We start from the raw sequence: 72089 nt of genomic DNA, 5'->3' as shown, positions 1-72089 counted from the left end.
GTGGTACTGACAAGGTTTGTGTTCACATTTGATATGGATTGGACTGATAGTAATACAGTTTGAAATGTTCCAGATAGGTCAGTCTAACAAACCTGAGTTAAACCTTACTCCTATTCAAGAATAATAAGCTTTGTTCAGACAGGCAGTAAAAATCTAATTTCTTTATATATATATATATATATATAAAAAGTATTGGGTCACCCCCTTCTAATGAACAGGTTTGACTACTTTAGTAATTTCTATGAGTACAATATTTAATGTTTAAGCATATAATGATATTCTAGGGAATTGTGTGCTTCTAATTTTATAGCAACAGTTTGGACAGGATCCTTTTCTATTCTAACCTGACAATGCCTCTGTGTATAAGGCACAGTTCAAAAAGAAATGATTGATCGAGTCAGTGTGGAACAACTTGACTGATCGGCAGAAAGCCAAATCCTAATCCCAGCTGAACACCTCTGGTGTGACTTTAAATGCAAACCTTAAGACAAAAACTCATCACCAATCACCAACCCCTAAGATGATGAGGCTGTATTTATTTTTCAACATGTGAAAATAATGTGAAAATAATTCGGACTCACACTTGCCTCCAAAACATTCATCCATCATAATACGGATTGGGTTCGATTTTCTGCATTTTTCGCATCCGTAGCATGCAGTTTGAGCTAGGACTTTTTACAATTCAGAGCCACCAAAACTCCAAAATCCAGAATGGTGATTGTTCATCCACTTCATCTCACAGCACAAAGCACTTTAAAGATCCTTGCACACTGAGTTCACAGAAATTGGTGGTCTTCTTTTTAATATGTGGCTCTAGTATCGCTAGCAAAGCATCAAACTGAGCCACTGACATCCTGAAGTAAACTTTGAATCGCCTGTGATAATCCCGCTGCTCCTTAATAAGGAGGGGGAACTTTCCTTCCTCTCTGTATCGCAGGAATGGATGGACCCAATATTTCCTTTCTTTTTCTCTTTTTAAGAAGCGAGAGGACAACAAAATTATCCTCACAGCTTGAAGACTCCATTTAGTACTGTTTTGCTAATTTTTTTTTAACGGATTAATTAATATGCATCGGGCTCAGTGTGCAAGGTTTCTGTGCATGACACATTTTTAGGATGATGAATACGAAAAAACGCATACGAAAATGTCAGACTCTGTGGGCAAGGAACTTTTGTGTTCTGCTTACTCTTATGTGAACAGTATGTAGTAATGTTTCCCTGTAGCAGTCTATGCTACATTGTCACATGACCTCACTAGTAGGCCTACACTGGATGTAAAATTCAGCGTGTGATGTCCAACTCTCATAAACTGGGCTCTTTCATTTTTTTCCCAAATTCTGTTTTGCATTTTTTTTTTCTGAATTCCATTTTAATCGTTTAATTAAATTTGAATAATTCAAAAGCATCTCTTATTAATTGAATTCATTAAAGTTTAACCATTCAATAATTTATTAAAATTGAATCATAGGGCCCTATTTTTTTTTTTTTTTTAGAAATTGTGTAGTCTATTTATTTTTGTGCACTCTGAGTTTTAATACAATGTAATACAAATGTATAATCACAAACTGTAATTATGAAATTAATGTATACAATTAAGAATTAAATAGCATTTTATTATTACATTGAAAGGTGCAATCTACTGTACAGTAGTAGAACATTTACTTTCTTTTATAATTTCAAGTTAAATCTTTTTTTTTTTTGGTCACAGAAACCATAAATATATACATTTTGATTTCAATTGGTGAAATTTTATTCCAAACAGTAAAACTTCATACAGGGTACATTATACAAGTAGTATGCCATTTCAAACAAATGTTGTTATGCTCTCCATTTCTGTCCTGTATGATGGGATGCAGCCGGTGGAAAACGGAGACAGGAAGACGGCAGGTAAACAGTCATCATTGTGACATGTCTGTGAGACACCCCCATGTGTGTTCCAGTGACATAGCTTGGGAAATTGGCTCTCTGTTACTACATATGCAATGAGAGTTGCACATGGAGCCACAATAAAAAAACCCAGAATCAACTTCAGGCATGGCTTGCAGTGAGCAGTCTCTTCAAAAGAGAAAAAATGGAATATAATTGTGTGTGACAAAATCTCACCATTCCACCCTCCTGCTACCTATCACTCCACAATCTGTCCGGAGCGTGTGACTGCTGATGCTTGAGTAGCAGGTGGAATGTTTCGGTGAGCCCCATGTGGTGGACGGAGAGAGGAAGAGACGTGTCCTCCTCCCTCAATCAAGTGTGCTTGAGTGCACAGCACAACAACACGTCGTCAGGCAGGGGCTTCTAGGGCCATCTGTGGGGACGGGGAGGGGACCGCTTGCTCCAGACCTGGCACAAAAGATGCCGCCTGGTCCACACATGTTCTCTGAGAACAGAGGAAGGTCGAGATAGATGCTGGCGGATGGAGAAAACTTTGAAGGAGGGATGCTCTTAAAAAAAGAGCTGATCCCCGTGACATCTTTGTTTCAGGCAGGATATGTAATTTGACAGAGCTGAAGTCACACGCCAAGCCCCAGCATGCCTGAGTGGGGCACATCCCCCAGTTTGCCTAGCGCTCCTCCTGATTCAGATGTCATTTGTGTATTCTCTTTGGATCAAAGGCAGGTCACGTTAATTAGCGGATTTCACACTCCTCTGCCAGCAAACACCCTCATCTCTTCCTTCTCAGCCGTACTGTCACTGAGGCATTAGACATGTTAATCGCCTGCACAAGCCTGGAAGCATAATAGTAACTCGTCAACGCAAGTTTCTGGAGGTCATGTTCGAGGCACCTTTGTGGTCCTTGATCAAACCAGCACAGGTGTGGCTCAGTCAGTCCATCCCGTGGGCTTCCCATTTAGGATCGCAGGGTCTTAAAGGGTCACTTTGATCCATACCTGGGCTTCTGGGCCCTCCTGCTGGGCTGGAACGAAAGCCACCATTGCTAGGGACCGGTTCTGGAGGCTGGCCCGAGTGCAGGGGCCCTTTGAGAAATTTAGCTTAATCCAGTCTTTTTGGCACTGAAGTGTCTTATATCTCTCTGCTCGCTATGGTGCATCATGGAGTATTAGCGCCGTGTTGTGTCCCATGCATCAGTCCAAGGGCGAAGTAGAGGACACAGAGGAGGATCAGAAAGTTTCATTCTAACCTGCTATACCAGGGGTCTGTTTCATAAAACAAGTTTACCAAATAAGCCAGGTTGGACTTATTGTCAGTTGATTTGGTTCAAAATAAAACAGACTATCTGAAATAAGCCTGGCTGGTACTTGTTTTATTAAACAGGCCCCTGGTCATGTAACTAGACATGAGCAAACTTCAATGTGGAGAATACATTATAACATACTGTACCGTTCAAGAGTTTATGGGTGCTAAGATTTTTTTTTTTTTTTAAAAAGTGTATAATGCTCACAAAAGCTGCATTTATTTGACTGAACATACAGTAAAAATTCTAATATTGTGAAATATTATTACAATTTAAACAAACTGTTCTTTACATTAATACATTTTAAAGTTTTATTTCTGTGATGGCAAAGATGAGTTTTCAGCACTCATTACTCCAGTTTTCTGTGGCACATGTTCCTTCAGAAATCATTCTAATATGCTGATTTGGTGTTTAAGGAACTTATCAGTCTTGACAATGCTTGTCGCTTCATATTTTGGTGGAAACTTTGAGACATTTTTAAAGGTCTTTACTGTCATTTCTGATCAATTTAAAGGGATAGTTTACCCAACAATGACAATTCTGTCATTTAGCTACTCACCCTCAAGTTGTTCCAAACCTGTATCAGTTTCTTTGAGTAAATGAGAATTTTCATTCTGGGTGAATGCACTCTTGCTGAATAAGCTTTTTTTTTTTTTTTTTTTTTTCTTAACGGATTCCAAACTTTTGAATGGTAGGCTATTTTTCTAAGGCTGTCAGTGGCTGTCATATGGATCTAATTACATATTATGCTGATAAATTATGCCAATATTTGCTGAGAAAAGCCCCCAGTTAAAGAGTCAAGAATGTTACAAAAAGTAGATGTCATGCTGAGCCTCTGAAATGTGCAATTTATGCAACGACTGCTTGGTAAATACCAAGAAAATTGTTCTTTGTGTTACACTGTATTTGTTTGAACACCAGTGTACAGTAGCTACACTAATTTGTGGTCAAGTTGATCTACATATTTTGCCATGTCATGATCAAAAAAGTAAAAAATAAATAAATAAAATGATTTAATGGAAACTTTCATCTAAACTGATGATAATAAAGCCTTGAAGTGGTGTGCACTTTCATATTGATCTCGTCTCATTTTGATACAATGCACATATCAACTCAAATCAATACTCAGTTGGAAGGCGACATTCAGACCAGCATGTGTGTGTGATTTGGGAGTCAGCTGCCCTCCAGCACTAATCTGTGAATAGTTCAGGCTTTGAGTTTGCGATAATGGTGCTGAGATGCAGCCAAAGCCCATGAGAACATGGGCCCAATAGAGAGAAACCCCGGAGCCCTCTAATCCCTACTGGAACCTGCAAGTCTTCTTGGATGTGTATTTCCTTCCTGTCAGTGTGAGGAATAGTTCCGCCCAGTATCTTCATTAGGAGCATCATTTCCATTCCAGGTCTATCAGGGTGGTGTGAGACTGCCATCTAACCGTTCCCAGCTGCAGGTGAATCAGCGTGACAATTAAGAGAGACAATTAGAGTCCATTCACTTCTGCAGGCTATGGGCACAGAGATAAGCTCTAAGCCTGAGCTTAATTGGATCATTGTCTCTGCAGAAACACAAAATACTAGAGGAAAAAAAAGGAATTAAAATGTGATTAGTTCACTGACAAAAACAACATAAATAGGTTTTTAACTTCTTGGAAAGCTAGTCATTTCTTGCGGCTTTTCAGACTTTTAGTTTTAACCAAGTGGGCCAAAATGTGCATTGAATTTTGTATCACATATCGCCACCATTTCTCTGCCCATGGCATTGGAAGATGAAATTAGATTGTCATATGTGCCCTGACAATTAGATAATGGAATAATTACATCCTCAGACTGACTCTCCTCTGCCCTAGCCATTGGCAGCTTGGAATATTTGCTTAATGAACTGCTTTTTTATGCCCTATTGTTTTGCTGACATCCTAAAATAGTTTATAAAAACAGCTGTAATTGTATTTTTTATGAGCCTCTCTGTACTTCCTGGGATGGTCCTCAAATGTTTCAGGTCATACTTAGAAGGGAGAGGTTATTATGTTAGTATAGGAGAGCATAAGTCTAAGTGGACGTGACATGGACCATGACATGCCGAGTCCCACAAGGCTCAGTTCTTACACACTCAGAGAATTACATTTACTCGCGTTACTGTAATTGAGTAGCTTTTTTGTGTACTTCTACTTTTTAAAGTAAATTTTAAAATCTGTAATTTTACTTTTACTTAAGTATATTTTGATTGAAGTATAGTAGCCTACTTCGCTACATTTTAAAACACATTCATTACTGTTAATTACTAATACACATAAATTTCGCAATTGTTGTTTTAACGATGTGCGATTTGACATTTGACATATTTAATCAAAAACCCAACAAAACACTCCTCCACCGTGTGTGAAGTCTAGATTAGACTGGTGCATTTAGTGTGTTCTTTCACTGGGTGATTCAGTCTGTTAAAATGCATTTAAAATGATCACAAAATTGAAGATATAGGTGCAGAAAATGTATATTTATATAATTTCATATAGTAAATCAATATCACACGAAGAGTACCGTTTTTCTCCAAAAATCTGCAGGATTACATATTTATTTTTACAACAGTTCAATAAACAAGAAATTAATTAAGAGATGCGTTTTAGACACCATATTGCCTGTTTTTGCTCTATTTCGACAACAAAAATAATCCCAAACACAGCCACAGCACTGTTTTGTGTCTCTGAGCAACATGACGGTGTTTCGTTCCTGAAGGAATCAACTGTTTAAATGCAATGACTCACTTATTAACAGTGACTTGGTGACACCTACTGGCGGTTTTTATTTCGCATTTAAAGTATCTTTTTATTTTTTTAATATAATTTCAAATGAGTATTCAACATTTTATGTCTTATCAAAACATTATTTCTGCATTTGTAATTGCAGGTTAAATGCATTCACGTCCTGCATTAAACAGTGTGTAAATACGTTAAAATGCCACTTCAGATGAAGCTTCTGTGTTTCCTCTGCATTGCAAAGATTAATTTTATTGCTACTGATTTAATTTGCCTGGTTACAGCCCAAATGTTTTATTATTCTAAATAACTGATTCCTTTAATTAAATACAACTAATTTGAGATTTATAGGTCTATCCCAGTGGTGTCAAACTCAGTTCCTGGAGAGCCGCAGCCCTGCCGAGTTTAGTTCCAACCCTGCTCCAACACACATACCATGTAGTTTTCAAATAAGCCTAAATGATTAGATTACTATATATAACCCTAATTAAACACATCTGATCCAGCTATAGCTGTTGTAGGGCTGTGGCCCTCCAGAAACTGGGTTTGACACCCTTGGCCTATCCTATTGTTGCGTCCCTCCCACTGTCAAAAAGTAATTTTTACTCTGAGTAAATTTTAAATTAGCTACTTTTTACTTTTACTTGAGCAGATTTTTTGACCGGTACTTTTACTTGTACTTAAGTAAAATTTCATTAAGGTAATGGTACTTTTACTTGAGTAAAATATTTTACTCTTTCCACCTCTGCACATTTAAATCTAGAATCTAAACTCCTCTGTTTAGCTGTGCATTTATTGAATGAGCACTGTGCTACATCCGAAATGCAATGTGCTATATAAATAAACTTGCCTTGCCCTGCCTTACTAAAACGCCATCTTCATATGTGAAATCAGATACAGGTATTTGCTGAACTTTTTCTAATAAGCTGCATTTTCATTACAGATTTGTGCAAAACTTTTGCAATATTTTATAAATGTCTATTAAAAAATGGACTGGTGGTATTGCCCCATTATGCACTTACTGTTGACTGGCACTTCCTGAAGACTGTGGTGTCTAACACAGCTTGTCTAAGTGAGCGTTCCAAATCCATTTGCCCTGTTGTTGGAAGAAGCGCATATCAGGTGGAGAATGTCCGAAATAGAACAAGGCATCAGTTTACTGTCTGTGGCTTGTTGCACTGTGACATTCGTTGTAGAGAACATCAATGATTATAGTTGTTGCCCCACTCGTGTCCATTGTAGACATGGTGTAACACCCTATCTTCTTAAAGAGGTCATCGGATGCCCATTTTCCACAAGTTGATATGGTTCTTTAGGGTCTTAATGAAAAGTATATAACATACTTTGGTTAAAAACTTTCAATGGTAGTGTAAAACAACACCCTTTTTAACTTGTCACAAACAGTTCTTTTTACAGCAACCCGTTTTGTTGCATGTCGCTTTAAATGCTAATAAGCTCTGCTCACCCCGTTCCTCTTCTGTGGGATGACGAGCCGTTCTGTTTACTTTAGCTGCATTTAGCCGTGGAACTTGCTAACTAGCACATTATTAAGAAAAGCGGTTTTTAAAAACCTTTGAACTGATTAGAAATCCTGGTTTACAATTAATACAATACAAAATCCTGCATAGAGTGCACTACACAGGTCATCGGATGTTCAGGATGGGTCTTACAGCTTCTAACAACTGCTCACACTGTCAAGGCAATACACCTGACAATTACATCCACGCTCTATGGTTCTGTCCACCTGTTCAGAGGTACTGGTACAGGATTTGTGAAGATTTATCAAAGTGTCTTAAATGCTCTATTCCAGCCTCTCCTTCAGTCTGCTTGTTGGGCGACCTAGATGGTGTCACTACAGAAGGTAACACAATCCACATGGCTTTCACTGCCCTATGCATTGCTAAGAAGACTGTCCTCATGAACTGGAAAAATAAAAATAATCTTAATATCAACCAATATAGAAATTATTTGTGGGATTATATTAGTCTTGACACAGCTTCTGCTGCCACATTAGATCAATCTCTCTGGACTCCTTTGATCAGCTCCATCACCTAGTGTGAGTGGGGGTCCTGATTCTGTCCGGCTGTGGTTTTTGCTGTTGGGGTGGCCATATGGGCTTGGGGCATCTGGGAGTTCCCTGGGGGTGGGTTTCTTGGGGGGTTCGGCGCTGGGGCTGCGATCTTGGCCTGGATGGGGTATTGGTGACTCTTGGGTGCTGTTTTTCTGGCGGCTGCATGCGGCGCTACTGGGGATGCCTGTGCCGGCGGACGTAGGTTGCCGGCCTGGCGGCTGCACTATTCCAGGGTTGGTCCGGGGGGGGCTTGGGGTTCTGGGGGCGCTCTGCCTCCCGGTTGGGGTTACGGCTGGGCCTGGGGGGCTTGGGTCCTGGTTGGTGTGCCGCCGGGAGCATGGGTTGGTGCATGCGCTTGGGCCCGGCCCTGGTGTGGGGGTCTTCGATGCATCGGTGCCTCCGCGGGGGGGATCCAATAGAGGCAGGGAAAACGGGCCTAACCTGGGTGTCTTATTGTCTTATGTAGTCTGGGAGTTGAATGAGTGATGGGGTGGGGTAGTTTTTCCTCTGCTGTGGGGTCTGGTGGGCCGCCCCGGGCTGCCATGGGCCCTGGTCTGGATGGGCCTGGGCCCCCCGCCCTGGGCAGATTTGGGGTAACGGGGGTGCCTATGGGGGTCAGCGGGGGAGCTGGCTCCGAAGGGGGGGGGTATTTTGCCCCCTCTGATGCTTTCCTCCCCATCCCTAAGGCTTCACTTCTCCCGCTCCATCACACCAACACATAGGTAGGGTTTTGAGGTGCGGGTGTGTCGCTGGGATGCGGGGGAGGTGGTACTCCTCTGTCTCCTCGTGGCCACCTGCATCTCAATCACACATTACAGCTTAGACATTCTCATTACTTACTGTCACATGACACATACATATAGGGCCTTGGGGGTGGGCACACTGAATGGCATCCGGAGGGCGGTCTGTTCATTCAGCCTTCCCTCTGGTGCCAGTGCCCACTTCTCAATTTTAAGTTGCACATAGACATTGAGGGCTCTAGGGAGGGGACGAGCTGACACAAGCTTGTGGAGGGTGCCCCTCCCCTGTTTTAAAGCACCCCTGTTTTAAAGCACCTTAGAACAACACACACCAACACTACATTTGAGCGGGTGAGGTGAAGCATGGGGTCTCTTTTTTTTTTTTTTTTTTTATCTCACACCCCTGTTCTCTGTACTCTGTCCGGGGCCGGGGGCTGCGAGGATGAGCTGGCCGCCCGGTCGGGGTCTGGGCTGGTGGTCTTCTCTGCTGCTGCGGGGACCGGGGTGGTCTTCCTGTCCCCACGCCAGAGCGAAGGGGGTTCAGCTCCGGGATCGGGCGCTGATTACCCCTCTGGGGGTGGTGGTGCCTGGATCTAGGAGTATAGAGTGCATATAGGGAGTGTGAGTGTGGGTACCATGTCCATTTTTGTGTGTCTACATGTGGGGCGAGGGTGAGAATATTAGTTGCGTGCATGAGGGTGGGAACGTATGCTTGTGTATATGTGTGCTTGTTCGTCTACGTCTATGGTTTTCTCTGTCCCCTGGTCTTGTCGGTCATAGTATGGTTAAATAAAAGGGTATATAAAATTTAATTAATTAATTAATAAAAAAAAATAATATAAAAAAAAAAAAAAAAAAGGCTGTGAATGATGATAGCATAACTACACATACGTACTGTCATGTGTTATCTGTGTTACTGACAGGCCAAGAAAAAAAAAGAAAAAAAAAAAAAAAAGAAAAAAAAAAGAAAAGCGGTTTGCAAAGATTCATAAAGAAACCCTTATACTCATTCTTCTGTAGGTGAAGCTGGATCACGAATGATTTGCGCAAACATAAACACATTTAGGTCGATCAGGAGGCACATTCCCTCCAAAAACAAACGTAATCCACTGTGTCTTCAGTGGCTCAGATGTTGGGAGTAAATGATGACTGCTATGTTCATCATTACATCCAGTGTTGGGGGTAACGCATTACAAGTAACGCAAGTTACATAATCGGATTACTTTCTTTCAAGTAACTAGTAAAGTAACGCATTACTTTTTAATTTACAAGAGAATATCTGATTCACTTTTTCAAATAAGTAACGCGAGTTACTTTTTTCCCCATTTATTGATTGACAGCTCTCTTGTCCCCATGTTGAGAGAAATGAGAAATGCTGAGAGAACATGTTACTGTAGTTCTAAAATAAATATTAATATGCATTAATTCATCTCACTCGCAAAAAAAACAAAAAAAAAACAGATCCAGTATTCCTCAAAATGAATAAAAATAATGCAATATGACGCAAACCTGCAATAATTAAATGTTAAACAACACAAATATCCTCTATGTATTTAATACCATTCTATTAACCAATGTCTTTGCTTCTGACCTTCGATGATCCAGTTCAACCATACTAATAAGCAAAAATTACTCTAGACAAACATTTGTGCATCTTTTTTTTATTGCTGAAGTGTGTTGAAATTTCTTCTTCTGCATTCTACTGTACAGACGTAAATTTACTTTCCCTTCAGCCTGAGCCTTATTAATTTCATCTTTGGTGTGAAAAGGCTTTTATATTTGCCAAAAATATAACTTTTTATATTAAAAACAAACACGTAAGCCCTGCCCAGATTTAAAATGTAATGTAAAAGTAACGTAACACATTACTTTCCATAAAAAGTAACTAAGTAACATAATTAGTTACTTTTTTAGGGAGTAACGCAATATTGTAATGCATTACTTTTAAAAGTAACTTTCCCCAACACTGATTACATCCAACAAAAAAAACACCTCATTCGCTTAGGAGACATTCTTGTCTACACCTGCCCCAGTGTCGAAACAATGGCGGACTGATGACAGATCACTTAGGGCAGGTCTAACGTAAAACACCAGTGTCAATCAACAATCGTGGAAGCAGCCTGGGTCTGTGTGACGTCACACAGCCAAGCATCTCAGAATGGCTTGATTATCCAAACTACTCGCACACTGAAGAGGTGACATGCTTCTTTTGTCATCTCAAACATACTTTTGAGCTGCAGTAGTAGCTACACACTGTGTACACACTTTATGATGGATGGCAGCTAGCATTAAGGTGCAATACTGCCACCTACTATGTTGAAGTTTCAACCATTTACAGATGCTGGATTAGTTATGGTATTATCATGTGTTTCGACATAATATTGATATTTCATATTTACGTATTGCTGTTATTGTCAATACGGGTATACTGTGACACCCCTAGTATCTATCCAGCTTTCTAACCATTTCTTCATCTTCACTGGGCAGGCAAAGTTTCTGAATGGTGAATATGTTGATGGTTGATAAAGTCTTTTTTCCCCACTGGGAAAATGAACTCTTTTATCTCCAGAGATCAAGGAAAAGTTTTATTTCCCATGATGACCCCTTTAAGTCATATAAAAAACATCCATTTTGGCCAGAGCCTTCATTATACTTCTTCAAAGGACGGTTTCCTTTCTCTCTTCATATCGCTCTGGTCGGACCAGTGGACTCTGCAGAATGCAAGCCAGTAGCTTTTATGGTGCCATTTGTTATTGGTCGCCTCACTGAGTTTTCAGTTGCAATTCAGAATTTTATAAACATTTAAACTTAATTATATTATTTGTATATAACTGTATATAACATTTATATATACATAAAAACAATGGATTTTATTTCTGTTTGTATAATATACATATTTTGTGAAAATAAAAAATAAAAAGTTAAAAAAAGTCGTGACGTATTGTCAAGTATGGTGACCCATACTCGAAATTGGTGCTCTGCGTTTAACCCATCCAAGTGCACACACACAACAGTGAGTAGTGAACAAATGCACACACACACACACACACACACACACACCGTGAACACACACCCGGAGCAGTGGGCAGCCATGCTGCAGCGCCCGGGGAGCAGTTGGGGGTTCGGTGCCTTGCTCAAGGGCACCTCAGTCGTGGTATTGAGGGTGGAGAGAGCGCTGGACATTCACTCCCCCCACCTACAATCCCTGCCGGCCGGGGACTCGAACCCGCAACCTTTCGATTACGAGTCCGACTCTCTAACCATCAGGCCACGACTTCCCCGATGGAAAAATGCATAACATAGCATATTTTTAATAATATGTAAGTGGTATTGATGTAAATTATGATCTCTGAATGTCCATATATTAAAAATTTATCACTATACTTAGGCCTATATCTCTCAGTTATGATGAGTGTGAGTTTGTTTGTTTTGTGTTGGGTTCTAACCATTGACTAATTCACTAAATAATTTATTTAAATTTATTCAACTCCTTTTTAAATGACACACTAGCTGGGTTTCCATCCAAAGTTGTGAATTTAACTAAGCAATTTAAATAAGCATCGTTTCCATCCAAAGAGTCAAAAAGAACATGATCGTTACTTCCTGATAAACTGGCACTAAATATCACAAAGAAAAGTGGGAGAAGCCACAGAATATAATAATTTTAATAGACTGTATATTAAATGACATGTACCTCAGAGCGAGCAGACGAAACACAACGAATTCGGTCATACTTTGACGACAGACTTTGCATGGCCATTTCAGAATTACCATAACAATATTTCAGGTGCTGTGCAACAAGATCGGTCCACTGGTTAGTCAGGTTATGCCATCCCATCGCGCAAAGTCACATGACTTTTTTAATGCGCATGGAGGAATTTATTCAGCAAATGCATTTACATTTACCATTATTCGCATGAACCCTTTTTTGCACAAGACAAAAACCACCTCAAGCGAGCGTAAAACGTTTTTGCAAATTAAGGGATTTTTTTTATTTGGCATTTCCATCATTGGTTTTTGATGCAATACTTCAAATTTCACATTAAAACAGGGTAATGGAAACATAGCTACTGATAGACCAGTGTTGGAGAAGTGTGGAGACATTGTGCATTTCATCTACAAAAAGTGTGACAGCACAGATTGTGTGAGACTGAGACTCAGATGCAGCGTTTCACCAGGTCCAGCACTGTGAATGGTATTTGATCTAGCTAGTAAGGGAAATAAATTGCAGTTTTTGCCCTCTGCCCCGCACCTGTGGCCACAACAATACACACAGGCCTTGAGAAAAAGGAAACACGTGTGACTGTCAGCAGACCTTTTTCTCTGTGTGTGTACTTCCTTTTCCTCTGCCCTCTCAGGCTTGCTTGATAAGAGCGGGGGAAAACAGGATGAAAGACAAGACAAAGGGCAGTGGGGCTTTTTCATTTTACACTTTTTCTGCCAAGGGGATTAGTTCTGAGGTGAGGTTGGTGACAAAGGAACATTGTTCACCTCATGCTCGATGAGGCTGTATGTATGTGCAATGCTGTTTTTCCCGCTAGAGGAACCAGGTCTGGGGTATTACGATTTTTTTTGAGGCGTACTTGTGAGCGGGACAAGTTCCTTTTAAGTTCATGTTCAAAGGCTCATCTAATAGTTGAATCCTGATTCAAGGGAAATTAATGGCCCACTCTCTTTTTGAAGCCTAAGAAGATGGGGGTGTCCATTTCATTGGCAAATTCTGCAAAAGATTTGACATTTTCTGTAGAAAATCTGAGCTGTGTTCTGAGTGGCAGTCTGAAACTCATCTTGCTATATCATTTGTTATATTGAGGTTATATAATAATCTGTCATATAAATATAATGCATCAAAATATTGAGAGCTTAAAGTGGAGACATTTTTAACGTTATGCAAATTAGAGATGAAAAGTGGCAGGCAGATTTTAAATGCAAATGTTTTATTGGACATTTCAAATGCATTTTGAATTCTTGCATTATGGCACTGAACCTAAGCCAACAAAAGTTTGAGATATAGCGCTTTTTTCAAATTGAAAATTATGCAATTGAAAGCTAAGGACTGAATGTGCAGAAAAGCACCTAATGTAATCCCCTGATAGACAAGACGGCAATAAAGATAGCATTAAAATCAATGTGGATTTGCTGCGACAGAGAGCAAGCTGCAGATATAGTGGTCCACAGTTTGTTCAGAGACACGGGATGATCAGGAAGATTCCTCCCGACATAGACCAAATTGATATGCACCGAGAAGGGAACGTGGAACAACAGGCTGCTCTCTGAGATAAGCCTCCTCGGTCCTCTTCAGATGTGCATGTGTTTACCCTGAATAATTTAAGCAGTACACTCCAGCAACTGTCTGATAAAGACTACGTATGACATTAATGAGTCTGAGCAGTCAGTAGATAGCAGTTGAATTGCTGGTATTGGCTATTTGAAGCTTGTTGATGTGACTACTCAGCAGAGCAAGAAATAGGCCATAATGGTGGATCTCAGCAGATTTACTGAAGGACCCTGATACATATCTGAAATCGAGCAGAGAAAACAGAGACATGATGAGGTCAATTTGTAGTGTTTTTTTTTCTTTCTTCCGTTTTTTTACCTAGGCTGGGCACCTATTTGAAGCCGTATTTTGCTGACAAATTTAAATGATCTTTCCAAATGTTATTTAAAAAAAAAAAATGTAAATAGAGAAATTGATTTCAATTCATCAGGGCAATTTAATTTTTAATTAATCAGTCAATTAATATATTTTTTTTTAAAATGGATTTGGTTTGTTTTTTTAATCCAACACCATTAATTTCAACAAGTTGTTTTTCTTTTTTCCTGTTGTGCTGCAGATTTCGCAGTGGTGCAGGAAGCAAAAAACATGAACAAAATCCCCCCCACACAAACTTCATCCAGGAAGTTTGCTGCTCAATGGAATCTGCAGATGTTTTGGTCTGAACTATAGGGGAATTTTGAATGGGCTGAGTGGTTCTGACCCCGTGCGACCCTGAGTGTGAGTCATTGGACTGGACTCAGCTGCTTTTAAGATTTTCCTTGAGGAAACAGAGAGAAAGTGTGTGCAGGAAAACAGGCAGGAAATACTGTAAGTGTGCGAGTCAGTCAGTGAGTTTGAAAACCAGGCTAAGGACAATCTAAATCTGCTCTTGAGTTACTATCCTCCTGAGATAAGTTTGTATTGTCTTGAATCCTTATACACCTTTTGTAATTACTTCTCTTATCCTTAGCACTTTATCTGGATTAATGGTACGATCTCGCTAAAATGCTGTGCATATGTGATCCCCCTCTCTGACCTCTGACCCTGCTGAATCTTGACCTTTGTCTTTGAAGTAAACAGTGGCATTTCTGGAGGGCAATCGAAGGTGTCTGCACTGTGAAGATACCAATGCTGTGTCCCAAAGGGAAACTGGCAGACCGCATGTTGTTATTCACAACAAATATATTTATTTCCTAGTAAAATTCTGGTGCTATCGGATATACATTTACAAAATTTGAACTAGATTTGGACATTTTTGAATGTAACGGATGTTTAGCTGTCAATAGGACTACTTAAAAATAAAGATTTTGAAAAATATAGATTTCATGATTTAATCACAATCTTCTTTTGAACATTCTTTATATCTATTTTTAAAATCCCAAGATTAAAAATAAATAAATATGTTTATACAGTGCATCCTGTCCTGCAGGTGTCACTGCGTTCTGTTGAATTGTGTGTTTTGAACCTGAATTCGCAGAATGTGTTATGATTAAAAAGTGCATGTAATAAATAATCTTTCTGTTGAGGTTTCCTTACAGCCTGTATTCAAAAACAAACATGAAAAGCAATCAGGGTAGTTCAGTTCACAAGCAAATGGCTCTTATTGGGCAGTTCTTTTTGATGAATCAAAAACATGATTTAAATATGATTTACAGCATTAGCAGAGAAAGTATCATTATGTATGCATCAACAAAATGGGCATTTAACTGAAAAATATATTGTTAATTTAATTAGTAAATTAATTGGAATTGAATCTGAAGTGAATCAGAATCGAACTCTGAAATCTGTGTGGAAGCCCAGCCCTAGCTGCTAAAGTGTTGTGACTGGTTGTTCAAAGTGTATAGAAGTGGGTTCCGAAAGTAAAAACTCCATTCATTGTCTCTATTGAGTTTTAACAATAACTTAAAAACCTTTAAAGACACATCTACTAAGTTCCAAGGTTGTTAATCGATGCTTTTGTTTAAGCTTGTTAATGGTAAAAAAACTTCATTACCCATGAAGCTGGACAGAAAATTAAACCAATCAGACTCACAGCAAAGCAATAAACAATACATTAATAAAGCTTAATAACATAATTTTAATATAATATAATATAATTAGCTTTTTCTAATTTCAATTTTTTTTTTCTAATATTTTTGTTTCAAATTAAATTTTATATTACTGTGATTCACTTTATCTCTGGTCTCTAGTTTGCTTGTTTCATGTCTTTAATAAAGACTTAAAAAAATAATAATAAATCCCTGTAAGAAAATGAGTGGGGAAAAAAAAACACTTCTGGAACCAACAAAGCTGAAAAAGTGGGCAGGCACTAATGCACTTTATTGATTTGTGGTTGCTAGCGTGTTTTGAGTGGTTGCTAGGTGGTTTCCTACTAGCCTGAGTGTCCTTAGACTTGGGTTTTATGGTTTGTGGTATTCATTCATATTAACATAAGCCAAAACAATAACAGTAATTCTTGCCTAAGCAAGCACTGCTAATTGGGTTTTAATCCTCAGACAGTCCAGCTTCAGATTTAAATTTTCCAGACTAGATTTTTTTTCCTTCTTTGAGTTGTAGACACGTGGTTGGCAGAAGGGTGATGATGAATAATATTTACAGCAAAACAGTGGCAAAGGACAGACAGATCTAGCACAGTCACTTCAGAAACACCAGTGTGTGTGTGTGCTTGACAACCGCTTGGGAAGTGTTTACTATGTTGTGTTTGTACGGCTGCTTGTGAGATCATAGTTTTCCTTCCCTTTATTCTTGGAAGGCGGAAGTCATTTTACAGGGATTTCTCTCACTCTCTTTGTCTGAGCCACCAAGAACGTTGCTTTCCTGTTTCTTTGTCAGGTGTGTAGTTCATTCAAAATATTATGCTGACAATGTTTTAACAATTTACCATCAAATGCAATCCATAAAACCTATTTTCCGAACACTCCCAGTGCGTGCACCAAGTGGTATTGTTCCAAGCACATGCTAGTTAAACTTCCATGTTGGCCATCATTTCCTGCTTCCAACTTGTCAGGATACAAGTATTTCCTGTGCTGGGACAACCATGAAACCCTTCAATTTATGTCATATCCCTCTCCAAATATCATCTCCTCTGGCAGTTAATATAATTCCCCTCCTCCATGGTTAGGAATAAATTGCTGGCTTTTATGGGCAAGCGCTCATTGTGCCCTTACAGCAGATATTTATACGTGAGCTAATGAAACAAAAGCATATTTATTGCCATCTTAAAATTAAAGGTTTTACAAAATGTGATCATCCCTCTTCAGACAGCAAAGCAGACATTAAATTATAGCCTAATACAATGAATTTGTTTAAAAGGGCTTTTAAGAAGTTTTTATGAGTCCTTTGACATTTTCAATCAAATTTGATATTTCATTGAGATGGCAGTAATTTTTTTTGTGAAATTGCTGGTGAGTGATAAAGCTAAAATTCAAGGCTATTAATGAAAGGAATCATATTTTGACCTCTTTAATGTTTATAAATGTGAAACAAGACTCCCGTTTTATATCCTTTCAATTCAGCCTTCCTGTCTGCTTTTATGCACATTTATATACATCTACAGTATATATGTATGTGTGTATAGATCAAAAACACAGTACTATTATGAATTAATATTAACAACTGTTTTCTATTTTATTATGTTTTAAAGTATCTTTTATTCCTGTGATGGGGAAAGCAGAGTTTTCAGCAGCCCTATGCTGCTTAATATTTTTGTGGAAACAGTGATAGTTTTTAAGAATTCTTTGATGCATATAAGGTTTAGCATTTATTTGAAATAGTTTTTCTAACATTATAAATGTCTTTAATGTCACTTTTGATCAATTTAATGCCTCCTTGCTGAATAAAAGTATTCATTTCTTTTTTTATATGGCTCATATGAATATCACGGGAAACTAATATTTAATTATTCAATACCATGATATATCAAAGTACAGTGATATTATAATCTGATACAATTTGTGTAAGTGTAGAGCGTGGAATCATGGGAAATTCCTTGTGCTTGTGCCTTCTGCTATGTTTGCTTACATCCCAGAATGCAGTCTTAAGGGAAAATCCAAGATTGTTTACTACCACACAATCAAGGGGTTCACGGGAACATGTTGTGCACGACAAAACATTGTTTTGCTGTCCCCAGCCACCTCGAGAGTCCTGTAAATTCCTGATTATCTTCTGCTATCACTTCCTTAATTAAGTGACCTTTTGTTAGTTAGCATCAGTTACAGGGGTTTAGCCCTATTAAAGCAATAATCACATCAGTGGCATAATTTCCATTTAATCAACACACTAATTTTAGTACCATTGTCTCAGCGCACAAGGGCACGGGGACGTATTACATTAATAAACTTGGCATGGATGAATGTCTTCTCCGCCACCCAGACGATTCGACCCCTGTGCCAAGAGCAGAGGGGGTGAGTGGGCTAGTGAATGGAGGGGGCTGGATATGCACATTAAGCTACTGAAACAGATCCCGAGAGACCGAGCTGGAAATTTGCTGCCTGCAGAATTCCCCTTTTTTCCCCTGATTAGCCTAGGTGAGATTATTCAGCAGTCACTGACATCTATTCCTACAAATTAACAATGCATTTAATTGGATTTACTCTACACATTTGACACCAGATGTGCTGTGTATCAGGTTGCTGTTGTAGAGATGAAACGTCCTGGCGTTTGAGTGTCTGTCAGGAGTAAGGCTTGCATCAGGAGGTGGATGACGCATAAATCTCACATTTGCTTTTGGTTTGAGGCGATGACAATGTGAATTTCAATTACCAGCATCAGCTATAATAGAGCGAAGCTGATGGAGGAAATCTCACTGGAAGACATTTACAAGACTGTGAGAATGTGCGCTAGAAATACCTTTTCTTTCACATAATTACTCTCTAATTAACCATTAGTTATTCGATTAGCCCTTTTAATCCTTGAGTCATGGGTACGAGTTTCTAAATGGTGGCTTAGTCATTGGCAGCTCTGTGACGACTAATTAAAGGATGTGATGCACAAAATGGCCCACAGAGAGAAGTTTGAGGAGGGGGCGGGTCATTAATTTGTAATAAAAATTTAATTATAAAATGGACAGTTCTGGCTCGAAAATCTGATTGGATGAGTAGTTGTAAAATGGCCGACATTCATACACCTGCAGGGCTAATGCTAGTATCCCAGGACAATTTTTTTTATGGGCGAGTAAGCTGTACTGTAGAGGATCTGTAGGGACAACAGGGCTTCGTTCAATGTACTGAAGGAACAAAGTGATTAAAGGGTTACTCCACCCCAAAATGAAAATTTTGTCATTAATGTCTCACCCCCATGTCATTCTGTAAAAGTTTTGTTCCTCTTCGGAACACAATTTAAGATATTTTGGATACGGTAGGGTTGGACTATTTTGATAGTCTGATGGCAGATGGACTATTTTGGCGATGTCTTTCATGCTTTTCAGGGCCTTGACAGTGGTATTTACTTGGCAGTCAATGGGACAGTCACAAGCCTCCTGGGTTTCATCAAAAATATCTTAAATTGTGTTCCGAACTAAGCTTTTAAGGGTTTGGAACGACATGAGGATAAGTGATTAATGACAAAATATTCATTTTGGGGTGGAGTAACCCTTTAACGCGGCAACCAGAAATTAATCTATAGCTAATGATCTTTAATACTTGGAATTTATGATTTTTTTTTTATTTGTTTACATATTTATTAGAAACTGAATTATTATTATTATTATTTGATCTTATGAATAATTTATTTGTTACTGTAAACACTTGTAAAATCAATTCAAATACAACAATATCAGTCTGCAAACAAGATGTGATAGTCTTTGACCTTCACAGTGCTGTTGTTGGTGATTGTGTTTGGCTTTCCAATGCCAATGAACCGTGGCCACACACAAAAAGTAATTTTGAGCCAATGTACATAGAGCCATTGTCACAATGTGGTGATTTCTGTGACAAAAACAGTCTATTTATGAGTCTTGGCTATTTGAAAGAACTCCACCAAAGGTTATAATAGGTTATGACAAGACTGCGTTTCTCTCACTCGCTGTCAAAGTAATATTTCTTCTTTGTGGTCACAGAAAATGTTAGTCTGACACATTCAGATTCTACCATTTATTACACTTATTACATTCTTAAATAAAAATGCTCCACTGAACAGTTCTTGCATAGATATCTTACAATACCAATTTAAAAAAGAATTATGAAACAGACCAGTAACAAAAATAAATTTCATCTTCTTCCTTAATAAAGAACATTACCATACTAACATTATATCATACAAATAATAATATTTTAAACACTTTGTACAGCAAAAGAACCAATAAAGAAAAACACACAAGGAAAGAACAGAATAGAAAAAAACGGAGAGGAAGAGTGTGAAGATTACAGGAAGTGAGGGGGTGGAGTGTTAGTGATGTGGTGAGGGAAAGAGATGACCGTGAATATGAGGGTCCCTGCTCTAGCAAGAAACTACATGCTTCAGCCTACATATGGCAAAATGTCGTCCTACTTCCATACAGATAAATCAAGATGGCACATAACTGTTCTATTTTTTCCTTTCTTTCTTTTTTCAGATTTGTACCTCCTCTACCAACTGGCGGCTGCCTACGAGATCCATGTTTGGATAAGAGAGAGAGAGAGCACCTGTGAAAGCATTGAGGTCTGTTGTTGGCCGGTCGCTCCCTGGTTAATGATGTTTAGGGACATTCATAGGTAAGAGATCGCTGACAGCTGGTAACGCATAACTGCGGGATGAAGCTGAAGTAATAGTGTTTTTAGGAAGTGACCGTGGTTCTGCAGGTGCAGGGTGGGATAGATGGGGGTGGGAGGTGAGGAACGCAAAAAGCCAAAGAGAAAGACCTGGTGAAAACCTTGTGTACTGACATATCAAGTTTGGACAAACACGGATACAGACGCACTTCAAGATGCAGTATATCTCAAGACTAATAAGTTCTCGCCTCTGTTTGTGAGTGACTGGGAACCTTATGGATGAGTATTTGAGTATATATGCAGAATAGGAGACTTTATTTTGATGCACTGTTGACTAAAAAACCATTTATGTTATGCCATGAACCTACAAGCTTTATCTATTAAGCAGAAGAATGAATCGTTCCCATGTTCTTGTGATAAGTGCATCTTGAAATGCCACTAAATGTTATGTAGACAATCGACAGCAGTGTCATTTAAACAGACTAAGCTAGCTGTAACAATGAAGAGTGTTATGCAGTGAAATGTTGTTCCAATACGGACAATAAAACATGAAAAAGTTGTCACCTCTGACCTTTTGTCATAAAATTCCCTTGTGATGTTTCAAGCATCTTTTTGTATAAAATTTAAGCTGCCAAAAGCCTCTTTGAAGCTAAAAAGCAAACGGCTTGGGAAGGGAGCTTCACTGGAAGAGTGCCCAGATCTAGTACACTTAAAATTGTTCCCTTAGAATGTTTTCAAACATTCTTACTGTCATGTAAAATGCTCCGCCACAGAATTATCTCCGTTTCAAAGTCATACGGAAACTCGCGGTAGATAAAGTGGTCTTCTGTACAGCTAAACCAGAATCGTGTTAGGATTTTAAGTGAACGATCTCTTTAAAATTGATTTCTACAGACATTCCTGACCTGCACTGACTATAGAAGCGCTAGAACCGATGCGACTAATTCGCTGTTTGAACTTCACGTTAGGCTCTAAATTCATCCTCAACTTTGCATTCAAACTGTATTTTACAAGCTCACATACTCGAGACCAAGTAAATGGTCACCTAGACGTTCAAGAACAAATCATAGGAAGCTGGTGTAGGGCAGAAGAGATACTGTGAGAATAAAGTTAAACACAAATGTCTCTCTTTCATCACCCAGCAGTTTATTTGCAAATGTGTAAATCTTTGGGCAAAGTATGCATCAGACACCTGTGCGATTGCCTGGACCGCTGCCGTCGTTCTGAGAGTGAGATATTAGGGGTTTCAAATGGCACTTGATATGTAAGGGGGATATGTATGGCATGTTGCCTGCTAATGAATATGATTGGCCTATTCCGTATTTATTTGGTAATGTCTGGAGCATGTTGGCAGAAAGGAGTACTGTTTGTAGTTTTGCATTTAAAGTTGATTTGCACTGTATTTAAACAGACAATATTTATTTGTATTTCTTCAGTGTTGATTTGAAGATTGGCTTCATTGTTTGTCGGTGTCAAAATTGATATGAAGCATTTTTTAGGCTCCTGCATGCCTGGTGTTCTATCCCATATGGTGACTGAAGGAATAACCAGAATCGTCATTTTGTAGAGTAAAGTACAAATGTAGCTTCTCATCACTGCTGCTTGCAAGTAAAACGGAAATGTAACCCTTTCAAAGCATTAAAGTTGATGTGACGCATGTAGAATGCTGTACACTGTCAATAATTGCCCCATTTGTGGAATTTTAGAGAACATTATTATGACACTGTAGCATTACATACTGCTTGCTTGCTTTACAGAAACTCATACATACAGTCATCACATACACAGGCCGCTTCTTGTGGGAAAAAAAACCACAACTGATTGTACATTAGTGGAGATGAACCAATTCACCTCTTGTTTCGTCAATTTTGGCATGACTTTGCATTTCAATGGAGAAAATGACATGGAAATAAAAGAAATCACCTAATAATGGCAACTGAAATCTAACATGTAGTTGTGGTCAAACAGAAGTGACTGCGTGTGTGAGTGTGTATGTGTGAGTGTGTGTACGTGTAATAGAAGAGCTGCCTTCAGCAGGCCTCAAACCAAGAGAAAGGCACCAACCCTTCACTCTTAGGCAGTGCTGCACTGAGAGTTTCGGCATCGATAGTTAAGCTCTGGCGGTCCCCCGAGGGATACTCTGGGATTGTTTCGTAGAGTCTGCGATGACTGAAACGTTACCGCTGAATCGTAATGGCTTTCAATCTGCCTTCCACCCTTGCAGCCGTTTAATCAATGCAGAAGAGGAGGGTCGGCAGGGAAACACCCTGATTGCGACGCCACGACAGGCTTCACAACCTTGGGAACGATGATATATATTTTGTCCCCGTGATTTAGAAGCTGATTGTTAACGGAGCTAGACCTAGACCCGGTTTAGCATAATTTACTCGAGTGTATCACCAAGCTCTCGATTTAACGTCTGACGTCTGGATGGAACGCAATCCTACAAAACAACAATTGCTAAAACCCTGCTGTGAAGATTTCTGTGCAAAACAAATAATGCTGAGAGGCAAGCTGTGCATGTATGTGTGCGAGTGTGTGTATCTGTCTGAAAGAGGCTGCCATGCAGTGTTTCGTTTTAACGCTGTTCATTAACTTGGTAATTATTGTTCTACTTTTTTTTCTTCTTTAGTTTTTCTCAGGAAAAAGCCAAGAGCAAAGAAACCGTTCTGTCTGTATTGTGGTGTGTGTGTGTGATTTTTTTTTTTAATGCATTTTTTGTTTTCTGCTTTTTTCCCTGCAAGTAGTTTTTTGTTTTTATGCTTTTTTTATTTTGTTTTTGAGCTTTTTTTGACTGTATGAAAAAAAAGCACAGAGAACATTGAAAAAATCAGTGCAGACAATGGATACGAAACAGGCAAAGTTTGTCTGGGCTGATGCCACAAAGTTCTTTTGGATCCTTATCCCAGCAGGTGCTCCAGACTGAGAGTCAAACGTCCTGCCAGCTGTACCCCATCCCCCCCACCCCCAATAACGTCTCCTCCACTGGCTTCCTCCGGGGCACCGGACTACGACGTTCTTACACGGGTGCCAGGATCAACACAAAGCAAAATAACTTTTTCCAGTGTTAAGAGCGACACACAAGGTCTGCGCGACGTGCTCTGGTTCGTTTTTCCCGGATCAAATCACAGCAAAGCAAAATGAAAAACAGAAGACTTTTGTCCTTTCATACCAAGCCAGCAGTCCCAATCTTTTTTGGGGGGGGGGTTTCTGTTCCCCGTCTTATGCTTCAAACGTTTTCTTTCAGTGCCAGATCGCAGTCACTGAACCTTGTGCATACTGAGAAGGGCTCACAGTTCCCTCCCGTTGCCCGTATGTGCACATTTATGCTTGTTCACAAAGCAAGTTTTTACTTTTCAGAAGTTTAAGACATTTCAGCTCAGAAGGAAAACAAACCTTTTTTTTAACACTGTCTTTAAAAAAAAAAAAAAAAAAAAAAAAAAGGCAAGAAAGTGTCGCTGCGCATCATTTCGGTCGCCCGTGAGGTGACGGGCGTGAAGAGCAGAGAAGAGTACGAGAAGTCAGCACACATCCTGAGCATTGCCGTATTTTTTTTTGTTTTTAATTTTTTCCCCATGCAGAGCCTACTTCGGGGGCCGGGCGTTGTGTTTGTCCGCTTGTTCCATTGGTCACTCCTCAGAACGTATTGGCAATGTTGTTTTCCGTGTTTGGTTGTTTGCTGTATACGACATAGCTGCAGGTTGGTTATTGTGATGTGTCCTTGGAAAAAGAAAAAGGAAGTTCCAGAATGTACAATGAACATGATTCTCTAGTAGAACTGTTCTGTTACGTGATGAATGACATGTGCGTTTCGGTTTTATACATGTAGAGTTGAGTATCCGTTCCATGCTAATGGTTGATTTACTGTACACAAAGAGAATGACGGAAAAAAAAACGGTGGTGTTTGGCAGTGTCTGACCTCCAAGCTAGCACTCGGTAAGGCATGGCTAATCGCTGATGAAAAGGCTTTTACACTTTCAGAATCCAACAACGTTTGCCCACGCTGCCTCATGTTCCTCCTGGTGACGTTTGCGGCCAGACCCCTCATGTGCACCCAAAGTCTGTTGTGAATGTTCCCGTCTGGGCGGTGCACACCTGTTCTCCTCTTCGTTCTCACTCGTTTTCTCTCACTCTCTCTCTCCCGTCTCCCTCGGCCTTAGATATGTCGCTTCATGTGCAAAGCCAAGTGATCAGATCTGGAAAAACATCTGTGAAGAGAGAAGGAGAGAGAGTTAGCTTGGATTCACTTAAGGAAACACAGTTATCATGGCACTAAAGAGGGATGCAGTCTGAGTTTCTTGGAAGACGTGTGGCGTCTTTGCAGATGGAACAGAGAAAACAACATTTGGCGTTTGGAAAAAAAAACGTAAATTAAGCATAGCCAGCTTTTTGCTCTAAAACTGGTGACAGATCATTTCGAATGCATATCTTGCCAATGCAGTTAGCAGGGAAGTCTGTGCCGAGCCTTGCGAAAGAAATCATTTTTTGGGAGTGCAACCACAAATCACGCCGAGCCTGTTTGAATTAAGAAATTATTTTGAGGCTGGAGGTGAAATGCTATTGTTTAAACTGTGCGGCCGCATTAGTTATGTAGCACTTGAGTCATGGTGGTTGGTTTCTCGTCGTGGGCCGTGGGCTTTTTTGTGTCATCATCAATTAAGCTCACATATAGCCGTTGCTGATAGGAGCAATACATAAATGTGCTTGGAAAATACGGCTTGCGATGCCATGTCTATGTTACATTTATGTGGCTATGAGGATTCCAATATTACAGCTATAGTTTTGAAAGTGAATCTTAACTGGATTGAATACAAACTCAGAGTATAGAGAGTTGGAAAGGAGTGGTGAATTATAATTTCAATTTGCCTCTGGCTGTATCCATTATTAATTAGTCAAGAGCCACAGTGTTAACACCTCTGTTGCTTTTTGGATGGGAAGCAGCCAAGATAGAAATTGGGGTGGAAGGAGGATGTACATCTACAGGTAGACACAGCTGGTTTTCAAATGAGTATATCAGTCGGATGGTTTCTAGTTTTTCCCCAGTTGCTTTGCAGAATTCTGTTCTGAACGTTGAACAAATTTACAGCCATTTATTTCAGCATTTTCCTTCTTTCTCTGTTTGGCCCTTCAAGAAAATTCCTTTGATCATATTTGCAATGATCATTCATACTTGTATGCTCAATGAGGGTTTAAGGTCTATGGAGTGAAAAAGCCAGGTTTTAGAAGTTACAATCCCATTAATTTTCTCTATATGCAGGGCTCGCAAAATTTCTAAATCCCTGGTAGCCCTTCGGGCAGGTACTCTTCAGATTTTGGTAGCCCGAAAATAATTTAACTAGCCCAAATAAAATAAAGACCATAAATGTCAATCAAAAACATTTTCAATACACAAATATCAACGAATATCAAGGAAAGAGTTTTATTTTACTATTTACAAGGTATTTGCAGAATTCTTAAAAATCTATTTAAGGCAATTTGAAAAATTATTTCTTATACCATTTAACGGATTTAAAAACTCTTCAGTTTAGTTGTATCAAATTTAAGGACCCGTGGGAGCAATGTTCCCTCTAATGTTTTTTCTTGCTGAGCAAAACTTTTCTCTATTGGGCGGACATTTCGGGCACCTGAGCAAAAGCATTCTTTATACCAGACCTGTACAGCACGCACACAAAAGTGTGTGACTTTGAACTTTAATGTGCTATTTATATTTGATTTGACCCTTGATGTAACTAAATGATGTAAATTTTAGGTTACCTGAGAAAACATTTTTACTGTACAATACACTGCAGTCCAAAAGTTTGGATCAATAAAGTTTTTTAAAGAAGTTTCTTATGCTCATCAAGGCTGTATCTATTTGATCAAAAATACTGAATATTATTTCACAAAATAATATTGTGAAATATTATTGCAATTTAAAATAAATGTTTTCTATTTTAATATACTTTTATTCATTCCTGTGAAGCAAAGCAATATTTTCAGTGTCACACGATCCTTTAGAAATTATTCTAATATGCTGATTTTTAATCAATGTTGGAAACAGTTGTACTGCTTTTTTATTTTTTTTTATACTGATATTTTTTTAGAAATAAAAAGTTAAAAAGAACAGTGTTTAGTCAAAATAGAGATTTTGTGTTACAATATAAACTATTCAAAAGTTTGGGGCCAGAATTTTTTTCTTTCTTTTTTAAAAATACTTTAAAAACGTTTAAAGAAAGTTAAATAAATTTTATTCAGCAAGGATGTGCTAAATGGATAAAATTGATAACAAAGACTTCTATTGTAAGAAAATATTTCTATTTTGAATAAATGCTGTTCTTTTAAACTTTTTATTAATCAAAGGAAAAAGTAACAGGTTACAAAAAAATATGAAGCAGCACAACAGTTTCAACACTGATAATAAATCAGCATATTAGAATGATTTCTGAAGGATCATGTGACTCTGAAGACTGGCGTAATGATGCTGAAAATTCAGCACTGTGTCACAGGAATAAATACTATTTTAAAGTATAGGTATTAAAATAGGAAACCAATATTAGAAATTGCAATAATATTTCACTATATCACTGTTTTTTCTGTATTTTTGAAATGAATACAGCCTTGATGAGCAAGAGACTCAAAGTCAAAAACCTGATAAATAATTGACCTTGTTTTTGAGTCTATAATATAGGCCTAACATAATATATTATCAAAACAAACTATTTAAACTGATAGAATAGAATAGAATAGAAACAAAGCAAAACTTAAGCTGAGATCTGTAAGTTAAATAAAAAAAGTGAACATGAATTCTTCTATAGCTGTCTAAACATCGTTATGAAGTACAGTTTGTACAATACTCTTGTGTGTGACTGTACATGTCTTTATTACCGTTCTTTTCCCATCCTCCGCTATTTCCAGCACTTAATCAAGCCACTCTTCTTTAATACATGAGGACGTTTTATTTCACATGTCATTGCGTTTGTGTTGTCTCTCGTGTTGAGCGCACCGCAACCATTGAAGTATTCAGTTTCTACAGCGACTCATTTGGTGCATCGTTCTCTTTCTACGAAACCGGTTCTAACTCTGTCGTGACATCAGCTCTATAGCGGTTTGCCCGAGCATTGCTATTCTTTCCCTTTTACTGGCGGAAAAAAATACATTATTTCTTCTGCGCGGTCGCGCGCACGCTCAGCTTAGAGGGAACACTGCGTGGGAGCCCTGTATTTTAAGATAGCCCGTCGGGCAGGGCAGTGATACATTTTGGTAGCCCGACTGGAAAACACAATAGCGCCGGGACGTCGGGCTAGCGATTTTGCGAGTTATTATTGTATGTTTTTTTTTACAATTCCATAGAAACCTTTCAAGACCTACCATGAGCTCTGAGGTTAAGAACAAAAAGCTCAAACAATTGTATTTAATTGACTTTGTCCAAGTGAAAAAGCGCAGTTCACTACTCATGAATACTCTTATGAATACTTTTTTATGAATATTTTGTAATATTTTTTTTTACAATTTACACATATCTACAAATCAAAGTTCTTCCCTCATCAAAGCCATATAATATCCATTATTGAGTTTTTTTTCTTTAATGGTCTATTGGTTTCTAATGTTAATATTCTTATGTTTTCTAAGTTCTAATTTGAAAAATGAATGGGGGAAAATATTTCCAGAATCAAAGCCACTAAAAAGCGGGTGGTTACTGTGGCATTGTTGATATTTTCATGGCAATTAAGCCCATATCCCCAACCATTACCAGTGCTGCTATGACAATTTTTCTTTATTTCTTATATTGTGTAATTTTAACACAGCTGAACTGCAGTATTGACCAATCAGCATCTGGCAGTGTATTCATTGCATGCGAATGACAGTTTTACATTTTCTTTTCATTCAGGTATGTGAATTTTTGGCAGAGGCTGATGACATTGTATATTATACTCGGTTAAATTTTCGTTTGTGATTTGCATCGATCTTGGTGTGACTAGGCTTTTAGATGTGTGTGTGTGTGTGTGTGTGTGTGTGTGGAGGCAGGGCAAAGCGACTGGACAGATGGTCCTGTGACTCACTGTAAGTGGCTGATACACCAGCTGGCACACCCTTAGATCTCATAACCCCTCCCCCCACCTCTCACTCAACCCCTCTCAACACCCGACAGGGGGCTGTGCTTGATTAGGCAGGATTAATGATGCCCGATACACTGGTGTGTGTGTGACTGTGTTGGCTGACTGTATTTACTGTTAGACTGCCCATGACTGTTGCTCCTCATAACCCATTGTGATGATAACACAAACACACGTGCAGTCAGAAACAATACAATTCATGCTATTCCAAACTTTTATGCCTTTCCTTTTATCTTAATGGTTAAACCTTAATGTTTATTTTCTTTATGAAAGTGACCTGTTTATAGTTACCTTTTTAGTTTCAGTCAGCATTGTTTTGACTTAGTGATACTAGTATTACCATACCACATTTGAAAATATGGATGTAAGAATGATATTTTACAAGAAAAAAAAAATCACAAATAATTATATTGAGAACTTTTCTCCTTATTCAAACTTGTATGGCTTCAGAAGACTTTGCATAGTGATGTAGTTGAGATGTATGGAGTAATTTTTGGAGCCAGTATCATTTTAGTATTTATATACTATTATAGTATTTATTAATCAGTCAGTCTGAATCAAATTATTTTTATATTTGTATATTTAAGTTTTATTCATCTTACTTTCAGTCTTAGTCATTAGTACATGAACTTATAGGGTTGGAACAATATAAAGGTGAGTAAATGGTAATTTTGTGTAAACTGTCACTTTAAAGAGCATAGGTTATTTAAGCTGAACTAAAAGGTTGTGGGTTCCACTATCACTGTTATGGCCTTGAGCAAGACTTTTAACCTCAGGTTGCCCCAGAGGGACCATCCATGGCACTATACCATAAATCTATGGCACTATACTATACATTGTAGAAGAAATGCCACATTGTGTGTTATTCTATTCTATTCTATTTCAAGATCTGATCAGGAAGTTCAGCTCTGTTACTGGACTCACCCCGAACTGACTGGAGGCAGTGCCAAAGAAGATGACAGTTGCAAAACTGAATACTATAATGGGAAATTTTGCACATTTTCAACAGAGTGCACTCTGAATCACCTTTAGCCGCTGGCTTATTCCATCCAGATTCAACTGAGCATCCTTCCTGCCATCAGACTGTACCGTACTGCCTCCTCCTGTCATTCCAACACATTACTCTTGATTGTTGTCCCAGTGAAAAGAAATAATGCTCTTAAGCAATAATAAGGTCACTCTCACATCCCAGCAGCATCGCTGTTCACAATTGTAATGCTTTTCCACTCTATATACAACACCCATAATGCAATGTACAACTAAAAATGGATGTGCTCCCCAAAGAGATTCTTCAAGGTTTAGTATTAAAAGCAAGTAACAGGAGGGCTCAATTTATAAATGCTTCCCAGGGAATGATGGGGGTCTATCTGTGCGGATTCTGCAGCGGAGCTAAATTGCTTAGGCTAAAGTCCAAATTCAGAAGATGCCCTTGTTTATACCTGACATGAGGGAGAAAGAATTGTCAATGCAGATTTGCTTATCCAAGCTGGCTCCTCCTCCTTTTGTCATGCAATAGCTGCCAAACACGGAGTAATGAGTGTAGGGACACAGATTTCCCCATGCCTTCCCCCAGAGTGTTCACATGCTTGGCTGCGCCCGAGGGAAAACGGCGCTGTTCAGGTGTCAGCAGCAGTCTGCAGAACAGAGGCCGTCCCAGCCGCGTCTCGTTCCGCTGGGATCGGTGGAGCTTCATTGTGATGGAGCAGCAGAGAAATGTTCAATGGACAACTTTCAAAAGGCTGCAGCGAGGTTGGTTTGATGCCGACGGCGAGACAGGGAGCCGTGTCTAATTGTGCTTCCACCTGGAGCTGGCTCAGTGGGCACGCGGCCTCCACTGTGTAATTGCTGCCCGCATGCCAGGCCCGAGTGACAGCATCCTAATACTGTCACCTGACAGGCTATCACTCTTTCTCCCCATGCTAATGCAAATCTCTCTTTTTCTCTGCTGTTCCTGTGTCTCTTTACCTCTTTATCACCTACACACACACAAACATGTTCACCATGCTGCCTCTGCATCGTGTGTCTGCCCTAAAATAGCCCTTAAGATTTAAACGGGGATCCCACAGTCACGGAAAACCTAGATATATGAAATATAAGGGAACTTGTGATTTTCCTGTCTTATGTAGAATGTATTTATTGTATGTTCAGCTATGAAATATTGGTAAAACTTTAGAATGGGGAACACTTATTCACTATTAACTACAACTTTTCCCTCAATAAATTCCTAATTTGCTGCTTATTAATAGTTAGTAAAGTAGTTGTTAAGTTTAGGTATTGGGTAGGATTAGGGATGTAGAATAAGGTAATGTAGAATAAGGCATTAATATGTGCTTAATTACTAGTAATAAATGGCTAATATTCTAGTAATATGCATGCTAATAAGCAACTAGTTAAGAGACGCTAAAATAAAGTGTTACCGAAATATTTTGTCAGAAAGAAATTTGCTCTTCGGGAGTGCAATTATGATTTAAGCTATTTAAAAAAAAAATCCTAGTTATCATGAACAATTCAGTGGTCAAAAGGTGTAGGAACATTGTTTAAATAATTATTGATAACTTCTCAATAATTATTTAAACAATGTTCCCACACCTTTGAGAAGTGTGAATCCCAATTTGCGTACTTCTATGCACTCAAAGTATAGTAATTTGTTGGTTAGAGTACTTTCAGAAGACTTAAGGCCTGTTCACACCAATGACGATAACCACAAAGACATAGTTCTAAATCGTTCTCAATATCAAAGAATAGCAGAGTCCACACCACAGATATAACGATAACGATACAGAGAAACTATATAATTGGAATCACCTTCAGAACGATTTTTTTCCAGCTGAACGATAAAAACATTGACACCCAATCAGAATCCATCATGCTATAATGAGCTTGAGAATTTAAAGCAGCGGATGAGCTTGCGCTTAGAATAAACAGACAATATTGTTCGCTGATGTGGACGGTAATATCCTTATTGTTATAGTTATCTTTATAGCGATCATTCTTGGTGTGAAAGGGCCTTTACAGTTTCATTTAATTTCTTTAGACAAAATTCATTTCATTTATCATTTGTCAGCAATAACAACAGAATAATTGTTGGCTTGTTGTATTGACGAGAATTTGAATATCAGAGCTTTTCTAATAGTATGCAAATTGCGATTAGTCTACATAACGTCCTACAAAAACGCTTACTGTGTGCTGATGCTTCAGTATTTAGTCAAAAAAACCCTCATCAAATATGCTGTGTCTTTCCTCTAGAGCCCTACGTGCATCCATTTCATCCTGTGCCTCTCCCCAGCTCTTTTATATTACTGTTATATAACTCTCTTACCTTGGAATGCACACCCATGCCTGTAACTTCTCTTTCTCCCTGCACTAAAGCCACAGTGTGGGCATACGCTGTACCGATGGGAGGACGGAGGAAAGTGGAACAGAATGTGAGAATGAGATATTCGCAGTAATTCGGTAATGGGTATCACAGGACCAGACTCTGAATGAGTTATTCAGTAGGGAACTGGGCCTGCACTAACTTCCAATGAGCCCGATGCAGTACGGCAATGTGCGTGCCATCAGAGAGAATTCAAGAAAACAAGAGAGAAGGGAGGGGGCGATGGGTTCTTTTTAAGGAAGAGAGTTTAGTCTTGTGGTCTCATAACTTGAGGAATTTGCTTATGGGTGCTTGAGGACTGTGGACTAGTGTGCTTGAGTGTGTGTGTGTGTGGGGAGGGGATTGTTAAAGAACTAAAAAGGGTTAAATATGTACGGTACACGCATTGCAGCTTTTGCAGCATGTCTCTTACCTGTCGCAGTGGTTGCACTTGAAAGGTTTGGCACCAGTGTGTTTGCGGTAGTGCCTCGTCAGTTCGTCGCTTCGTGCAAAACGCCATTCACAGCCTTCCCAGGAGCATTTGTAAGGCTTCTCACCTGCATGCACAAACACACATTATTTAATCCCTGCTTCACCATTCACACACACCTGTACACAGATGGTGCACCTCTGGAGCGAGGCAGCTGCTGTGCCACTGTGAGCACCGTCAGCATTTCCATTATCTACATCATTCATTACTGTTTCTCTCAATCACACATCCAAGCCAGCCAATTAGATCACTCGCTTTCTCTCCCGGTCGACCAATCGCATCTCTGTAGCCCAAATCTCCTGCATTCTCAGTCATCGAAACGTGAAAAATGCTGTCTTCTCAGGCAATATATGGAGGCGATCGTTTTCAGACACAGAAATTTATTCAATCAAGGGTCATTTTCCATCTTTTATTAAATTGAAGAGGAGCTGCCTAAATGTGCTCAGTCACCATAACAGAACGAATTCATAACCCAAAGTCAAGTATCCAAAATGAAGCCCATTTGTGCTAAATGTTCTCCACCCTCCCAGTGAGCTCTGAAATTCAAATGAAATTAAACAGATGGGAAAGGAGATACCAATTGTTCCACATGCCGTACTTTTATGCCTCAGATTTAAAATATGGCCTTGAGTGAGGGAGGGAGGAAGGGGGGTTTCAGCACCCGAAGACAGGGTCCCGGCACAGTTGCAGTGTTCCTGGGGAACAAAACAGGCTTCAGCCTGGGGCCTGGGTGGGAATGGGGAGGGTGTCGATGGCACTGATTCAGATCCGGAGGTGGTAATGATAATTGGGGTCTTAATGACGCTTAATGGGAAACAATGCCATTATCACAGCGCAAGAGCTGCCAGCTTCTCCAGCAAACAATGTGTGCACCAATTTTCCTAACTAGAGTAAGGCTCCATTAAATTTAAAGTTGCCCAATTGGAAATAGTTGTTCACTAAATTGATGCTGACCACACTTTTAAACTAGGATGACCACCAAGTTGGTAATTTATTTCTTCAATAAAAACACATGATGTTAGGCATGTAGGCTCATTGTAATCCTTTAGTTAGGTTTAGGTCAAGTTTTTCAAGACATGATGTTGGCTTGTCAAAGAATTGTCTCAAAGTTTAAAATGATTGTTAGATTTATTACAATCAGTCAGACAATCAGTTTGTAGGTTGCTAGGGCACTATGAGCAGTTGTTCGAGGATTACTAGGTGGTTGCTTAGATTTTCCAAGTTCCAAGTGGTTCTTTTCTATGGTGTTTGTATCTATGCATTTCTATGTGCCTTGGATAGGTAGTCCAGACAGAAGGGTGGATTGACGTATGGCTAGACAGATAGCTGGACACAGATGGATAGATGAGCAGACAGATTTTTTGGTTTTTGATTATTGATAATTAGTCAAATGATCTTACGCAAGAGCATCTAACCAGTCTAAACCAGTCTGGACCAGCATAGAATCTCATGCTGTTCTATGCTAGTCTTTCAGCAAGGAAGTGCCTGGACCTCCACGACTGACTCTGGATACTGACGGAGAAAATCATAGCGAGGAATGGAAATGATTACAGGCTGTTATTTTCCTTTCTACTTTTCCTTTTTTGTGAGGAAAATATGATCCAATAAGATGTGGAGAAAGTGGAAGGTATTTGCTTTCGCAATATTTCATATCCCAAAAATGTATGCAGTTGATATGAGCATACATATTGCTGTAATGAAATCAAAGCCTGCTCATCTATTTATCCTGTCTCGTTTTTTAGCTTTATGATGCAAGATGAGGTAAAGGATGACATAATGTCGGGTTTACCACTATATCGCTCGGTCGGTCCTGGAAGTCTCTTATGATGCAACACAAAGTAAAGAATGACATGGCAGCGGCGAATAGGAAAACTACTCCAAGTACGATGTCTGACTGGTTCCTCTTTCCATCCCCCATAGACATATTTCCTGACTTTCGATGACAAAGAGAAGAAGATTTTTTAAATATAATACAATGTCCTTGGCCTTTTTTCCACTGGTTCACCTCTGGGAATACTGCAAACAAGCAGCGGCCCTTCTTTGACATCTCTCATCTTTCTCTGCCAGGCAAGACGCGCACAGACAAACAGCAGGTCAAAGTGCCTTGAGGTTTATTTTATTATGTTTGCCTGTCCTTGAGCTCCTTCAATTTATAAAATCAGTAGGAGAAAATATCACCACATCTGCCTTCGTGTCTGTGACTGCTACAAGTGCGCAGGAAGAGCATCTCTGTGTCATTTGAAGAGTGGCGGAACCGCAGGTGTGAGACGGCAAACGTTTCTCACTACACTCACAATAATTGGCTAAAGACCCCCTCACGCTGGCTCCCTCCTTATGCCGTAGCCCCCTTCCTCCCCCTCTTTATTTCCTTCCCTCTCTTGCCGTCTGACAGCAGCGAGGCAGGCTTGGACCTGCAACCAAGGCAACCATAACACAGGCCAATTATAACTTGGAGAGTCATGGATGCATGATGGAGTCGCCTAGCAACCAGCCGAGAGAGGTAGAGAGAGTGTTAAAGGAGAGAAGAGAGAGAGAAAGAGCCATCCAGTCGGTATGCAACCTATGGACACTCCGCAATACCAACCAATTATTGCGTGCTTTAGATATGCATGATGTAGTTGCCTGGCAACCCCAACTGTACTCAGAGAGGGTAGGGGAAATGTAGGATTGATTTGGCATATTGGAGCTTCAATTGGTATCTACAACTGCAAATAATCAACCTATTACAGTCTTTTGATATAGTCTCCTAGCAACGAACCCCCTTCAAAACAGCAAGTTCCTTCCCTCGCACCAGTGTCCTAGGTGTGTACGGTGCGGTTAATTACATTTCCTCTGGACAGAGTGGAGAGCTATTATTGTCTCTGAAGTTTAGATTTCAGAGGTACTGCCCAATTATCATCCATTTATTTTATCTTCTCCAGTGGCTCATGTTGCATTTCAAAATGAGCTCTCTAATTCTAACCCACTTTTACCCTCCAAATCCCATTCAGGGATGTGCTATTAACTTCAGCAAACATTGTTGACGAAGCAAAGTAGGACCATGTCATTAGGCTCCACGGCTGCTCTACACATTTATGAGCATAAATGATCAAGTGCGAATGTGAAAAATTACTTGAGCGAGCTCTGACACCTGATCAAATGTATTTGTATATTAAGACAATCAGAATAAATTCCTTGATGCAGCTAACCTTACATGCTTCAATGTGCTTTTTGTTTTCTATCTGAGAAAGCGTGGTTGCATTTTTTTTCAGCATTCTTTGGCATGAGGGTTGTGGATTCTTTTTTTTTTTGTAAAAACAGCATCAAGTTAAAAATAGATCTAAAAAGATTTCATACATGTCAAGATTTCAGCATTCTGCTCCATCTGTTTCTCAACTGTCTAAATGTTTTTGAATACAATCCATTTTAATGTGAAATTTTAAAACTTTTGGACATTTGTTCTTAAGTAAACTTTTGGGAGCGTCTAGTCAAATCTAGTCATTAGCTTTGTTGGATTTGTTATTTCGCCAGCTGATTAATGTGTGCTTAACAACATCTGTCTCTAACATAATGCAACATTACATAACTTAATTAATATTCATGAGAAAAGCCTTCACCTTATTAGAATTTGTTAATTTCAGTGTATAGATATCTCCAATAAAACAAGAGGTGTGCTAATCACAGATATACACATTTTCATATTTGTCTGTTCGTGAACTACTGATTTGTTAAGAGTCCTATAGATGTTCGGATGTTAAGGGTATCAGACAGGTATGCTTTTGTTTAGTACCACCTCTCAATTTTATTTTATCTTAAAATATTCGGTTTGGAAAAAAGTTATGCATGTCTGATTTCTACAGAATTTAGAAACATTCTAATTCAATTTTCAGGGTCAGGAGTACTCATAAACAAAAATATGTAGGCTTCCCTTAAATCCTGTTTTAATTTAATCTCCCTGTTTTAGTAATCTACGGAAATGATAACCGAAAAAACAGGATTAAGCCAATTAAAAGAATAAATCTGTCTTCTGATAAACACATAATATGATGAGCCAGCAAGGCAAAATGTCTCTTCAGGCATTTATTTTCCACTTTTTTTCTTGCTATTGCTTATTTCCCCTAATTTTTAAAAGCGAAAGTACCGTCTATACACTAGAATCAGCCCAAAAGCGATTAGCATCACCAGCGCTCACAGGAACCTGCCGAGTCAACAGCTGGCCACAGGGGCCAGATACGCTGCATTGAGGCCACTGTCACAGTAGGTTTCGTGGCCAAGGCAGAGTGCAACACGCTCTCAGGTTCAGCGAGAGGGCAGAAACGACGGCACTGGAGCGTGCAAGCCCGAATTAGCTGGGAAACGAGATTTAGCTCAGTCGGTCTATCAATCATCTTGCAATTACTGACTGCACTGGCAGGTTTTGAATGGTGTGGCTGGGTTCATTTTAGTCTGAGATTAAGGTGCAGGAGAGAGAAAACCAGCTATCTTGCTGTGGGGTTGTGCTGCAAAAATCGAGTTAGCTTCACAAGATCTATTGTGACCCTTCTGTAGTATCAGAGGCTTGGCAAAGAAGATCCAAACTCTGAAACTTCATCTCATAACACGCAGACTTGGACTCGCCAGAAACCTTTCTCAAGGAAAGCTAAAAAAGCTACACGTGATGCTAAATGCTAAAAAACATGTCACTGGTGCAGTTAATCACCTGTATGTGTCCTCTGGTGTGCCTTTAGGTGGGAGCTTTTTGTGTAAACCTTCCTACAGCCATTAAACTGGCAACGATGGACCCTCTTTTTGTTCTCCGGAATGTCCCCTCCGCCTACCGTTCCCAGTCCCCCCTCTCCGTCGCTCTGTGTGCCGCGATTTGGTGGTGAAGGTAGCGAATGTGTCGCCACCAGCTTTGCCGCCCCAAGACCGACTTTCTTGGCCACCAATTTCAGCGTGAGTGTGCCATCAGCTGTGGCGGTAAGAGTCTGCGTAGTCTTGACAAGATGGCGTCCCAACTCCGGCGAGGAAGGCGGCGTGAGGGACGTGACTGCGTTTAGCTGGGCGGGATTAACCCCTCCGCTGGCTTCTTTCAGCCCTGCCTCGGTATTCTTGGTGTTGGCTGGGGCATGAAGGTTTTTGGGAAGGGATACGAGCAGAGGTGGCGGGCTAGGCTCATCGGATAAACTGGGCAGCAGTGGGTCCATCAGGTCCTCGTCGCTGTCTCCCTTCATGAAGGCTGGCGTTAAGAGGCAGTCGAGCTCCTCGTCGAAGAGTTCCGAAAGCCTTTTGGGCTCTGTCTGTAGGTACCTCTCCAGTTCCAGACATGTCTGCGGGAAAAACAGAAATGCATAAAGATGAGATGGTAATGCTCAGAATACTCTTTAAGTCCAGCTATGTTTATGGAGGGAATGCTAACCGTCTGAAAAACACTGTTGTTACAGCTGAACGTGCTACAATGAAACACGTGGCATGTCAACACATTTCCAGTTGGGACTGGTTCAGTTGGTCGCACCACAGAAGGTGTAAATGACTAAATCTGCTACATAGAGACTTTTGGACAGAAAAATTTCGGAGTGCAGCTGGGGGCAAGATATTCTGGGAGCGAAACTGAACATCCGTGGAATTATTTCACTTGCTGCGGTTGAGGGAACAGTATCTATCCATGTAGCGTAGCGCATTTCGTACGGTGCTTATTGAGCGAGAAATGACCATCTTATTACTTAAGATACCTTTCCCCTCACCCTGGTTTTTCCTCTGAATACTTTGGCAGACAGAGGGAGAACGGAAGAGAAAGACACCGCTATCATGGCTCACTGACTGCTCACTCAGCAGTTTCTTTTTCAGTGGTTTAACATTATTGTTCCCCAGTCACAGTGGCCAGTTTGGATATTAGAGACTTCTGTTCACTGTGTTGCGGTAAAAGCACTTTAGCAGTCAAACAGCAGTAGAGTAAACCTTCCAACTCTTTATTTCATGTCAGCTGTAAATTACAGTCGCTGTACATACCCTATCTTAACTTATTCTGTCATCTCCTTTACCTCAGACCTAAATAAATAGTCCAAAAAGAAGATTTTGCCTAGCATCTGTTGTCTGCTGATAAGCTGCACTTTTTATTCTATTTTACTGAATTGAAATATTCAATTTGCATGAGGTTTTCAAACTGGGGTCTGGGGGCCACTAGGGGGTCTGAAAAAAACAGCAGTCCCTCCCCCCCCCATGAAAACATGAAATTAATGAAATGTTTAACAATTTTAGCAAATTTGCTTATATTACTAGAAGAGAATTAACAGTAAGAAAAACAAATCTACATGACATATATGATATATATAATGACATGTATGACATATATGATATATATGTAATCTATTCATTTTATATTTTAGGGAATCCTTCTCAATAGAATCATATTTGGGGTCCTTGGTTGCCGTTTAAAACCTAAAGCAGAAGTGTTAGAAACAGTATCAGATGAATTCTAATGCAACGCAATCCCAGCTACTGCTGCAGTGAAATATTGACCATTCAATTAACCTGAAGCCAAATGGTTCCTGTGCACTTTCTCTGACCTCATTGGTGACACCAAAAGAACAGCACTAATACTATAGCTACAATTTGACTCATGTTATGCAATAACAGCAGAGCATTTAACAAAGTACTAAAATACTAAAATAACTGAAATGCAGTCCACTGCAGCAGCTACAATTTACCACTGCAAGCTCTCCCTGTGAGCTCTGCGTTCATTTATGATTCTGAGCACTACCTGGAAAGTGCATGAATTATCCATACACTGAAGCTTTTTTAGCCATGTTTTAGCGAGCAGGAATTTTAGCAACCGAGAGAGATCATGCTCCTCTGGAATTATTCCATTCTTGTGCATTTTGTAGGCCTTATTACTTTAATAGATGCTCTGAGGACGTACCCAACCTGCATTGATAAGCACAGAGCATAAATTCTCCATATCATGCAGCTTAAAGCAACATGCTATTGAGAGATGACAGAGGGTTGAAAGAACTTGGCATAAGCACACTATTATTTCACACGCATCTGTGCAACAACGTTAAAAAAAAGAAAGGAAATGTAGATGAGATGAATCAACTCTTCTGGACTGGTAGCTAGTGTAGAAAGCCCCTTCATACCCTGCTTATATTGTATGCACTGAGGTCCATCTATTATAAATGCAGTGCCAGGGGGTTCACAGGCAGCGCTAAGAGGCAATGTCAGACAAAGAGCGGGCAGAGAGAGGCGAGGGGGAGAATCGCAAAACTGTTATTAGCAAATGTGGACGCAGTCCAAGTTAGACACAAAGGGGAAATTATCGCCAATCTCAGAGTCAGTTCCTCTCGCGGTCTCCGCTCCCTGCTTGGATAATAAAGTCGGCACATTATCTAAACTAATGTGTTTATATCTCCACCCGCATCTAACAAAACAGCTTCTTTTTTTCATTTTTTTTTTTCACACCCTCTCTATTTTTGGGGTTGAAATTATGATTTTTTGCTCATACAAATAGATTTTAATTAAGCATTTTGGCTTTCATCAGATGTCGTTTGAAGTTCTACCTCTTGATGCAAAACCGATCTCTCCTGCGCTCCTCTCTCTCTCTCTCTCTCTCCCTACACAGCATGCGCTGATGACTAATTAGCCACTCAAACGACCCAGCAAAGAGAGGCTCTTTATTCAGTTAATTTGCTGATGGGAAGCCTAAGTGTGCATGTGTGCGTCTGTGTGCTTGTATGTGTGTAAGATGTAGTGACTAAGAACAACACTTGAGTTAAAAGTGTTGTATTTATATATTTATTTAACATTTTTAGGACCGTAGGAAGTGCTGCTGCAAAGCATTCCAAAATAAAAATTTTTAGAGTCTAAAGCAATAGAAGAACCTTTTTATTTTTCATCCCTGCTGGAAAAATAAATAAATAAATTAAATCAGCAAGCATGTTCCCAGCCTGCACTAGTTAGTCATCAAGCTAGTCTTCTAGGCCCATTGAAAAGTGTCCCTTTAAAACCAGCAAATATGCTGGCCAAGCTAACAGCAGCAAACCAACTTAGGCTAGTTGAGCCGTAGTACATTCTATCCACATAATGATGCTTGGAAGAACCCAAGAGAGCTTCAGTTTCCTTCTTATTCCACCAATATGCTGACCAGAATGACATATAATGTAACATCAGTAACTTTTTTGTAACCCTAGTCAGCACAAGAACCATACAGTCAAAAGGAACCCAAGAAAACATTTCTTTGATGCATGTTAAATATTGTATGTTATGCAAAAATATGAATAGGTCAGTTGTTCCTTCCTGCAAAACTTCTTGAGCTCTGGCAATGTTTTGTTCAGTACAGCACAGGCATTGTCAATGATCTGGCGATGAAATCTGTTTATAATATGCCCTCATTCTGTACCCTGCAGCGTTCATAACAATTTCCCAGGGTGCTGTGATTCCACCATGGCCATTAGCTCTTTTACGACCTTAACATCCCCTTGTAAGACTGAATATGTGTTCTTCATGTATTGAAGGGCTTTTGGCCTGTTTGCACACCACATTCATTTATCTATATTATTTCAAGTATTTTTTTAGGGATCCGCCATGGCTCCTGCACGATTACCTCCGTAATGACACAACAATTACCCGGGAACCCTCGGAGATGACTTGTGCTAAGTGAAACGCACTCGCCATCAACCTCAAGAAGTGTTTTGAAACTCTATAACCCATAAGGACCTCCCTCCAGGATCCGTCTATCCATGCACCGAGAGAGATACTGAGCCGCCTGCAAATCTGCAGTCAGAGGCATATCCTATCTGTCCCGATGACATATAAACCATCATCACAGCAGGGTGGACATCAGAGTCATCTGAGGCCCTCACCGTCATGGATAGGATTTCACGGATCTTGCTCGCCTTTTCAACCGCTCTCTCTGTTTGGTTTCTGCACCTCGCTGGCTGAGCTCACGGAGGGGAGCTGTCACTGCTGTCCTGGTGTTGGAGTGTTGGGGTGAGTAATGGTGGGGAGGCTGACAGGGGTCCAGGGAGGGGGAAGTGAGTGTGGAAGAAAACAGCTGTCAAACACACACACACTGGAGTGAAGCTTGAATCTCTTCACTTCATCTACTGTCATCGTCCCATCCCCCTGCACCCCCGCTCTGGGACTCCTGACATTTAGACAATACAGTTACAGCATGGGGTTGTGCACAGTTTGTGATTTACTGCCGACCTCGGTGTGTGTGTGTGTGTGTGTGTTGTGGATGGCCAATTGATAAGTGGTCATAAAACCAATGAACTACAATCTCTTACAAGCAGACCTCCTAACAAAAGGCCCAACAAAAGCATGAAAAAGAGCCCCAGTAAAGCAGTTAATAACCAATAGAAGAGTTCTTATGTGAAAAGTAAACATCAGTGTGGTACGTTCCTGAGCGGCTACCGCACCTCCTTTTGATCTCGCTCGTGATTTTCCCCATCAAAGCCAGCGCAGTCAATAAACGGCCGCTTCCTTTGCAACCTCACTTTCACAAAAGAGATGTCAGCAACTTGTTAGGAGTCTACAGAGACACGACTGCATCTGAAATTGTAGCCCTAGCCTTCCCACAACCCGTCACTCTCACTAAACTGTAACATTTGGACAACAAACAATTCTTGTGGCTAGCAATTGCACCTGACGTCTGCGGAAATGCATTTGTGTGCTACTCACCAATAAGTATGAAGAGAGAAAACATTGGGATATGGGTCGATGAAGTGACCCTGTTTTTTGTGTCCTATATATTAATTAAAAAATACAATTAATCCATGTAATGAATTATGAATAGACCTCTTTTATTATGAGTGTTATTTTTTTTATTTAAATGTGACTTTTTATGAGGCAGTTACCCAGTTTGTAAAATGGTGTGACGCCATAAACTTATTGTAAACTTATAATTATTGTAAAATAATTACAGTTTGTACATGCACATGTATTCCAAGTAAATGCAAAATATGTTTTCATTTTTACATTTTTACTTTGTCAACATGGCTTTCTTTGAAAAATTAAACTGAAACTTTTCTTGAAAAGACAAGCATATGAATACAAACAGTACATTTCTAAGAAACTATTTATTTCCCCAGTGTTTTATTGCCGACACTTACACATCATTGACCCATAACCCTACACAAATAAAGGAAATCCAACTATTTCCACTGGCTTCCATCCATTTCTACTGTTTTACTACTACCTACAGCAGACTCGCCCCTTGGCCCCCTCCAATGAAATTTTAATCAGTGGTCTGTGATGGAGTGACTTTTTGCAGACTCTCCCGCTGTGTAATAGCCCTCCTTTTTCCCTGTTTTTGCACCTGTGTCATCCCTCCCTACCCCCTCTTACACTTCCACCTCCCCCTTTTTTTCCAAAACAGTGGGCTGCTCTGAACACACACATGCACACACAGACGTTCTCGAGCACGGCGAGGCAATTAGCGCCCGGGCGCCACTCCTTGGTCCCCTCTGCCCCACTTCGGCCTAGTCAGTCTGATAACCACAGATTATAAAATGAATGAATGGCATGGACACATGTGGGAGATAAATGCTAACAGCTGTTAGCGGGGACAAGACAGATATGCTCTTTTAATTTGGGTGGATAATTTAATCCCGTTTCCCTTGGCCACTGTTGCAGTGGATAGAGGCTCATTGCTGGTCGTTTGTCAAGTCCCTGTCTTCCGATGTGCAGCATTTGTTTGCTAAGGAGAAAGATGTAAGATGGAGGATACAAGGAAAATGTTTTACTTATAGAAGGCTGAGAATGTCGTGCAGTGTGCAGTTTGAGAGTGTATTTACGCATTTATGATCAGATGCTTTCAGCTTATCCGTGTGTTTAAGCAGCAGAGAACGATCTTGAAAATTGTGTAATTTTAGTGAAAAGTATGATGTTGAACGCCATGGCTAAACCATTTGTCATTCTTCAGTGACATGCTAATGACCACCTGTCACCGATTTCTCCACTACTGCTTCTGCTTCAAAGCTGAAGAGTAGGCTGAGATGGGTTATGTGCATTGGAGCTGACTATCTGTCATCAGGGGAACGTTGCTAACATGTTAAAAATTATCCATTTTAGAGATCTCTAATATCCTGCCTCTGCCAAAAGAGACACCAAAGCCCCAAGAGAAAATAAGCAGCTCTTGCCATGGCAAAATGAAAATGTGCATCTTTGAGCTGAAAAAAAAAGGGCCAATTACTCTTTGAGGATGGTGTCCTATTAGCGAGTTGGCAAAACTGGACACTGGGTGACAAATGGGCCACTGCAAATAAGCCTGAGGCTCTGGCAACCCGACTGCCTGAACATTTTTAGGGCCAGATTTACTGAGCAGCTCTTTAGTGGAAGAACCTCTGCCCCAGATTTCTCTGGAGAAAATGACTTGGTTTTGTGTCCTGCATTTACATATAGGTTTCATTTATTGCCGTGGTTGCCTGGGAACCAGATGATATTTAAATCCCTCGTGTACATCTGCAAATGTAACTTGCATGGCTTGTCAGGGAGCCTTTCTGCACAAACAAAAAGCCAGATTCGGTAGGCTTATTCTGCAAATGCATCTTCACAGGCTTGTCATCAAGTTGTTCAAAACCACCTCTGCACTACACAGGGTTATGCTTTTAGAAACAACACAACTTGATTACAAACAAGTGCTTTTTATATAACAGCAGTGTAGTTTTTCATTACGGCATCTCAAATTATACATCCTAATTGGAAATTATATTTTACAGAGAACATTTCAATGCTGTAGTTATGCTGAGTAAAACCTGGCTTCAGAAGCTGGGTCTCCATCCACGATGGAACCACCAAAAATAAATATATAAATACTCATATACCCTCACTTGAGGTAGATATCTTGTGTATTTTGTGAGAGTACATGCACATAAACTATGCTGTGTACATATTTATTGAACAAATGCTTAAACGTGCATAGGATTTTCTTGGATTCTGTTGCTTCCAGACATAAGGCATCTGTTACCGATTACTAGCAGACGTTGTCAGAACATAGGGATGCATGATTTATCAGTGCATCATGTCATATCAATGTTTTTTTTATTTTATTTTTTTATAATTTATCTGTATTTGTCAATAATGAACATTTAATAACATGTGCCCTATTTATACATGTTGTCTGAACTTTAAAGACATCTCCCACTTATTTAAAGAGTGTATATGCATTCACTGCTGGGTTCTCTGTTGTAGACAGATGCACAAGTTTTTTTTCTTTATGTCTAGTGGCCTGTCTGCCTGCCAAACCTGTGAACGAGTGTGTGTCTGAGTGCTCGGTTATGTAATGACTGCTATCGCCTAATACGAAGACGTTGGCTGCAGTTTAAATCATTATGTCTTGAATATCTGTGTACCGGACTTGACCTTGCTCAAATGTGTACTTGGAGTAATTGAATCACTGGCCCGGTCCCAGTGCCCAGAATATTTTGTATCCGCCATTATTTTACACATAACAAATCTGACAGGAGCAGTCAGGACAAAGTCATATTTTAGGAAGTCAAACACGCTTGTACTAATATCACGCATATATGCAATAACAATATATGCATCGAGATTATCGTTTTACCTCTCATTACAGTTCTTTGACCCAGAACAAAACATGTGGTATCTGTGCTACTTAATGCTCTGTTCATCTGCCGGGCTCATAGCTATCATGTTTCCAATCTTGGATTATTATATATTGATGAAGGTAATGTCTGGAGCCGTTTTCCTGATGTGGCTTCTGTTCCTCGCTCCTGTTGAGTAATTTTTTCCCCCTCGTCTCAGCATGTTCACATCTGTTCAGAAACAATATTACGTGACTCCACTGAGAAATCAGATACTTGTCGCAAGATTGCTTCTAAGTGCTTGCACTGTCCCTCTTCTCGAAAACCATAAAAAGCACCATGCAAACACAATGTAAGGATAATGCCGCTGAGCATAATGGTCGTACAGAGAGCTCTCTAGAAAGGCTAAGCTTGGCTTTGGGTTTCAGATTAGTGTAAACTCCATGTACTCATTACTGTGTGTCAATATTTACACTCGCACACAAAGCAAATTACATGTTGACCGTGTAATGCGATTTGCAAATTTGTTTTGAAATCCTCATCCTTTCCCTGCCCTCCATTTTCCTTCCTAGTCTTCCTTCTTGCTTTTGCAGCTGCACCTTGTGTGAGAGAGGGCCTCTCCAGTGCTGTTCCTGCTCCTGTATCTCTCTTTGGCTGGTAAACACAGACCAGCTCCTCTGGGAAATGAGAGGAAACAGACAGACAGGAACTCGGCCAGAGATGAGCACAACAGGCCTGGCAGCTGTTTCCATAGCAGCCACATTGTTGGGTTTTGAAATTTGAAAAGACAGCAGGACACTGGTTTGGGACGTTATTGTGAGCACCGTCTGTATCAGAAAGACACATTTTCCTGTTTCCATTATCAAGTGAGGGCCAGAACGGTGAGACCAGAGTCTGATGAAGCACTGAAGTGTAGAACGTCCAAGTAACTGTACACAAGAAATGGCAACTCGGACACAAGTTGCCAAAAAAATTACTTGAGATTCGAATTCAACTTTAAATTAGTGACTCGTACAAAACGCAAATCACACACACATATATACATATACACATGTATAATAATATTCAGTACTTAAATGCATAATTACACCGTAACAAGGATACCTTAAAATAAAGTGTAACCGGGAAAACATTTAAGATTAATTTACTTGTATCAAAATATACACACATATATATATATGTGTGTGTGTTTGTATACAGTATATTGCATATACTTATTTATTTATATATATATATATATATATATATATATATATATATATATATATATATATATATATATATATATATATATATATATATATATATATATATATATATATATGTTTGTGTGTGTGTATGTAACACTTTATTTTAGGGTTACTTGCATGTAATTATGCATAATTTATTGTCATTATAATGTACATGTGCAACAAGGACACCTTAAAATACAGTTACAGTTTTCCCAATTGCCAACTTATGAGTAAACTATTATTTTATTTATTTTTTAAAATCATAATGATCTGGATTTTTGACAAAATAAAAAAAGCACAATTTATACCATGAAACAATTACCAATTGGCTTATTTACTTATTTATTATTCATTTACAGGTTGCTCTTTTTTTCCTTTTATGTATGCTATAATGTGTGCTATATATACTAGCATTCAAAAGTTTGGGTTTGGTTAGATATTTTTTATATTTTAGATATTGTCTCTTATGCTCGCTATAGTACAACAGTGATATTGTTCAATATTATTTACAATTTAAAATACACATTTTCGATTTTAATACATTTTAAAATGTAATGTTTCCTCTCGTGGCAAAGCTGAATTTTCAGCAGCCATTACTCCATTCTTCAGTGCCACATGATCCATGAGAGACGAACAGAAAGTTCAAAAGTTCAGAATTAATTTTAAATAGATTTTTTTGTAAAGTCCTTTTGTCATTTTAGATCAATCGGTAGAAGAAGAAGGAAAAAAAAACCTTGTTTCATTATTTTCTCCACCTCCAAAATTCCAAGGTAAAGCTTGCAGTTGAGAATCAACTTGGACTTGAGACACTTGAAACTGGACTTGGAGACTTGTGAACATATCTGCTGTCTAAATATTTAGTTACATTTCTTTGCACTGAATAGCAGGGCTTTAGTCATCACGAATTGTCGCTGCAGTCACCTAACCATCTTTGGTGAGAAAATACAAGCTAATAAAAATATTTGGCAGATTCGTTGTCAAGTGGGGGAGTGCAGGGATAAAAAGCATTCATTAGCTTTAGTTGTGGATGAATTTATCCCCATTGACAGCTCTTGGCGGAACATTAGGGCCCTGATCAGGTTCATGACATAACTGAGACAGCTTTATTATGACAAGAACACTTGTGAGGTCAGGAACAGGAAATACGCACCCGTTGCTGTCCACTCCATCAAAACAACTAGCAATATCACTGAGCCTATTCTCTACAGACACGTGGCCCATTTCTCCACAATTCGTTGAGTGAGCATGCTTGTAATGCGAAACAAAGAGCAATGCTAATCATGCAAGATAACAACCAAACATTATCTGTGCACTGTACCCTTAGAGGCAGGATTACTTCACAGATGGATGCTACTACAAGCAAAGAAGTGAGAATTATGACACTTGGCACCAAAGATCAGCAAGCTAGCATTGACTTGTAGGTTTATAGAGTTATATATTTAAGTCTTGTCCCATGAAAACTCTCTTTGAACACCAGCTAACTAAAATATTGCATACGATACTGCATTCTACGCCAGGCCAATAATAGATCATCCAATAATTTGACTGTTGTTGTCGTCTTCTTGTTCTTCTTTAGTTATTTTGCAGTCCTTTTAGGCTAGATCCATGCTTGTCAGACTTCAGTGCCTCGTCCCATCAAAGCTTTTACTTGATAGAACACTTTCAATAATTTAGGATTGACAGTGAAAAGACAGTGTCTGCCGACTTCTCCATCTGCATGCAGCCACACAAGGAGACTTTAAGTCTGACATGGTGCAGCTGCAGCTAATGAATACCTCCATTTAAAGATGGAAGAGGCGGCTTGCCAATCAGCCTTTGGGTGTGCTTGTATGGGGCTGCTGAGAGCTATTTCTGTGTACACAAACACTGCTTTTGCTTTTAAAGTATTGTGAAACTTCAGTAACAGAGGTCACAAAAGGGACAAAGAAGATGTGAAGGAACAGAAAAGGCACTATGGCGTCTCTCAATAACTTCATCAGCACAGGATTGTAGAGGACATAATGCGACCTTGATCGTGTTCCCAAATGAACAAAGTCACTATTAACTCTTTGTGAACTCAGCGAAGAACACCTGATGAATTTGTAGGGGGGAGAGGCGCACAGATGAAGTTGCTGTTGTGCTGTGTGTTACAATGTGAAGTCTGTGAGACGACAGTACGATTTGGTTAAATAAGCTTGGTATTTTAAAGATTACGGATTCATGTTTAACTATAGTGTATGTCGTGATCTACATTTAAATAAATTTATAATAAGGATCTATAAAAAATATGTTTAGTTAGAACAAAAATGTCTTGCTATGGCTGTCGGAAATATTAGTAAAATTTACATTATTTGATCTTGAAAGAAATATATTATATACTAGGCAAAAGTCTTTTTTTTTTGCCAATATTAGATATTCTTTTGTGTTTTGAAAATAGTTTTTTTTTTAATTTTAAGTTAATAAATATGGTAAATGTGGCAAATATTTAACATAGTTCACCCCAAAATGGAAATTTTGTCATCAATTACTCACCCTCATGTCATTCCAAACATGCATGAGTTTCTTTCTATTGTTAAACATAAAAAGATGTTTTGAAGAATGCTTGTAATCAAACAGTTGATGGTCTCCATTGACTTCCATATTATTTCTTTACTATTCTTGTAATCAAACAGTTGATGGTCCCCACTGACTTCCATAGTATTTATTCACTATGGAATTCAATGGGGACCAACAGCTGTTTGGTTCTTCAAAATATCTTCTTTTGTGTTCAACATAAAGAAACATGCAGTTTTGGAATGACATGAGGGTAAGTAAATGATGACAAACTTTTCATTTTGGGGTGAATTATTACTTTGAGCGCTTTCCCTTTGTACTGCATGTTAGACAGCAGAGCTATTTCTAATTCAAATTATACTATACATAGAAAATTATTTTTCCATCCATATAAAAATTCACATACACTCTGTTGGGAGATATAATCATACACGTATAATGGTTTTAATTTTTCTTCTAGTATAGATTTATATATTTGGAAATTATTGAGCATAAATAACAGAATAATAAACACATCTTATCTTAATCACAATTTCAATATAAGTGCATATAAGATTTATCATAATGAATGCATGCTCTTTACAAATCACATAAATCTTATATCTTGCTTACAGATATGCAGTAGATGATCACGCTCAGCAGAATGACAGAGCAATGAGACAAGTGCAATAATGGGTATAGAGAGGGTACAGGAGGACATGAATGAGTCCTCACCATAGATGTGCCAAATGGGGGATAATCCCACTGACAAAGGCAGTAAGACTGCAGGCTGGTAAGAGGCGAGCTGAGCCTCAGAAAACCTCTCTCCGTCTTCCTTTAACTGGATTTGCGGAGCGGGGCTGCTGTTTATCTGTGTACGGGGTCGGCTAATGGCCACTGGCTGGCGGCACTGGGGTAATCTAATCAGGATACAGCGATTTTCATTAAATCGCTCGGGCTGGATTATTCCCCGTCACAAGCCGATTGAAAGGGGACATTTTTAAATGGGGTTAACAGCTTGTTATAAGATTGGGGAGTCTAAGTAAGGGATACTAGTGAGGGGGGGGGGGGCTCTATTGTGACTGACTCCAGGCTAATCTTCATTACTCAATGCAAAGAGAATGCCACATGGGTGGGGGATACAACACATGGAGACAAAAGAGAACAAGAGGAAACAAAAGAGAGCTGGCCGTCAAGGAGCGAGTTGGAAGAGGGGGCTGAGTTGGAGGGTGTTTTGTTTCATAAGATGCATGGCCCTCTGGGTATTGTATAGAGAGCTCCGGTTACATACCATACTGTAACAGGCAAAAGACATGACTAATAGACCAAGTTCTCCAAGGGAGTCAATTTCAGCTACAGTCCCATTATTAGGCACCGGTAAAGGCCTATACCCCTAGGAGACATAAAGAGGGCTCTTTATTTCACCAAGAAAGTCTCTTATCTTGGTTGTGGCGACAAACACAGGAATGTATTTGAAGCACTATAAATGATTATTCCCATTAACTTGATGATATTTCATACAAATCCCTGCAAATTAGCTTTTACTGACCTCATATTAAACATAAAACTTCTTGAGGGAAGCTTTTTGGATTTAAGGCTCTTATTGCATTCATATATTCTTGTCTTGATCGATGTGTTTGTTATAATCATTACGCATACTTGAGTGGTATAATGATTCACGTTAGAGATCTGTCTTTCGGATCGACCTCTCACATTGGCACTTCTGTGCTGTGCATTACGAGTGGGAAGCCACATGGAGAGAAGATTAAAATTTCCCTGGAGTGATGACTCTGGCACTGGTGTGAAAGGGTTGTGTTCTCTCATTCTCAGTTATGTCATTGCAAAGCAATAATCCACATGACTTCAGATTGCAAGGACCTTGGGTTCACTGTGTTATGTTGCCCGTCTCTCTTTGCAGGACGAGGCATCAGCCAGGGACCCAGCAGGTGCTCTCATTACGCCTATCCCACTGTGGGGACTATCAGTCAGACTTCCCTGCTTTCTAAGCTCTGCAGTGTGGCATAAAACCAAGGGAAATTCACATCTAGACAAGGAACAGCAGGGGAGAAGTGAAGAGGCCAGTCTTATTCATTGACCACAGAGTCAGTGGTGGGGACTGATAAATAGACTGATAAATGTCTTTGATAAGTAAGAAAAAAAAAATAGCAGTGCTGCCAAAAACAGGCTGCATTTCAAAACCCTTGTATAAATGTAAAATGAATTTTCTGACAAAAAATGGTATCAGAAACTGTGACTTAATCATTTAATAACAATCTTTTACATGATAAAAATATATATGATAAGGAATCCCATAAGTTGAATATATTTGTGTACAATTATTTTAGGTTACTTCTATCAGCCAAGAGTCAGTATTTACATCTACACACAACGTTTGGGGTCGGTAAAATTTATTAATGTTCTTAAAAGATGTCTCTTATGCTCATTAAGGTTGCATTGATTTGATCAAAAATACAGTAAAACAGTTTAAAAGAACTGAAGAAATATATTTTAAAATGTAATTAGTTTCCTGAGATGGCAAAGCTGGATTTTCAGTTGCTATTTCTCATTCATTCAAATATGCTTATGTATATAACAATTTACTTTATTTTAGTCATTTCTGTTTTTTAGTTTCAACAGTGTTTTCGTTTTCGGCCAAGAATTTTTGTTAAGGTGGACCATGATGTTAAACCCACATGCTTCACCATGCTTGGTTGTCAGTGTATCCTCATGCTATATATAACCCTGGGTGATTCTTTGTAATAAACCACAGGATGTGAGCTGCGGGGAGAGTGTCACAGCATTGACAAGGAGCCCTAGTGGAGAGGAAACACTACATCTATCTGAGCTTCCCGTCCCATGCGAGTAGCACGCACGACGGCCCGGCCAGCCAGCTGAACGGAAATGGAAAAGGAAATTGCATAGATGGGATGCAGAGGTCCATGCCTTTCTGCAGATGCTACGACTGGAGCAGAGAGAAGTTATGTAACCCCGCTGGGCCTCCATCCTCTGGCTGCAATCCTGCCGATAAGCACACATAAAAAGATCGTCACAAACAAATTTTCTGGCTGGAGTTGGTGCGGACTAGTGCGGGCATGCAACCCTGAGGGGAATGGATATGGTAACCTGTCCAATCTCCAACTTAGCCCCTGGATCCAGCCGCAGTGATGGACAAAGGCAGTTATGATAACAGGAATTCAAGACCCCTCCCAACCCGGCAGCTGACCCCACCAGGCTTTGTGCTGCGGGGATTTTTCACACACGAAAGGCTCCAAAACAAAATGAAGAATGCAGATTAGCAAAGCCGCTTAAAAAATTCAACAACTTGCTCTAGCCTGTTCGCGAGGCTCACCTCCAAGAGATAGGAGAAGGCTGGTCGTTTCTGGTTTGTGTGATAACTGGCTGCAAGGATTTCCAGCCCAATTTCTCAGTGCCGGGATAGGCATCCGAGTTAATTGCCATCGCTCACTTAAGTGCACGTAAATGGCTTTTTCATTCCTGCATCTGTCCTCTTTATAATTATCCTGCAGTGTGGTAATTACACAGACTTTGCACAACTGGTATTTTATGGGACAACAAACTCCTTTGCTCGTTTCTAGTCTCTATTCCTCTCGCTTTCATGCACCAGGAAGGTAAACATAAATCCTGTCTTTGAAAGCCCATCTCTGGGGTTGTTTACGAAAATCACAGTATTGCTATTTGCTGGATGCTTCCGAAGTATGTAAGCCGGAGTGATGAGGATGTCGTCTGTCATGAGCGGAGAGTTAGAGCTTTGACGACTGCAGTAAAAATCGCAAAAGCAATCTCTCAGAGAGCCTACTACGACTTTGTTTCATGCTAGCAGCAAAATTGTCCTTTCCATCTAGATGTCTCATTACTGACACGTACGGGAGAATTTACAATGAAACAATAGCCTCGTGTAGTTTTAAAACGCTGGCATCGATCATAGACACCTCGAATCAGATGTCTGCTTCACCGACACCTCCTATGATCTGATACCGCTCCAAAGCACGTGCTCTGAATACGCAATGGCAAGCCGCCACTGCGTTGTGACGTCTCAATCCTCGCAGACTGTCCTGTTTTCTCCACGTGGCTATCAGCCCAGCTCATCTCTCTAACAACAGACACAAAGCCCTGCCATTCTGCCAGTCAGGGTGGGAGGAGCATTTGATCGTGAACTGATGCATAAAAGCTTTTTTGTGAAGAATGAAACAACACCGCAAGCAGGGGACGGGCGAGAATTATTTTTTTGCCATGATAAAACAATGTCTGGATGATTTCCCTCAGTGTGGTAGAAACTAGTTTTCTTGTTTTTATATATATATATATATATATATATATATATATATATATATTTAAATGGACTTTGTAAGCTGATTGGTTTAATGGTATGAAACTCGTATTAAATGTTTTATTTTTGTATTAAAATTAATTTAGATTTTTTTTTAAAAACACAAATACGTTAAATATAAATAAAATGTCAGATAATTTAAGAAAATAAGTTCAGGTTGTAAAATATCATGTGGTGTGTCTCCCCCAAAATGTGTTATGATTTTTTTTTTTTCACTTTTTACATGATGGCCACACCACATGACATTTTAAAATGTAAACTTTCTTTAAAATTGTATAAAACACAGTTTTCCAAAAACATGAAACCAACATGAATACAAAGAACACATTTCTATGTGTTCCGAAATAGATTTTTCCTTTTCTTTATTGTGGACATGTTACTGACCGATACCAAATCCTAAGCTTTTAGTTTAGCATTTAATTTTTTTCGTAGTTTTATCAGTGTCACAAAAAGTAAGCTCAGAAATCTCCAGCCTTATCACTTCCAGCGTCTATCGTTCATGCATGCAGACACGCACACAAAGACACCTACGCAAATCCAGCCCACACACTCCCAGCGAAAGAATGACCTCATCCCCCACCTCCTCCCTCCTCCCTGCACTCTGGAGCAGCTGGGCAGAGAGTGAGGTCACCTGAGACAGCAAGGTTCCACCCCTTCTGACTCACTCCCACAAAGCTTTTTACTGTGATGGCACTTTGAACCCAATTACCAACATCTGACAAGACTGCTACAGTGACATAAAAGGAAACCTAACTGGGACTTGATGAATGCCTTTGCAGTCTATTAATTCCTGACTACAATTAAAACCGCGGAGAGGGAGACCTTTGCCAAGTGCACATGGAGTATGTGGGCATTCGGAGTCGCACCTCTCTGGGGCTGGCACACTCGCCCAGGAGTTGGGGCTTTTGAAGCCACCGGGCTCACAGACGGGGTGGGACGGCTGAACGGCAGGTGCCCCCGCTGCCGTCACACCTGTCTGCACCGCGGGGGAGCCCCATACGGGAGCTCCGGCAACACCTTGCCAAAATACCTCAACCCTTTGCTGATTATCACAAGGTCACGAACGCAATGACAGCATCGTTGCTAGGACGAGGTAGAAACTCAGAAATGGATCTCAGGCATTACCTCATCATTTTACTGGAATCTACAGAGCAGTTGAGCACATTTAGCACTTTGCATTTGACAAAGTGGGTGATCTCATCCTGAATACTGTAGCGCACGAGATGAGTCACAGGCACTCAAAATGTAGAATCGAGCTGCTGGCCTGTCTGAGGATCGCCTGAGGGGGGAGGGTACCGTAAGAGCGAGAGTGCCAGCGCAATGCCGGCTAGTCTGTGCTGGGTTTGCCCTGGTGCAGTGGCCCATGCCTAAAAGCACACATATATGCCGCCTGCTCCACTGAACCTAAGAGGGTACAAGAGGTGCCTAGTAGGCATCTCTCATACTAAAGCAAATCTTTAAACAACCTTTCTGATCTGCACGTTCTAACCCGCCATACCTATGCGTACACACGCAAACTGGCACTTGCACACAGACAAGCCCCCATTCCAACAGAGCCGGGCTGTTCCCTCAGGTATTCCCGGCAACATTACAGATTAAAATAGCAGCCGACCCACATAGCTGTACACTGGCTCAGCCTCCCCTTTGGAGAAGGCAGACTTTTTACGTTCTTGACTGCAAACACCTCAAAATCGGTCATTTTTGCACTCCTGTTTCACTGCGTTCGCACCAGATGGTGAGAGCGCTGTCATAGCATCCAGGTGCTTTGAGAAAACTGTGCTAAAAGAACTCGGTAACACCAGCAAAATAACACTAACAAAAATGGATATTACAGCCATTTTTGTATAAATTATAATGAGATGATTAAGACTCGGGTGCAAATGGTGGAAAATGGGTCTCTGTCTCAATGAGCAGGACAAATGCTCCAAGGTCGCTGGTCCTCAGCGCATGACCTATTTAACTGAGCCATAACAAACTGGAAGGACTAGGGGCAGCACGTTTGTTCTGTCTCCTTCCCAAAAGCACTCAGCAGGACTCACATTGTACAACCTTCAGGACGAAAGTGCAGTTTAGTGTGGACGTGGTGGGGAGGTTATTGTGTTTGTAGGGCAGCTCCAAATTAAGAGATGCAAAGTTTCTGCTGCTTCAAAACATACCACACTTTTCAAGATGAGCAAGATTTTAATACAATTATAAGAGCAGTTGGCCTGTTTTGTAACTTTTTTTAAATTTAAACATCTGACATTATTTGTACGTTTTGAGCTAGTTATTTTGCAAGACATTGATGAATATATGGATTCTATGGAAACCCATTTCTGCCTGTCCAAAACTTCAAAATTAAAGTTTTTTTAGCCCTTCATGCTGACCAAGGCTGCATTTATTTGAATGCCGTAAAAAGTAATATTGTGAAATATTATTAAACCTGAATAACTAATAAAATATTTACTCAGCAGTTTTATTTAAGTTTTATTCAGCAAAGCTGAATTATTGCAGTCTTTAGTGTCACAAGATCCTTTAGACATCATTTTAATATGCTGATTTGGTGCTCAAGAAACATTATTATCAATGTTGGAAACAGTTGCTTAATGTTTTTGAATATTTACTATTAGTTTTGATCAATTTAATGCATCCTTGCTGAATCGAAGACTTAATTAAAAAAAAAAGGGGGAAAAAAATAAAATAAAAAATAAAGAGAAGCTTACCCTAGTTTTTGAATGGTAGTGTATATTTCCTAATTGCGACTTGGCATTCTCTGACTTGTCTTTATATGTCGCAATGCTATTTCTTACAATATGTTTCGCAATTATGACCTTATATCTCATAATTTGACTTTTTCTTGTTATCTATCACACAGCTACCCATTTTAGTTTTTACTCCGCTTCCATAGGATTCAGCTTTATCTAAGTTTGATGGAAAATGGAGTGTGCCAGCGATAGTGAACAGGTGGGTCTCACAGCAGAGCAGCCTCAAGGAGAGACAGCAGTGCCTGCAGATCCTTAGCCAGAGCTATATCAGGTATACAGTATGGCACCTGGCACAATTTACAGAGGGTCTGGCCTGCCTAAAATAAAAGGCTTAAAATAAAGCTTACACAATATGGTGCTTGCACCAGCTTAGCAACCATCACCAGGGGCTGTAACCAGCGTAACTGTAACAGTATGGCTGTTGGGTTGATGAATGGAGAGGATGTTGGCAGTTGTCCATGTGAAGCGAGTGACTTTCGGGGCATGGGGAAAGAAAGGGGGGCTTGCGGGCTGGGTGATAGTGGAGAATCCGTCGGTAAACAAGGGTTTGGTTTCCTCCACTGAATTGGCAGCGGATAGGGAGGAAGTGGTAACACGCAATTAGAAACTTGCTTTCTAGTAGAGGGACCACAAACATTCTCTGTTTGTGCTTGATGGAGCGGTCCTGCTTTCTGAACTGTGCTCAAACTCAGCTCTCTAGTGTATTTGCATCAAGCTTCTCTGCTCGCTGGAGAAAAGAGTCGGGCTTGTATGCTCTTCCACACCACCAGGTTGAACACACACCGGTCCTGTGCCCGGTGCCAGGGGGGCATCTGCCCGTTTTATTTTCTCCCCATGTAATTACTGAGCAGAGCTGTTAGTTAGGTGGAGGGCTCTGCGAGGGTGATGTACACCAACCCTGCTTGCATACCTCTCAACATAAGTACCATACACCTGCTTTGACCTCTACATGAATAGATAGCATCACAGAGATGCAGTTTTATTGTTTTACTATTTTAATAATATTCATTATTTTGCATTAAACATCTAAAGTGCATAATATTATGATTGTTCCATGTATGTAATGATATGCCTTTTATTTTGTGGTGTACATTGTATCTAGATACGCGTAGGATCTTGTTTTGTTTTTGCACTGGAACAGCCCACATCATGCAAATTGTACGGTACTCATTGGCTGTGCTCTAAAAGCTCAATGCGATCAGGGTCAAACTGGGTGAGAGAGCAAGAAAGAATGATCGAGAGGAGGAAAATAATTACTGTTACTGAATTAGAGTTACTGGAAACAAATGAGTTACTGGAAATGAGCAAGTACAGTCATACTGGAGGCTGGAGTGATGCCAGGTCATGTGGCCATAAGAGAGAGACGATATGCAAATAAGCACATGCACACAGATATTTGTTTTTCTATCATGGTGGGAACTTTCTATTGACTGCTATTGTTTTTATATTGTGCTAATGGAATTTTCTTTCCCATAACTTTACCCTCATTGAATCTTGAATATTTATATATTTTATTTAGTCCTCCTGACAATACACAAACAATATAGTTCAGTCCAATTTCTGTTGCGTGATCTTTATTGATGTTCGCTCACTTGGCACACGCATCATTTGGCTTAAAACTATATCGTAAATATAAGACAATTTATAAGGGCATTCACTATAAACCATCATTTATTTTCAACCTTAAGCATACACGACTTTCTGGCGAAAGTGAAACTAACAGCCTGTGTGAAATGCGCTATGTTCTGTACTTGTCCCTCTCATTCTGCACCAGTACAAATACGTGCGTGCGTTGCGCGTGTTTTTCTTGCTTCATGAGTGATTATGCATTATATGAGAGGCTTTGGAATATAAATTGCAGCACGTTTCAGATGAAAAAAAACAACTTTTATTTCTGAAAATATCACAGTTAGGAGATTTATAATGAGTGGTTCCTTGCATTATTACATGAAAACGCGTAATTACAGTACTGAGCCGCTGCAATGGAGCAGCTCTAATACTATGAAATTAAAGATGATGTGACAGAGCAAAAAAAAAATGAACAGTGAATGTAACAAAAACTTGTAAAATACATTTAATTGGCATAATTAATGTGTGAAAATAACCAAAGATATTATACAGTCAAACCAAAAATTATTCAGACACCAGATATGCTTTTTGATATTTTTTTACTAGTGCGTGCAAGACACTATAGTTCATTAAGTGAGGATAGCAAAATAAAGTAAACTGTGACTGTCACGTTCCCTCTCGGGACACAAGGAGGTGCGGAGACGGGGAAGTTCCCATAAGGTTCTTTATTAGAATCCAGCAGACAGACAGGGAGCATGGGGAGAGGCGAACACATCTGACGTTATGACCGGACACAGGGGCTAGGAAACACAGGGCTTATAAACACTGGGAAATTAGCAAGGAAGAACAGAAACAGGTGTGGGGCAATCACATGCAGGGCTGGGGACACATTAAAGGAACGAGGATGGCCAAATAGGGACACGAGAGGAGGGGAAACACAAGACAAGGACTGACATTACGCCCCCCTCCGGAAGGCGTGTCCTCACGCCTAACACCATCCAATGGGGAGGGGGGGGTGGGCGCTCTGGAGGCCTCCAGGGCGGTGCCCGTTCCGGGGGCCATGGCGGGTCAGGGGACTCGGGAGGCCATGGCGGGTCGGGAGACTCGGGAGGCCATGGCGGGTCAGGAGACTCGGGAGGCCATGGCGGGTCAGGAGACTCGGGAGGCCATGGCGGGTCAGGAGACTCGGGAGGCCATGGCGGGTCAGGAGACTCGGGAGGCCATGGCGGGTCAGGAGACTCGGGAGGCCAGGGCCTATTTTTTCGGGCCCGAGGGGTTCTGTGGCCTTGGCCCTTGGCCCGGCCACACAGGCTGTGACCCCCCCCCAAAAAAATTTTTCTTGGGGAAGCTCCCCCCTGGGAGCCACAGAGCAGCGGGCTCTGTCGGGCGCTCTTGCAGCGCGGACTCTGTCGGGCGCTCTTGCAGCGCGGACTCTGTCGGGCGCTCGGGAGGCGCAGGGCTGGACGGAACCAGCGGGAACTCAGGAGGGCTGGACGGAACCAGCGGGAACTCAGGAGGGCTGGACGGAACCAGCGGGAACTCAGGAGGGCTGGACGGAACCAGCGGGAACTCAGGAGGGCTGGACGGAACCAGCGGGAACTCAGGAGGGCTGGACGGAACCAGCGGGAACTCAGGAGGGCTGGACGGAACCAGCGGGAACTCAGGAGGGCTGGACGGAACCAGCGGGAACTCAGGAGGGCACGTGCGTGGAGCCGGCACGGGAGGGCACGTGCGAGGAGCCGGCACTGGAGGGCACGTGCGAGGAGCCGGCACTGGAGGGCACGTGCGAGGAGCCGGCACTGGAGGGCACTTGCGAGGAGCCGGCACTGGAGGGCGCTCTGGAAGCACGAGTTCGCGGGGGCGCTCTGGAAGCGCGAGCGGCGGCGGCGGGCTCGGGAGAGCCGCTGACGAGGACGGGCTGACACTGGCTCGGGCCCGGACGTCTCCCAGACACCGGCAAATCCCTCCTCTCCAGGTTAATCCCGTGGTGTCTGGGAGGTTCATGGGGCGGTGGTGACAGGCCCCGAGCCGGAAGAGCTGGAGGATGACGGCGTCGTGCAGCTCCGCCTTCCTGGCCAGCCCGCAGAACTCCTCCGCGTACTCCATGAAGGGGAGGTCCCGCAAAACGAGGGCACCGAGGCGGGCGGTAAACTCCATCGCCGTGGAGGGAGCGGGAAAAAAGGAGCAAACAAAAACACTTTCAAAAACAGAAAAAAAAACACGAGGGAGGAGAAGCGCCGCTTACTTCAGTTGTTTTGGGTCCGGTCTTCTGTCACGTTCCCTCTCGGGACACAAGGAGGTGCGGAGACGGGGAAGTTCCCATAAGGTTCTTTATTAGAATCCAGCAGACAGACAGGGAGCATGGGGAGAGGCAAACACATCTGACGTTATGACCGGACACAGGGGCTAGGAAGCACAGGGCTTATAAACACTGGGAAATTAGCAAGGAAGAACAGAAACAGGTGTGGGGCAATCACATGCAGGGCTGGGGACACATTAACTACTAATTAAAGGAACGAGGATGGCCAAATAGGGACACGAGAGGAGGGGAAACACAAGACAAGGACTGACAGTGACATATTATAAACAAAAATTCTTCATACAGTGGACTACCAGTAAAATTGATACAAATTTGGGACAGAAAATTATTCAGACAGAGTCTGGGAAAAAAACTGAAGTTCAGGTTTGCACGAATCTGGTTTACAGCATGCCCAGGAGACTACAGGCTGTCATTAAGGCTAAGGGTGGCCCGACAGAGTATTGATAGTTGTGTAAATATTGTCATACTAACAGCTGTCTGAGTAATTTTTGGTTGATTGTAATCCATCATGTACCTTTCTATCAAAGTTATCTGACATTATCAAGCTGAATTTGTTCTAACAGTTTAACTCTGAGTTCTTGTCATATTTTATTACCATTTTCTAAACTATAGTGAATAAACTATGATGATGTGAGAAATGTTAACGGTGTTTGAATAAATTTTGGTTTGACTGTATCTATTTCATAAATGAAGTTAATCAATTAACATTATACATACTCTTTAGTTTCTGTACCCATTATTTAAAAAAAATGTACAAATGCAATGAAAATATCGGTATCGGCACATACCCCAAAAAATTGTATCGTATCGGGCGAGTACCGGAAAAAGTGGTATCGGTGCATCCCTAATGATAGGTTCTCAAACTGTAAACTGTATCTTATTCAAATGTATATTTTCCATGTTTTATTTAAAATATCTGATTACGACTTTAATGTCTTTTTGACTTAAGACTTCTGTATATCTTACAGCGGCCATGCTGATATGTCTACAACAGTTTTGTTTATGTGCATGAAAGAAAGCAGACAGACTGATTATTATTCTGTTTGCCCTAATAGTGAATATAGGCTCCTTTTGAGTCAGAAAAATTGGATTTATTGGAGAATCATATCAATTATTAAATCTTCTACGCCGATGAGACGTTTTAGCATGGAGTCCATTGTTCCAAATTCATAATATTTCATTAATAGATATCAGTATTGCAAATGTCTACATGTTACTATTGTGTAAGTGTTGTTTTAGATGCTGCTTCCACAGATCTGCAAAGGGCCAAACAAGTATGCTTCAGCTGGTAAGTATACTTATTAAACAGTATGATTAATCTTTACTAAAGGATTATTGATATTAATCAAAATGATATTAATAAAAACCCAATTTTGTCCCTTTGCACATCAACAAGCCCAGCCAATGTTCATTCATTTACAAATTTTTACTTCAAGTTGTTTCAAGGTCACAAAACATACCCTAAAGGCATTTTATACCTGGTGGAAAAGTACCTGATGTTGGTCTTTGTGTTTGAATGGTCCTTGTGACCTGTCCTTATTCATTGTATGTCACCAACACCAAAACAAACAATGAGCTCACTACTCTTGTTTGGCAGCTTGACAGCAGGTGTTGTGTGATTCAAACCTGAGCTTCCTGCCACTCTGAAACCCAATCTGAAATCACAATCTCCATTAGACAAAAGACTCCAAATTCCTCTAGAGGAAATGAATTGAATCCGATTTGCCAGTAGTGTTGCTACAACATCTGCATGCAAAACATGACAATTTCCTATTGATGGAAAGGTATCTAGATACAAAGAACTGGGATGAGAGTGGGCTGTGCACATTTTAGTGCTGTGATGTCAAACAAGGTGACGTGGCTTGAATTTGTCATTATGAACATTAGACAGGCTAACAGCAGTCGTGGATTTGCCGTATGCGCATTTCCATCTGGACAGCGTCAGTGCAGGGGATTTCCAGAAGGCCAAAAGAGGATATCAGAGTGCAGGACCATCAGCACCGCATCTCACGTAAAGAACACTTGAATAAACATGAGACATCCTTCATTTCCCTCCTCTGCCTGCCTCTTTGGCTCTTTCCTCTCTCCATTTCTTTATTTTTACCTTGACATTCTGCAGGGCTACTTATAGCTGGTTAGGAATACACAAAATACCATATTTATTATTCATATAAAATGCCCTCCTGGTTTATGTAACTCTCACATTTGCAGAATACTGAGTGCTGTAGTCTCAAATAGCATTGAGGTACCATTTGCAATGAGGAAGTATTGATTTCCAATCTGCCGTGTTTTTTTCAGGGTGGTGTGAGAGATATCATCAGGCTGTTAGTCTGAGTTTGTATGCGTGTGTGTGCACTTAGAGAAAAATGGCTGGTTCCTCTCAGCCTGTTAATCAAATCCTTGAGTGGCTAAACTGCCTCTCCATCGAGACCAAGGGGGACGACATGCCTCATGCATAAAGATGCATTCCAAACTCTCATCTTTCTCTGTCTTTTTTCTCTCTCTGTCCATCCTAGCACTGCTTCTTGTCTCCATGGGCTGATAGGCTCTCGAGAAGACCGCAGACAAATGGCCCTCACCATCCTTACCATCCAACAGCTCCTCAATCATTGCCCCTGAAAAGCTCTTGATCCCTACATAAAAAAGACCACCTCCATCAGCAATCACTCACAGGCGTGGGGATAATTAGCACATCGGCCCCTGTCTGCAAACTGAATGCGTGGATGAGGATAGGTATATTCCGTTTTACCATGTTCTACCATTGAGTCAAATAACCACAACCTTTTACCCCAGAAAGAATTGGTTATATGCAAGTGTTTCCTGTAGAAGTTAATCTGTGAAATTCTGTGAATCAACTGCATGCTGCAAATCTTCTGCAGTTCCTTAGGCAGCATATGCAACCACATATTTTCTTGTGCCCACAGCTACGCATTGTAGGTGAGACACTGTTAGACAAACAACAGACACCCTCAGTGAAGACAAGCATGGCCCATTAGAGCCTCAAAGCTTGCATGGCCAGATCGAGAGTGAGATCACTTCCAGTGTTTACTGGAAACGGATAGGCTTTAACATAATCAGGACATTGCTCAGCAAATCAGTGTTTCTCATAACATTCACTTTCATGATCTCATAATTAATGCACTATTTTTGGCTGTTGAGGTGATTTATTTGGCTCAAACTACAGTGCTTCCTTGAAATGTAGTCACAAGCTTAATTTTCAACTTCCATATCTTATAATAGTGATCACTTTTGAACCCTTGTTTTCACACATTTCCTCACCTGTTTAATGTTCCTGACTGTTTTTGCATGTGACACATCTTCTATACACTTCTGTTTTATACCATGGTTTGTTTGCAAAGAATACCGCAGTTTCTTCTCTTGTGACATTTTAAAGTCTTTGTAATGGAAAATCATCCCATAATATCACTTTTTTTTCTTTTAATAGTTAGGGACTTTTTTTAAACATGACATTATTATATATTTTTATAATTTTTTCAGCCCTTGTTGTAGGTTGTGTTCTCTAGAGATGCCAATTATCCCCCAGTTTCTCATTTCACCAAAACTATGTTTGACTGTTCAAAAACCTACCAACTGCCAGTTTGATGCCGTCTTTGATCTACCTCTAGCGCTGAGAATAAATTATAGAGCAATTGCCAATTTTCATGGTGTACGATATTTGGTAAACAGCACAGTGTGTATGAGGGTGAGCTAGGGCTGCGCTTCAAATGCTAATGATCTTGTAAAGGCATTTCACGTTAATGTAGTAACTCAAAATCACAGAATAATAGTTCAGGTACTGCTTTTTTTCTGTATAATTTCCACAGCTAGCTGTTTATTAGGTTGCCCAGACCTGCCATGCAAGTTTGTGGTTACAGCTTTATTTTAACAAAGAGATGGAATTCAACATTAAATTGATGTGTTGCATCAGAAACGGTGTGTGTTAAAGCCTTAGTATGAACTTTACCCAAACGTAACAGGAGAATGTGACTGAAAGGTTCCCACATCAAAGTGAGACCTGGTTCAGCCCTATACATGAAAGACCCTGCTGCACCCTCACTACTGCCTAATTTCTGTCAGCTGTCTGGGTGCTGAGTGATCTGCGTGTCTGGGGCTCCGCTTTTGCTGTAGTTATTAAGAATATTTATATGCACAGTTGTATTTGAGCTAGTGTTTTTTTTTTTTGTTTTGGTTTTTTTTGTATGCAAGTAGTAGTCATGTATCTGGCTTTATCGTTCAGTCTAAGTATACATGACACAACGCGTAACCAAATATTTAAAGACCTTTGGAGCAACTGCACAAAGCTAAGGCAAATTGTAGTAAATTAATGGGTATACATGCTGGAACGAAACTGAGATATAATCACATTAGCCAGGTCTGTTAGTCCAACTTTGAAAAAATCTAATATGCTAATATGATTAATATCTAACTTTAGTGACTAAACATTGACATAACATTTTTAAAGGACAAAGTATTGCTTTAGTCCGACTGAAACAAAATGTTCAAAGTGCATAAAGTAAAGTAAAAAAAAAGTAAAAGTCGTTACGTATTGTCAAGTATGGTGACCCATACTCGAAATTGGTGCTCTGCGTTTAACCCATCCAAGTGCACACACAGCAGTGAGTAGTGAACAAATACACACACACACACACACACACACACACACACACCCGGAGCAGTGGGCAGCCATTTATGCTGCGGCGCCCGGGGAGCAGTTGTGGGTTCGGTGCCTTGCTCAAGGGCACCTCAGTCGTGGTATTGAGGGTGGAGAGAGCGCTGGACATTCACTCCCCCCACCTACAATTCCTGCCGGCCCGAGACTCGAACCCGCAACCTTTCGATCGGGCCACGACTTCCCACTTACTGCCAACGACTGCACATCACAAAATCTAAATCACAAAGGACATATAGGTAGGCGGGAAGAAGAAAAAGAGACTGCTCTTTTGTAATCTCAGACGATGACTTGACAGTGATTCAAAGTGTATACTAAACAAAGACGGCACTTGATTTTGACCCGTCTAGTCACTGGCAGGGGCAGCGGACAGGAAATGCCCAGAACAATGGGTTGGCTTATGATGTCACACTGATAACAACACAGTGGTGATTTATGAGTGTCTGTCTGCTCGCTGATACCTGCCATTATATGGGACAGACGGTCAATAATCCAGTGGAAACCAAACAGCTTACAAGATCAATTAAGTTCTAAAAAGTTCAAATAGGTAATAGGATCATAAAGAGTGACAGGTACTTTCCATTGTGGGTACTGCCAACATAGTGACTAATGGAGCCTGTTGACTGGTTCAGCAGGGGCCACTGAGGTCAAAGCTGTAGGATCGGGAAGTTATGTGTCAAAGTATTCAAGCCACCACTGATGCATATCTGCTTAAGATAACTTTGTAACAGCTTATTTATCTTGACATGGAAGCCCTTATATTTCAACAAATGCCTGAGCATCAGCATGTACTGATAGACCTGTTAACACTTCAAAGTGGGGCCGGTCGAACAGGTTTGAGATTGAATGCCAAGGTGGCTCCCTCAGAGTAAGGTCAGCAAGTGAGAACATTGCCACTGACAAAATTTAGGTTGTTGCAGAAAGCACAAAGCTTTGAGGGAGTACAAGGAACCTTCTTTGCCTGGATATGCAAGTCTCCCAGGAGATAAGGAGGAGCTTAGTATAGTATCTTGGTCTCTGAAGACATCCCAATATTACCACTCACTCCACAACTTCAGGGGAGTTTTCTTTGGTGCCGTCAACAAGGTAATGTGTTTGCCCATTACTTTGGTGTCCTGGAGCTTTACCAATTGCAGAAAGAGACCTGAAAAGGGGCTTGAGAATCTTCTATGCTATCAGAAGATATACTGTGAGAAAGCAGCTGTGTTCCTCAGGGTATTACATAATGCACATTTCAGTGTTCACTGCCCAGAGAAAGCTTGAATGCCTTCTGCTGGAGCAAGCTCGATGCGGACAGTGAAGGAATGCGATAAAGGGATGGATGGCCAACTGCCTGCACCATAAGCTGCAGGGGAAAATTAGCAAGAAAGCATAGGGGCAAGCTAGTGAAGATGGTGGGCTCCTGCAGGTCCGGTGTGGAACCTCCACAGGAGCATTGAGATTGCCCAACTCAATGGAAATGCATTTTTAATGGTATTGTAGATACACCATCTCTTTCCCAGCCCCCATCCACTGACCCAACTATCCAGACCTTTGTTTAAAAAAGTTACTGGGCTGTGAAATGCAAATACTCACAGCACAGAATATGCAAGCAGTGCGATTCATTATCTTGTCAAACTGGACTTCTCTGGGACAGACCGAGCTCAACGTTTGCACCGCCTTCACCTCAGATAGCTGTTGCCTTCAGCTAGTCTCTGGGGCTTACATGACCCTTCTCAGACGTGTTCCAGTTCTACTGACTGTGATGTGTTTCTCTGGGTTAGTCGTCTGCCCTCCAGCTGCCAGTGAGCATTGAGAAGTTCACCACATCTCAGATTCTATTTCTCAACCTTTTAGCATTACAGCTATTGATAGAACATGGAGAAAAAAGGGTAGGTTTAAAGTTTTGCTGCGATTGTCAGGACAACCAGGTCTCATGGGTTCGGACCGCAATGCTTTTAGTATGCAACAGTTTTAGTCCTACCAAAGGTTTGAGATAGGTGCAAAACAATAAATCCCTGCTTCTGAAATTAGAACAAACCCATTTGGAATTACAGATGCTGATGGAAACTTTCCAAACAAAACACTTGACGATGAGGAGAAGAGTGCTGTAAGGACAGGTCTGCCAGACTTTGTAGACAAAGAGACAGAGAGTGACCCATTTTTGCAGTGACCCACAAAAAGGCCTGCTTGTCAGAGGACGACACACCAACAAAGGCACCCACGTAGTGCACTAGCTGATGGAGGACAGATGGATGCATGCAGACAAACAGACTCAGCCCCCCAACCCGTCTCTTAGGTGATCCTTACTAATTGGCCGAGCTGCCTTGACTGCCTCTAATGGTGTTGTTTACTGCCTCTGCCTCATTCCCCAGGCCACTCCACCTGCTCTTCCAGCCTCCAGTGAGGAGCTCTGAGAGTCGTACTGGGTGGCACTGCTTTGGGAGGGGGGTGAGAGCCAACAGGGGCTCTCTTGTTGCACAAACAGCCGCTCTTTGAATTAACCTCACTTGCGGGTCACCACCGAAATAATCCCTCCCTTCTCTGCCCCAAGAAAGGTTGGCGAGCTGTGATTACAGCGAGCCGCCCGCTCTGTATTTTCCCTCTCTGTTCTTTTCTCTCTCTTCTGGGTCTCGTCTTGACAGTGAGAGATAGCGTCTTTGTTTAAGTTTAAGTTGCCAGCAGTCGCCGTCCCTTTTGGGGAATGGATGCAGTGCACGTCAGGCCCGGGAGGACTTCATCACATTCGATGGACAACCCCTCGTCATCCCTGAGCACATCACCTCCGTCGCCCTCCCCTCCATGGCCCCTGCGCCCCATCCCTGGTCTCAGCCTGAGCTCTGAAACTCAATTCACCCATATCGCATCCATTAAGGTCTGATTCATTCTCCTCTCGCAAGGGGCTGAGCACAGCTATCCATCTTGTCTCCCGCTCAAAGGGTGCTGTTTACCTTGCACTGGCAGATCTAGGGCTACACTTTAAAACCATCCCAACCTGTAAAATCATCAAACTTTAACTGTGATGTCACTCAAAGAAAAAAACCTTTATATTTACCTTTCTACAGCCTTTTTCTTTTCATGCTCACTTTCTTGTCATAAATTCAACTTTATTTTTTTTCCATTTCCGTGTGGTTGTTCCCCTCCTCTTCTAATGCGAGCTGATACTCTCTCTGCTGTCTCTAAACTGTATTTGCCAGTGGCATATGAACACATCTGCAGGTTGTACAACAGCTTGTTTTCTTTCGAGTCATAATTAGTCTGGTAAACTAATCTTAATTTTAATTCTGTCTTTCTCTTTGTTTCACTTCTTAGAGCAGTAGGAGTAAAATAATTATATATATATATATATATATATATAAAAAATTATTTTACTCCTACTGCTCTAAGAAGTGAAACAAATATATATATATATAAAGAAGCAAAGAAGTGTAAAGCTGTAGTGTAAAAATTGTGATTTGTGCTTGGACAGCCAGTTCATGACACCACAGGGAATTAATGCCCCATGCACACAAGAGCCATTGTTTGATATGACCATGATGCTTTAAGTTAATTAATGCCAGAATTAGCTGATGAACCAGACCGGTCTGTCTTCCTGCATGACATATTACTGTTCTAATCATCAAGATGAGATCACCAGATCTGCATTTTCCTTCTATAGTCATGCCAATATGTCTGTATTTGTATTTGCATTTGCTACCAGATAATATTTGTTTTGGTGTAGAAGTGCCAGTTGAATTGCCAGTGCGGGTAGATCTGTTTCAAGTTCACACACCAGCGACAAATAACCACTCGCTGCATTTCCCTGCAGTTGAGCACATGGAATTGCAATGAGCTGAAGACAGCCGGTGCATGCGTGCATAGACGTCCGTCGTCACAACGATTGCCAGACGTCCTTCTTAACTCCAACCATAAATCTTGGCATTAAATTGCTGCTGTTTAATTTACAGAACTTCCAAATCTGTTTGCTATTATTGCTGTATTTGGCTACTAAAACAATTATTGCCCAAGAACACCAAGCAATTTATTTGCATTGATCATATAAAGACTACATCACTTAAAATCATGACCATGATAGATATTTCCCAATTTGCACATATGTGCATCACTTCCAAATCGTCTAGAAGGCTTAAGTGGGATGTCATAAAAATGTAAAACACTACTATTATCATTGATTATCTCTATCCCTAAAAGAGTCAGCAAATTGTCATAGAGATGCACACCAGCTCTCAGAGGCAGAGGGATGCATTCTCCTCACATCCACTCACGCGCGCACCCTCGCGGCGGAGGTAATACATAATACATGACGATCGGGAACTGCTCTTGATATCGTCGGGCAGAAAAACACGAAGTAATCTGACAGATGCGAATGCATTATTTAATAACAAGTCGCTTATTGTTAGCCAAGACTTTATTATTATTTTATTTTTTTCTGGCCACATTACGTTCGCCTTAACAAAACGCCATTCAGTTACTTCCAGTTAGAAGTAGCCTATAATGCACATGAATCATCTCGTGTCTCATTCTGTCATTGACATCTATTTTGCCTTGAGTGTACAGCAGAGAAATGTAGAAAATATGCATTTCACACCTTAAAGCATATTATAGATTATTCTTCAAACTAATAATCACTTTCGCTCGGTTAAATAAAAAGACCGGAGTTCTAGCCATGCTTTTAACGTCAGAGAAGCAAAACAGCACTTGCATCACTAAAAACCACTACGCGGAATAATTTGGACAAGGAAAACAGCGTGGTTGGGCACTGTGAAGTTGTGAATGTTTCCATTAGATACATGTGCGCATTTACGCACGGCTTATTTATGCGAGCTAACAGTGCAAGTAGTTACGCGCAAACTCTCTCACCTGCTGCCAGTTCTCCTCCAACGACGGCATCGCCGAGAAGTAGCCCGTGTCGTGCACCAGCTGAAGTTCCTGAAAAATACTGTAATTCGCCAACACGTCCATGTTGATGCTCACAAGGAAAAAAGTGTTGCTTTGATCCTCAGGTATAATTTGTTTTCTTCTCAGCCCAATGTCAAATGCAAAAGAATGCTTCAAATCCTCCGCGAAGTGTAGTTTAAAGCTGGTATTATTAAGCGCTGAGAAAAGGTAGGAAAATAAATATAATTCTTGTCACTTAATTGCAATCCCCGCGAACTCTCAGATCCTCAGCCTGGGAGTGGGATGCAAACTCGGTGACATGAACTGTCCACCTATTTCCGCATTGCCTCTGTCTCTTTTGCGCTATAAATTCCAGGTAGCCTTTCTCTTGAATGCCGTGGATCACCAAGGCAAGTTCCTGGGCTCGCTGTCTCGCGAGCGAGAGGAAGCCAAGGGAACTGAGGGGGCGTGGTTTGTTGTCAATCAATTCCGTGCGTGACCATATACGGTAAATAGGGTTGATGAGCTCACTGGCGTCCAACAAGGCGGTGCTTAAATGGCCAAAGAGGCGGAGTATAATTTGAATATTCTTGCGCGATTGGCTGATTTCACTTGTCAATCGGGCCGTAGAAGGCAGTGAAAGGTGAGCTATTTTTAGAGAGCTATATAGCAGCTGCAGCTTGCTGGCGTCGCTCATACGGCCGGAGAGAACGCAACAAACAGAAGTAGAAGTTGCAGTTTAACGTGAAGCAATTCTACGCTTATATGAAGTCATATCAATTGGAAATCACATATTACGGTAACATACACCACAGAGCTGCCGATAAAGTTGGAAACAGTAGTTCAGAAAATTAGAATGAGGTTGTCATGTAATAGTTTGGCGCAGGCAAATACCGAAAACAGAGCGGAGATCCTCTCAGATATTCCACAGGCACTAGGATTAGGTGCTTCACAGACAAGATCAGAGCGACTTTAAATATTTAAATTCAGAATGAAGAGGTTTAGGACATAGAAATGAGTTTTAGCTCTTCTGATGGCGCAAATTACCTCAAATAACATCTGTAATTGCAACTTTTTCTGCTATTGATGGCATTGATTTGCAGTGCTGATCTGGTTATTGTGTAAAGGGTAATTGAGTCATCAGGATGTTTTTCATCCCTGTGGGCAAGCCAGAAACACGTTTAAAAGCAGTTAATTCCTGAAATCCATATAACCGAAACCTAAACAAAACAAAACGGCATAATATCTCTGAATAATGACTTTAGCCAATGGCAGAGCTGTATAACTGACCACTCATCTTGCAAAACAATGTTTCCTTCATAGCTGTGCTTATATTCTGTCTACATGCTAATGAATACATTTCAGTGTTTAATAATCATATATTAAATTATTTGATAAGTAATCAAGTCAGATAATGTCCAAGTCAACCAGTCTTAAAATAAAGACTGCAATGACTATCTTTTCTTTATTGTGAAATATGGATACACTTCTATCTATCTTAAGTTGACAGCATGGAAATTATTTCTCCTTTTGTGTTTGTAAAACCTGTTTTCACTACTGAAGTCTCATTTACACATTTGTTGTTAAAAGACAAATCCTAGATCGATGATTATTGTAAAATCCAGCAACCCGCCAGGCTGAGTGAAGCAAGCCAAATTATTATTTTCTTAAAAATATAATAACTGACATAAACACGTGCCTTTCAATTCTGTCAGAATAGAAGTGTGTAAGTTGACACTTCACAAGTCAGATCTTTTTTAGCTTTATAAACAGCATACACAATTATACGTTCTGTATATAAATATACATGCATCTCCCTGAGAACTCACCTAATTTACTTCCGTTAGTCATCTATAAACCGGATAGCTATTTTTAGTATGTTGTGGTTCTGGTATTTTGGGTCTGTTTTGAAGGTAACAATTCAACCGACTTTGCTGTTTTACTAGAAGCTGCCATCATTACTTTGGAAATCGAATAGTTTCCATTTCAATTAATTAGTGACATATGGCAATTCATTTACTGTAATCTGTGGACTGAGTGAGAGAAAATGCCATGATAAAGAATAATTTAATTACATGTTTGATTTACAAAGCAAATGTTACAATCACTTATTTAAGTTCTGATAGCACAACAGCAGCCGACTGTTCACTCTTAAAATAAGTATAAACATAATCTGTTCTTGCTAGCTATAGTTCGTAAGAAAGGTTCTTTGAAATGTAAAAATAGCAAACACACCCCCTGACCTTGTTGTCACACATACCAAATAAAATGTTTATATAAATGTAAATACTACTTCAGTTAAAATTACTGTCAGGCAGTCAAAAAGCCTGACTTTGCAATGTGAAAGAGTGTTTTAGTTGTAGTGAGTAATTGAGTTTTTATGTGCGTTGTGCTGTCTGTCTCTTCCGTCACTTTCCCATGGGACATTGGTCTTTGTCTCAGTGGAGTACCAGGGCAGATGGTTCCTAGATTGGCTGTTTCAGGATATTTTCCCTATTGATTTTTACAGGTCTCCCTGCCAGAGAGAATTAGCCAGAGTGGGGGTTGGATGGAGGGGTGGAGGCTGCTCCGTAAGACACGCTAGCCTGTCTATATCAAAAATATACACTGAACAATTTGCATCTGAATGTCGAAGTGCATGCTATTTTCCTCCACTACAGATCCATGCAGTGGGTCAGATGCCGGGGGACAAGATCGAGTCCTGCCTC

The 72089-nt window shown here is 40.4% G+C and overlaps 1 protein-coding gene across 1 annotated transcript; it reads right to left on the bottom strand.

The window, feature by feature from the left end:
- Positions 1-23330: 23330 nt before the first annotated feature.
- Positions 23331-69828, bottom strand: klf7b (Kruppel like factor 7b). Its single transcript, XM_079426888.1, has 4 exons — positions 69364-69828; positions 37310-37919; positions 32575-32698; positions 23331-24901 (listed from the first exon to the last, which is right to left on the bottom strand). Exons 1-4 carry the CDS (start codon positions 69463-69465, stop codon positions 24850-24852), a joined length of 888 nt encoding a protein of 295 aa, XP_079283014.1. The 5' UTR covers positions 69466-69828; the 3' UTR covers positions 23331-24849.
- Between the last annotated feature and the right edge of the window lie 2261 nt (positions 69829-72089).

Source organism: Barbus barbus (assembly GCF_936440315.1).
Source record: "Barbus barbus genome assembly, chromosome: 10".
Classification (NCBI taxonomy): Eukaryota; Metazoa; Chordata; class Actinopteri; order Cypriniformes; family Cyprinidae; genus Barbus; species Barbus barbus.
The sequence above is the reverse complement of the archived record's forward strand: the minus strand, read 5'-3'. Positions and strand labels throughout refer to the sequence as shown.

Coding starts and splice junctions, on each gene's coding strand:
- klf7b (XM_079426888.1), bottom strand. CDS start 69,465: ATGGACGTGTTGGCGAATTACAGTATTTTTCAGGAACTTCAGCTGGTG. Junction 32,699..37,309: donor ACACCAGAGGACACATACAG/GTGATTAACTGC, acceptor TTGTGCATGCAG/GTGAGAAGCCTTACAAATGC. Junction 24,902..32,574: donor AAGTGCAACCACTGCGACAG/GTAAGAGACATG, acceptor CTCTCTTCACAG/ATGTTTTTCCAGATCTGATC.